This window comes from Mesoplodon mirus (genome assembly GCF_964341445.2).
Source record: "Mesoplodon mirus genome assembly, chromosome: 17".
Classification (NCBI taxonomy): domain Eukaryota; kingdom Metazoa; phylum Chordata; class Mammalia; order Artiodactyla; family Ziphiidae; genus Mesoplodon; species Mesoplodon mirus.
Window position 1 is genome coordinate 30,415,886 of NC_138993.1, and position 72,089 is coordinate 30,487,974.

Here is a 72,089-nt window from a genome sequence, read left to right on the forward strand (position 1 = left end):
TTTCTCTTAATACAATGCTAATTATCATTTAGTTTATAATAAATAATGTGTAGAGTAAATTTAGATTCATGACTGTTTTAGTCTTTGGCACTGACTATTTTTTTAATACATTTATTTATTTTATTTATTTATTTTTGGCTGCGTTGGGTCTTCGTTGCTGCATGTGGGCTTTCTCTAGTTGCTGTGAGCGGGGGCTACTCTTTGTTGCAATGTGTGGGCTTCTCATTGTTTAACTTGTTTTGGAACACTGGCTCTAGGTGCATGGGTTTCAGTAGTCCTGGCATGCAGGTTCGGTAGTTGTGGCTTGCGGCCTCTAGGGCACTGGCTCAGTAGTTGTGGCACACTGGCTTAGTTGCTCTGTGGCATGTGGGATTTTCCTGGACCAGGAATTGAACCCGTGTCCCCTGCATTGGCAGGAGGATTCTCAATCACTGTGCAATCAGGGAAGCCCTGGCACTGACTCTTTGAGTTACTTTATTTGTCAGAATTTTAAACTCAAGACAGGATATTTAGGTATTCAAGTAAATATTTAAATATCAGTATATTTAAAACCTTTTATATTATGTGGTACATAGTAGACTCATCATCAGTAAATGTCTGATGAAAGGAGAAGAAAAAAGAAGCAAGAAAGAAGAAAAAGAAAGAAAGAAAGAAAAAACTGTTCTTTGCTTTGGCCAGTGTCCAGCTATGGAACTAAAGTCCCTTTGTTAATTACCTCTCAATATAAGGTACTATGGAAAATCAAATCTAAAGAGAAAGTGTTTTCTTAGTTTCTTAATTCCATTCAACTCTCTTGCCTTCCCTCGTGCTTTTCTCATATGTTTCCCTAATTCAGAGATAAAATGGAATATCATTAGTGAGCTAACATTTATGAAACAAGGGGGCAGTGGGTGGTAGGGAGAGGAAGGTATCAGTAGGAATCCCTAGTGCCTTGTAGTGTGAATTGAGTCCTTGAATAGTTATGCAAACAATAAGTTTCAGTGAAGTGAAGCATTTCAGAATTAAATCTATTAATTATTTTTCATGTTGTTTAAACGTGTTTTCAAATGACTTTCTACCTGCCTTGCCCAATATGTAGTCCCTTAAATAAGACAGCTTGCCTTAAATTGAACACATTTAAATTTAAACCAATGCAGCCAATTGTATACATCAAGTCCTATGGGTAAGATGTAGCACTGTGTGTTGTGAAAAAATGTAATGGGAAGAAAAATCAAGTTTCTGATTATATTATTATCATTTTAGAGATAATGGTAAATGGTTAAAGAACAAAAAAAAATAATTCAGCTTCAGCTGGCAGGCATCTTTTATAATAATTAGAAGGAAGGAACAGAAAGAGGTGGGTATTGTTTGCCTACCTTACTAATAGCCATCTGTGTCCTCAGGATTGACCCTCACCTCTCCACTCCACTGCCCACATCGTTTCTTGTTCTGCTTTTGTCTAGTTGTAAAACAAATTAAAATCCTCAGCTATGAATGCTGTGGTTGGCAGAGTTAGAGCAGTGATATAGTTCAAAGAACCCCATCTGGCAAGCAAGCTCCAAAAACAAAAATAAAACCTTTTTTCCAGTTCACAGAAGTCCAGAGAGAGAGATTAATTAAAGTCAAAGGAGACAACACACACACACACACACCCCACTTCCTAGTATTGTCAGGATGATGATTTATTTTCTACCCTCTGCATACAAACTCTTTCTCCTTCACAGTATGCTCTTTGATAAACCAATAGTCTCTTCAAGTAAAATTCAAAATATTATAATATTTATGAATAAATCTCCTTGCTGAACCCATATTTCAGGAATTCTAAAAGAGCTGACTGTATAAATTCTGTCACATTTACATATTATGTTTCTTCTCATCCAGTTTTAACTTTGGCACAGTCATTAATCTTTGGGGTTGGGTTTATTTTCACTTAAGGCTTAACATTTTTCCTGGTCTATTGACACAGTGTACCATTTGCTAACCACATCGTCCCCTTTGAGCTCCTCACATACTTATTTAAATGGCATGGATAATGCTAGATTTCTCCCATATGATGAGGTAATTTACATAAGCATCCTCAGGGGTCTCTGAAGTTCTTGGTGAACATAACATTGTCCAAGATAATAGGATGCCTAGACAATGCTTTGTCCTTTGAATCCTGACTTTTCCTTGTGGTTTCAGGATCCCTTTAGAAGAGGCTGAACTTTCTTTTAGGTTTTTGTTTCTGTGAGGAAGAAAAAAAATGCAAAATCAAAGCTCTATAGTGTGCTTTCAATTCTAACATTTTAACAGATACTAAAAGCGAAAGAACTAAGCTATCTCTGAAGTATTGTTGGTTCGATGGCTAGGGAGGAGGGAAAACCTGCTGCTCTGTGGTGGAAAAAAAGAAATTCACGGATCTTTTGTGTTGAGTGAAATAACATAGCCTTTACTTGTTCTCCTACACAGCTGGCAAAAATGACTTTCTTCCCTTATTTCTTTCCTCTTCTCTTTACTTACTGCACCTTATTGGCTCATTTGCTCAATGGGAGAAAGAGTAGGTGTAATGCAAATTGTCTGATATATTGAGGAGGAAATCCTGAGGGTAAACACCTGTATTTTGTAAGGTGATTTCCTATCACCAAATGATACAAAACTGGGCAGGATAATTCCAGTTGGAGAAATATGTTTCCATTGTTAAGTTATATGATTTCAGAATTGAAATGGTAATTTAGTAGCATATGACTTAACATATTAATTTGAGTTTTTTGTGTTTTTTTGCACTTGCTTTGATTTAGGCTTTATTTTAATTTTAAAATATTAAGATATTGTCAAAGTATACATTATGTTTTTACTCCTGATATTTCTAGTTTAAGTCTGCAGTGACAACTGCAAAACTATGAGGACGTTTCAACTCACAAAAACATCTGGTACACCTCAAATTATTTACCAGCACCTCAGATTTTCCTGCCAGCATCACAACATGGGTTAACATCATGGATCAATTAAAGTTCAATTTACTGCCACAGTATATCATATGAATACTATCAAGATGCCTGTGGTTTTAGAAGCAAATTAGTAGCTCAGAATGTTAGGTAATTTAAAAAAAAATCCCTTTTCTTTTTTCCTTCTAGTTTTTCAGTTTGAAATGAAAGCAGACTATTTTTCAGAAGTGAACAAAGTTTTAATATGTTTTGATAACTAATGGAGTGTAACATTATCTTTAATACTTAGTCTCTAAGGAGGTGCCAAATTGATGTGGCAGGAAGAAGCCTGGATTGAAATCTAGAATAAGGTGGGGAAAACCTTATTCTAAAGTCCTGTCACTTAATAACTGTGTGACTTTGGTCAAGTCACTTTATCTATTTAGCCATTAGTTTCAATGTATATTATACATTGTTATAATACATTTATTTGGAGAAAAGTTAGGGAAATTAGAGTTCCATAGCAGGGATTCTGGAAGGAATTTCCCTCCTCACCTTAATAGAAACAAGCAAACACAGAAATATACACATCATACAAGTGTTCTATCAGCTTAGATATAAACTGCAGTGGTCTACAAAGCTGATTAAACAGTCAATTTATCCTGTCAATTCATTAAGCTTTATGAGAGTGAGAAAATGTAAAGATACAGATACTGTCGCCAATAAAAAATAGGTATACATGAAAAGAAATTTAACAATACAAGACCTTTTATGAATGTATCCCAATTAATAGTTTATTTAAGGGCTAAGGGACACCATGTGTTTTGAATAATCTAATTTTAAAATGAAACATTTAAGGATGGAGAGATTCTCACAGTAGTTCAGGAAAAGCTGACTTAACTAGTCTTTAAGAAGGTCACAAAATAGGCCAGCTCTGGGTGAAGTCACATTTCTTCACTGTTTTGATTTCACACTCCTAATTTGGTCATCTCCATCACCTATATCTTCCTAATGTTGACATGCAGATGGACCAATCATTCCCTCCTTCCTTAATTCATTTTGTCATTTATTAACCAATTCATTTTTATTGAGTTTTCATCACCTATACGATATTATCTTGTTTACCTCTGCAAATATAAAATGGAATAAGACATACTTTTAGTTTATAAGGAAATAGAGGACTACAGGTGAGGTAAAACAGATGCAATAAACATATTGGAGGAAAATGTGGGTATTTAAATAAAAGTAGTGCTTCTGTATTATATGAAATGAATACAGTGACTAGTGGGATAAAGAAATCAGTCAAGGAGCAAGTGCTATTTGAGCTGGATTTAGAAGTATAAATAGTATTTCATTTCACCAAGAAAGAAAGTCATGCATTTCATGGAGGAGGATTGGCAAAATTAGCACTTAAAAAGCAAGAGGATAAAGTATTTAATGGGGAAGAATATGTATTCTTATTTAAGGAGAACCTAACGAAGAATAGTAGTTGTAGATAATGTCTGCAAGGTAGGTCAAATTCAAATAGAGAATGTGGAATTTAAACATTAGTCCATTTACAATGACATCCAGTGTTTTTATCAGCTATATGCTTGATTAAAATATGTTTGTAGAAAAATAAATCCATATGGATAAGGAAAGACATAATAGAGAGTATGGAAATTACAATCTGGAAAACCAGTTAGGACTATCATGAAGATCTTAACCAGGAAGCTGGCATCAAAACAAAAGATGGCTATGAGAGAAATTTATGAGGTATAATTAAAACATCTGGCTGCTATTTGAATTTGAGGCATGAGGAAGATATAGAGAAGAAAAAAAATGAATCTGAAGTACTCAGCTTGAATAGCTAAACAAATTGTTTCACTAGTAACAGATACAAAATATAGAATAAAAATTACCATGGAAGTATGAAGGAGATTTTGGAATGTTGTATAAGTTCATTATTTCACCCATTGAATATCAGCATATGTATACTTTTGGGTGAAATCATATGCTTTAAGAAATACTTCAAGTTGCAGTCAAAACGTATCAATTTTAAAAAAAATATGTCTTTTGACTGACACTTAAAGAATATAGAGGAAATAAGGAGATAAATTCTGCTTTTAAAAGTCTTGTGATATAACTGGAGGAAGAAAATAATATAGTAATAATTACTATAAAAATTCACTGGAAAACAGATGCAAACTAAGTTGTGTCATGTTTACTTAAAGATTAAAAGAATCTCAACACAGAGTAAGAAGAGCATCCGTTATCTGCTACCATTATAACAGGTCAGCTTCATCGAGTTAGGCAGAGGAACAGTATTTTCAGGAGACAGTAAGGTAAAAATGTACATGCACATGATGGATAGGATACCGTGGTTGGAAAGAACCTGCTTATCAAGTCATCATTAACTCAAAAACCTGAGTGTTCAGGGGAAGTTACAAAGCCCAACTGTTTGCATATTCAGTTTAATAACTTGAATGACTTGAACAAGACCATGCAGAGAGCAAAGCAAATTCTTCCTCTGCTTTACATTATCATATGTTAAGCTCACTGGACTACAATATAAGCACTCAGATAAAAGCCAATGAATAAATATTGATGGCTGAAATAGGAACTCTTTCCTCACTTGGAGCAGTCCTAAAATGAGGAATGTTTCAGTTAATATTCTGGAAGAAGAGATAAATTTATAATTTTCCCAGAAATTTAAGGTAGAATTACTCCATTAATTTACCTATACCAACAATGTTAGCAATTGTTTCTATTTTTCTGAAGTAGGGCATTGCTGATTCTTTTGTAATTACTCCTCAGGGACTACCTCAGTGACCCCTACTCATATTAAGCTAGAGTTTAGCTAACTCCGTTTCTCACTTTCACATAATCACAAGCTTTCCTATAGGACCTGTTTTGCTGTGGTTTTCTAAGGCTGATGTTTTATTAGTGCTTCTTGTCTTGCCACTTGAATTATATAAGGTATTTATCAACTAATAGCAGACCACTAAAATTTTAAATATATATATATATAACAATACCCAAGAACAGGTTTCTATTAAAGAACACTATTCTAAAAGTCTCAGATTATACACAGAAGTTACACAGCATAAAAAACAATTTTTGGACATGAATCTTAAAGAATAATTAAATATAAATAGTTCCTTATAATTTTTAAAATTCCTTCATTCAACAATTATAACAATTATTTACTGAATATCTGTTATAAATTGCATGTTTGTGTCCCCCCAAAATTCATATGTTGAAAATCAAATACCTTGTGGTATGGTATTTGGAGATTGGACCTTTTTTTTTTTTTTTTTTGAGGTACGCGGGCCTCTCACTGTTGTGGCCTCTCCCGTTGTGGAGCACAGGCTCTGGACTCGCAGGATCAGTGGCCATGGCTCACGGGCCCAGCTGCTCCATGACATGTGGGATCTTCCTGGACTGGGGCATGAACCTGTGTCCCCTGCATCGGCAGGTGGACTCTCAACCACTGCACCACCAGGGAAGCCCACAACCACAGATTTTTAAACTAACATTTTCTTATTAATCAAAATAATGTGATGTACAAAATTAAAGTGAATTCAGATGATAATCTTGATAATTCAAGCATATATGTTTAAATATTATCTTTCCCTCTTGCATTGCTTAAGATAAAACAGATCCAATCTCAAGTTTCTAGCAAATAATCTGCTTTCCCCTTTACAGGACAGTGTAGGATAGCAAGATTGATTAGCTTCATTGGTTTTAAAAAACTATTTGGTCTATAAATGAGCCAACTGCTTATTGTTGTTTTTAATGGAAAAACAATTTTATGCAATAACTAGAGGGTATGTCACTAACCTGGGCCAGATTTATTAATTTGTGAGCAGTTTTGTTGTTGTTGTTGTTATTCAGAAGTGAAAGAGTGAGTGAATCAACAAAACCCATCGCCACACCTGGGAACAAGAACCTCCCACATATTCTACAGGAATATTGGAATGTTATATCATTACAGGAGGCAGGATCCCAATTATTTGAGTGTAATTACTAAATTTTTGGCCAAAGTGCTTATTTCATTTTCTCAACATGTTAATGTTGCTATGGCTGGCCTAACTCAAGGTAGCTGATTTTGTAGTAAATATATTTCATAAAGTTGTCTTCCAGAAGTAACAATATGTTATTGAATTTTCTCTAAATAAAAAAAAAATATTAGAATTTTGTTCATGACATTGACTAATTAAGATTCCATGAAGGTGCACACTTTGGTCAGTTGAAGACACAAACTAGTTCAAAAGTTATTCCTACACCATTCCATCAATATTATTATAAGGGTAGCATAAGTGTAAATAATAAGTATTATTATTATTATTTAATTCATGTTTTAGTTTATCCTGAAGTGCATGGAAAAAAATATTCTTGAGACAGAATAACTTTGTTTTTACTGCCAGGGAAACACACTTTTCTCAACATATTTTTGAAACATCTGTTTAATGTCTCCGATTGTTTTTCACTTACAGTAAGCTTGTCAATACAAATAATCGTTCAGAGAAAATTTCATGCTTGAATGTATTTGGGAATAAAACTCAGTATATTTGGTATAAAAAGCTTTCAAATAATAAAACATTTGCATTTATACTAGAAGTACATAAAAGTTGATATGAATAAACAACTGATATGGATGGAAGGTTTCACATGAAGGGCCTTATTTTTATAGTTGGAATGTTTTCTCAATGAATGCTCATTACCAACTGTCCTTCTAGCAGTCCTCTCTCAAGACACCTACATTTTGACAAAGCCTAGCCACAGAATCTTACCCTTCCTCTAGTTAAAGTCTCCATCAATAAAGTTGTCTTGATCATTTTCCTTTATTTCAGTTTTTGCATAGTCTTTCCCATTCCAGTTTTTAATTCACTCATTTTTTGTATTGCTAGTCTCTTTAAAAGAGTTATAATGATTGTAATACTATAAATAATATTTAAACATCAACTATGAGCCATACATCATTAAACTGGATTCTTGAATTTGTAATTAATCTTCCTAGCAATGCCATTAATATTTTGTTATATTCATTTTACAAATAAGAAAATAGAGGGCCAGAGAGTGAATAACTTTTCAAAGTTAGAAGTAAGGGGCAGGGCCAGATTTTAACCTTGGTCCCTCCAAGTCCAGAGATATGTTTTGCATCAAGCCACATGATTTCACTGACTTTATTGGGGAATCAATCTTGTTCTCATGGATCAAGTACAAGATATGACAGGATCAATTGTACTACTGGGTTGCCTTCTCTCTAGATCTCTCTTTCTCTCTCTTGGTGAGCTTTGTCAGTCATCCGTGATAGTAAGGTTAGAAAACTACTCCAAATCTGAGAGAAATATGAAGAATGGATGAATCTATTTCTAAAAAAATTGTGTGAAATTTCCCAGTTTAATGAAACCAAATTGAATCTATAAACTCAAATTTCACTTCCAAACATTTTGACTTTACTGATAAAATGATTACCCAAAACAGTTATGGAATTTAGAAACCAATTTATTCAAAATCTTCATCTTATAGTAATGAATCTAAGGCTCTAACTGGTAAATGAGTTCCTTGAAGTCTAAGTCAACTGTATTTTATCATTAATGGGGTTTTAGAATTTTATTAAGTTCATATCCTTTGCTGTGAAAGTTTTTTTAAAAAATTTATTTAGCTAAGAAAATACACAGAATGAACTAGTTTTATTCTTAAAAAGAATTTCTGGAAAACTTTTCAACATAATTATATGTACATTGAATTGTGGTTCCTACTAACTTACATTGAAACATAATGCTTAATAAAACATATTTTAGGAGACCTTAATTTTAATATTGCTTTACTCAATTTCCTTTTCTCAAGCATAACCTTAAATCAGATTTTAAACTTGTGGTAGTGTGAAACAGTGAAAGAATTTGTGTTTCAGATTCACATAGTTCTTTCTGTTCTGATGCTATCTATTGTTCAATATATTAAATTTCTCACAAATTATTTAACCTTTCTGAGCTTCATTTTTAGTTTAAACTAAAAGTTATTCTCTTCATAAGAACTATTATAAGAATTATATATGATAGCTGACATAAAACTCTAGCCCTGTGATTAGTTTGTAATTGAAGGAGATGGTGTTGTAGTTGCCCAATATTTTGTGGCCTATCCTCCTGGGAGGCTTTTATAATCCTGATCCCTGAAATCAGTCTTAAACCATGATTTATGAGTGGAAGTGTTATGTTACCCTGCCATGCAGATGTTTCAAGTGTCTATCATGACAACTGAAATGTCTCATACTGGCTTTCCAGCCAGCAAGAGTCTTGCAATGAGGAAGGTATGGCCACCTTTGATGAAAACGTAGTGAAGAAAAGGCAAGTTTTTGTTTTTTTGTTGATGGTAGCATGTCATAACTGTTATAAAGGCAACACAGTCGAGCTTATTTTGGCTGATTCAGGAATAATTAACATGTAGCAGTACTCCTAGTAGACATTTGTGATTTACTCTCTAATATTTATTCCTCATTTCCCAATAGAACCTGATTTCTTTTATGCCACCTAGGAAAAGTTCATTCTGCCCACTATAGAGGAGGGGTATTTAAGTCTGAGCCCTTTAATGTATTCCCTCATTTTCTTTTCTAAGACATGCCCTTTCAGCTGTTCACTGCAACACAAAATTGGCTAGCATTCTCTTTTCCAGGATTAGAGAACCAATTTAAGTGGATATAGTAAATTCTAAGAAGGTAGGAAAGTGGTAAAGTGATTAAAAAACTTTAAGGCCAGGAACACCTCCCTCCATCACACTCCCACCCTCATCCCCAACTCCCACACACACAGCACACAGCTGTTGACTTTATCTACCCCCAAAAAAGAGAAAAATAAATATAATTATGCAGAGAAATTTGGAAAGCAACTTGTACTTTAGAAGTATATTATTGTGCCTTGCTATCCAACTTATTGTTTCAGGTTTCTCCTAAACAGAGGATTATGCTGAGTCAACAGAGTGCTATGATAATGCAGAATACTAAGGTGAGTTAGAGATTTCAAGACACTCTCTTGGACTCAAACTTAAGTATTTAAAGACTCTGGCTTTGAGGACCAGCCCATGGAATTTCTGCGTAGCACACAGATCAAAACTCTTCTAAGGTTTTAGGGAGTTATTTTGCTAGAGAATGGCAAAAATAACAAAAACATGACTGTTGGTCCTTTGATGATCTCTAGGTCTTTAGAGCTCCATGAATAGGAAGGAGGATGCTAAAGCCAGAGTAGCTCATGAAACCTTTCTAATGTTCATCTCAAGTGTGTCAGTGGAAGACAGTGTAGAGTGGAGACTCTCTTAGTAAACTCAACCAAGGTAATCCTTGGAGACCTGGATTCTGATAACAAAGAAATGTTTTTTTTTTCTTCCTTTGGTGAGGATATAAATGCATTTCATATAAGCATGACAATTTTTAATAGTTCATGTTGTGTGTATAGACATTGGTTAATTAAGATAATTGACTCATTGAGACCTTTGTCATGTCCTACCATGAACTTAATTTATCTTTTCTACCTTCATTGTTATTCTTTTGGGGATTCACATGTTCCAAGAAAAGCTAAATTATAGAACCAAGAACATGGCCTAGTTTGCTTCATCTGGATACAATAATTGATTAAAAATTGGACAAAGGATATAAGCTGTATTATATATATATATATATATATATATATATATATATATATATATATATATATATATATATATATATATATGTCATTTCCTGGTAAATCTGGGGAAACAAAAAGTCTTTCTCTTGTTCCAGATGGTATTTTGTGCATATGTGATGTTTTGAAATACTGCTGCCATTTTACTATCAGAAGAGAATATCATAGATGTGAGAACCAAAAACAAGCAAACAAAATCTGACCCAATATGTCTGAATTCTCTTCTAGTTCTGAAATTTTTACAAGAAACCATGACCTGCCTTATCCAAAAACTTCCAATTTTGTTGATGTTACTTAAAAAAATATATTTTGTCAAGTAACTTTTTAAAGGACTTTATTTTAGAGCATTTTCATATTTACAGAAAATTGAGAGGAAGGTGCAGAGATATTCCATATGCTACACACACACACACACACACACACACACACACACACACACCCATATGTGCATAACCTCCTTCATTATCCTTATCTACCACCAGGGCAGCACATTAGTTACAGTTGATGAACCTACATTGACACATCATTATCACCCAAGGTCCATAGTTTACATTAGGCTTCACTTTTGGGGGATTTAGGCAAAGATATAATGGCATGTATTCATCATTATAGCATCATAGAGAGTATTTTCACAGCCCTAAAATTATTCTGTGCTTCACCTTCAAAAAGAAACTTTTTGAATTCAAAAATTCAAAAAGTTTTTGAATTTGAATTCAAAACTGTGAATTCAAATTTGAAATTTAATTCAAATTCAAAAAAAAATACTCTTCCCACCCCCTTGTAATCTTTTTACTCTTTCCATAGCTTTGCCTTTCCCAGAATGTCTTATAGCTGGAATCATGCAGTGTGTAGCCTTTTCAGATTGGTTTCTTTTCCTTAGCAAATGGCATTTGAGGTTCCTCCACATCTTTACATGGCTTGATAGTTTATTTCTTTTTAATGCTGAATAATATTCCATTTTCCGGATGTACCACAGTTTGTCTATTCACCTACTAAAGGACAGCTTAGTTGTTTCCACGTTTGGGTAATTTTGAAAAAAGCTGCTATAAACCTCTGTGTGCAGAATTTTGGTGTGCACAAGTTTTTTTTTTTTTTTTTCTTCCAATATTCTGGTTGCTTTACCTCATCCTTTCCAAGGCCCTGGGGTAATCTATATTAGTATTTTGCTAGCACCTTCTATGTTTTCCTCCATGTCAATATGAAGATACACTCATATAAAACATATAGAACACACACACAAAGATATACATTTGTAGTCTCTTTGCTGTCCTTGTGAAAAACAGTGGGATCAACTTTTAAACACATTTATGCATACTAAATTATCTCCTGGAAATCCATGTCAGTTAACTGGTTGAATTTTAAGTCACTCCTTTAAAAGCTAGGTAATATCTTTTGGTGTGGATATACTAATTCTCTATTGATGGGTATTTATTTAAGGTTTTTGGTTTTGTGCATGCTTACATTTTTACTACTATGGGAATTATTCTGATATTAATATTCTTGTACTTATTTTTATTTGCATCATTTTTGTATTTATATAGAATAACTTTTCTAGGAGAGTAAATTACAAGGTCAAAAGATAAATTTTAAAAATTATATCAAATTTTATTATACTTTTCCATAATGCTTAAATAATTCACATTTCCTTGAACAAGAACTGAGCATACTGTCTCCCTTACTATCCTACAAGGAATAGATATGTCACTAATTTTTCCAGTCCAAAATATACAAATTACTGTCTCTTTGTCACTTAAAATTACTGACTACTGAGTTTAGGCATCTTTTTTCAGTGTTTGGACAACTGAATTTACTCTTCTGTGAGTGTCCTAAGCACATCTATTTTTGCTACTTAAGCATGGTGTTTATTTTTCACCAGGTTACATGTGATTTTGAGTTTATCTCTAAGAGGTCTGAAAATTTGAATTCTTACTATAAATATCTTTTTCCCAGCTCCCAAAATTTTGTAGACTTCACTTATGGTATATTCTGAAATACATTCTTTTAAGACATTTTATATAGCAAATGTTTCTTTATTTTTACAGTTACCTGACCTAAAGATTGCCTCTAGATTTTAATACAGCTGTTTTGATTTTCTTGCTATATTTTTATCAGTATAAAAATTGATAAAAGTGTTTTTAACCTTAAGTCTGATACCATTTGGATATTTTTTCAGTATGTGTTATGTAACATAGAAATCCAGCTTACATTTATTTCCAGATGAAGATACAATTATGTCAACAACATTTATTAACTACTGTTTTTTATTTCCCCCTCTGGAGTTGAAGCACTACATTTGCAAGATAGACATTAAATATTTATATGTACTGGGAACAATTTCAAGATTCCCAATTCAGTTCTATTAATCAGTTTGATTATTCTCAAGTCAATATTGATATATGTGTTTATCCCCAAGCCAATATTAATTTTATTATAAAAACTCTAAATATATTATGATGTTAGATATATTAGAACTATTATTAGGATTTTATCAGCCCTGCTCACTTCCATCTGCCAACAAACAAACCAACATTCTGTTGAAATATAATTGGATTTGTATTAGATTTATATATTAATTATGGGACAGTGGCTATTTTTATTATTTGAAATCTTTCCCTCAGAATCATTTTTATCCCTTTTTAAGTTTAGATCTTGCTTTATGTTCTACAAAACGTTTAAATAATTTTGTATTCTGTCTTTTTTATTAAAATTTCCCAGGATTATTATAGTTTTGCAACATTACAAATATAATTCTTTCTTCATTTATTTTTAGATACTTACTCCTAAAATGAAAAAAAAATAAACTATTGATTTTCATGTATTTGTCTTAAAACTAAAACATTTCTATAATTTATTATTTCCAGAAAATCTATTGTACTTGGAGATCATAATCCTAGAATTGCATAATTAACAATTGCTATAGTATTATGCATTATTTTTCAATGTTTTTATCAGTTCTTTTTATTATATTATTTCACTTTTTATTTTACTATGTTTTAGCTTATATTTCAACTCTGACAATATGGAATAATAATGATGAAAGTAGTCATCCATTCTAGTTCCTGAGCTAAACTGAAATTATCTTTCTGTTGTAGGATAATATTTACTCATATTTTTGATAAATTGTCATGATTACATTTTAAAAGTTTATAGCTAGTCCTATTTATCAGCAAGCAGCTAAATTTTATGTACAATTATAACTTCATTATTTATCAAGTTTTACTTTCTTTTTTGTAATACAAAGCATTTTAACTGACACCATTTGTTACCTTCAATCCACACAATGACAAAGTTTATAAACATATTTAAATATAGTAGTATAAATTCCCAATCTTACACATTCTATATGAATTTAATATTTCAATGGTCTAGTTTTTACCTAATAACTTCAAATAGAATTATTAACTGAAAATCTATTCTTCTTCATTCAGCTTTATCAGTGAGTGTACATAGTGTAGCTTATTAAGACACTCTCTTTTTCAAAACTTTAAGTAATGTTGTAGTGATTTACTTTTATGTATTAAATTTAATATTTGAAAGTAATTACATATTGTCACACATTACAAGCTGCAAGTGTTCTATTAATATTGCTGATTATAATTAATTTAAATATTTTTGACCTGAAGGTTTTTGGTGATAGGGAATACAAGATTATGCATTAAAAGGCTAAACTTTACAATTAATAAATTTTAATCTGTGTTTTGAAATGACAATATTTCATAAATGCAAGAAACAAAACCTAACTTATTGAATATGCAATATGGATATTACTTTATTTCACACTCAGAACATTAGGATTTTACCCTTGTTTTGTTCCTGATCAAACACATTTCTCTGATTTTTTTGTGTTTTTTTTGCAAGTTTTAATTATTTAAAAGTTTTTTCACTTTTTAAAACATCTTTATTGATATATAATTTATATATCACACAATTTACCCATTCAAAATGTACAATTGAATGTTTTTTTTAATTGAAGCATAGTTGATTTAGAATGTTGTATTTATTTCTGCTGTACAGCAAAGTGATTCAGTTATACATGTGCATACATTCTTTTTTATATTATTTTCCATTATGGTTCATCACAAGATATTGAATATAGTTCCCTGTACTATACAGTATGACCTTTTTGTTTACCCAATTTTAAATTAGTAATGCTTAATATAAATAACATTACTGATTTTAATAGAGAAGATTCATTCAGGCTTTTTTCTTCAATGTATACATACTTTCATCAACAGTGTACAACATAGTTTAAATAAATAATAATATAAAATAATTTATACAAATCACAATACTTCTTTCAGGGTCTAAAATAATATCATATTTGCAAGCCAAGGTTTTACTGCTATCATTAGGCTGCATAAATAACAAGCAGTGTGTGTGTGTGTGTGTGTCTGTGTGTGTGTATACTTTCCCTGTATGTGTATTGGATTACAAGTTTAAGTTCTTTGATTTATTTAAAACATCAGTGAACTTTCTAAAGTAACTGACATCCTCTAGGAAATCATTTATGTTAGGGTAATAGGACTAATAATTTACCATGGATTTAAAGATTCTGTACATATAGTTCTACACTGAGTAATTCAGAGCTGATGAAGTAGGACCAGTCCCTTGATCAGAAATATGGGAGAAGCACTTAAATAATCATAACATGATCTGATAATCTTACTCATAAATTAAGATAAATAAACTTTGGAAGAGTACTGCGTTTGATTGATGTAATAAACTTAATGGACATGTGTCCCAGCTTTAATAGGAAAATGTGTTAATATTTTCTTCAAATTTCCTCTTGATTTTACCATACTTAATTATCTAAAAAAAATTCTTCTTCATCTGAGAATTACGGGTAAAATATTGATTATCAAATTAGAGAAAAAAATTAGACTATTTCCTCTTCTCATGTTAAAGTTGCCAAAGCCTTTAGTCAACTATTTAAAAGAACTTAGCTCTAACCTACCTATTAGAGAATTATAGAGAATATTGTATAAAAGTTTGTGCTTATAGAGAATTGTAGGTAATATCCTATAAAAGTTTGTGCTTTTTATTCATAGCGTATTTTATTGTAAATTTGTCAAGTTTTCATAAAAATGCTGTGAATTAAGGAACAAATTGTGTCCATCATCAGTGTGGTAATTGCTACAGACTAAGATAGCCAAATGCAGAAATATTAAGAGGTATATAATTAACCAACCATGAAATAATTTGGCTGGCATCATACAAGTCTACTTTGCTGACAAATGATAAGGCCAATATTCTGCTTTGAAATGGAGAATGTTGATTACATTTCCAACTCAAAGAAATTACATTCTTTATGTCTCCAGTGGAAAGCAGGAGTCCAGAGTTAATGAAAGAAAACGCAAGACTATCTGGAATTCCTGGGGCTTCCATATTATTATAATATATAATTAATATTTATGGAAAATTTTTGAAGTGCCAATAAAAATAATTATGTGTGTGTGCGTGTGTGGTTATGTTCAAAAACTTCCTAGAGACAAAAGTACAAAAACTCAAGAAAAATACAAGTTTAGATAAATAAAAAGTTATTACAGTAAACTTGCCAAGTTTGACCCTAATTCCTTGTAGGAATTAAGATGATATACTATCATTTCATATTAAACAGATTTTGAACATTACATTATTGTATGATGACCACACACCATCATTTATCCTAGACTGACACAGCTTTAGATATTTTTATTATTTTCTACAAAGCTGATAATTTTGATCTCTGAGGGTTTTCTTTTAAGTATATAAAAAAATTAATAACTTTTTTGGATTTCTGTTTCTAAGTGAGTCATTAATTACAGGGAATGCTCAATATGAATAAGAGATGACCTTGAAAACCTCCCATTCAAATACACACAAGAAAATATTCAATGAAATTTTTATTAACTCAATTACTTTCTATAAAAAATAATTCATTTGTTATTTCTACTTCAAATATCACTAAAAATATCAATTTCAATAAGGTAAATTTTTCTGACCAGTTTTGTCTCAGTGTTTTCCTTGCCAGCTGGAATTTGCCACCAACATATTTACCCTGCCATTTTACACTTATAATTACAATTTTGCAGAATGTTAATGTGCTTTTTGTAATGGAACTTAAAGATTAGACAGTTTAGCATTCTTATTTTAATTTACTATGTTCACATCTGAGGGGGGAGCGGAAGCACTCTATAGTTGTATGATTATTTCAGTCTTTGGTGAACCTGTGTCCCTGAACTCTGAACTTCAACAGTGCTTCTCAGTTTTTTCCCCACTTAGGTGGACAAGATGGCTGGTAGAAACTGGAGTTAGGTATTTCCCTTCTCCCACATGATAGGATAGAGTTGTGTATTTCCCTGCTCCCTAAGTACGTTAGGCTCTGACTAAACTCCAGCTGGTTAGGTAGACTCTGGTAAAATAATTTCTTCTAAAGGCAGGCTTTGTTAAGAACAGAGTGCTGCTGTGTATTTCTTTTTCTTTTTCTTTTTTTTTTTTTTTTTTGCAAATCATAAAATTTATTGAATATGTTGAATTCATTACCAAAAGCGTTTACACAAAGAAAATTTAAGCCATATGGTTTCTAAGGGTTTATTCTAATAAATATTTATGGAAGAAATAACATCAGGATTACATAAACTCTTTCAAGTATAAAAAAAAAAAAAGGGAGACCATTTCCAAATCACTTTATGTATTTAAAAATGGTTCTTTTTATCCTTTCCCCTGCTGGAAGTTGGAGGCTATTTTTCTCTGATATTTACTATGAGGTCCTGGAGGTAGAAATCCTGGAAGTAAATATCACAAACATGCAGTGTTTCCCCTATAGCTGGGTCCCCTGGATTTTTTTTTAACAACTTTATTGGAGTATAATTGCTTTACAATGTTGTGTTAGTTTCTGCTGTACAACAAAGTGAATCAGCTATATGTATACATATATCCCTATATCCCCTCCCTCTTGAGCCTCCCTCTCACTCCCACCCTCCTTATCCCACCCCTCTATATGGTCACAAAACACCGAGCTGATCTCCCTGTGCTATGCAGCAGCTTCCCACTAGCCATCCATTTTACATTTGGTCGTGTATATATGTCACTGCTTACTGTCACTTTGTCCCAGTCTCCCCTTCCCACTCTGTGTCCTCAAGTCCATTCTCTACTTCTGTGTCTTTATTCCTGCCCTTCCAGGAGGTTCATCAGTACTTTTTTTTTAGATTCCATACATATGTGTTAGCATATGGTATTTGTTTTCCTCTTTCTGACTTACTGCACTCTGTATGACAGACTCTAGGTCCTGGATTTTTAAACTCTCAGCATTCTTTACGCTGAGGCTCCAGCACTTCGTCAGTTAGAATTTAGGTTTTCCTACCTCAACACTGGTTCTCATGGAGGTTTCTACTCATGGGTTTTTGCATTGGTAAGTTTTTTTCTTTTCTTTTTTAAGTTCCCATTTATTATTTTATTTTTTCAGCTTTATTGGACATAATCGGCCAAGTTTTGTATCTGTCTTTCTCTCCAATTGTGGAGGCAGTGGTTTGCCCTGTGTCTTAACTTCTCTGACAGCTCGAAAAATAATTGTTTATTTTTCCATTTGTTTTAACTTTTTATTTGTTAGGACAGAGTGACAACATCTAAGATCATTTCATGCTAGACTGGAAAAATCCAGAGTTGTAAGTTTTTAATGAAAGACTACATTAACACTGTAGAAGTTCTGTGGGATGGAGGAGTAAGCACATCGCAAGTGCTGAGGACAACCTAGAGCTGCTCCACAGATTTGAAACAGTCTAGTTTTGCTGTGTATAACTGTGTCACAGCTGAAGAGGTAGAAACTCAACTAGTATTTAGCAAAACTGAGGAGAAAAGACTAAGAAACATCCTATATATGAATTAATCATATGAAAGGGCCATCATGAGAGGCTGTCAGACAGCAATATTTCTTTCAATTCTGAAACACCTGCAGGGATTTTTACCAAATTGATTGTCTTTTTTGCAGCTTTTATATAAAGCTTTTTGGTCGGACAGTATCAGCCATGGAGCCTGCCTCATAATGGCATTTCTCGTGTGCCAGAGGGTTTATATTTCCAGAGTCCATATTGATCCACTTTATCTGGTTTACCTTTATAGAGCATTTCACATCTTTGTTGATAACGCTAACTGAATTGCTGCAGGACTGAAAGATTGTTCACAGCATATTGCAATGAAAGTTGTCAAGCGTCTTTAGAATGCAGTGAAATTGACAAGATGGAGAGCTTATGATTCTGAATGCATTGACAATAGCCCTTTAAGATGATTATCTCAACAGAGAAATTTTAGGCTGAATTCAATCTGTAAATTTCCCAACTAGTGTCTCAATCACACTGTATAGTGTGACATTTCAGAATGTATTCCCTTTAATAAAAGCATGCTATTGTGCCTTTTTTAGTTGCTATGGTTAATAAAATTTAAGATTTACCTTTGGGCAGTATTCTCCTGTTTTACTGGGTAAATCGTTTTTCCCTCACTGGGCTTCAAAATATACGTATTTCAACATTGTTCATTAGTTATTATCAAATAGGTACTTCTGCTATGATTCTAACAACTCAAATTATTTTATTTATTTATCAATCTGTTAATTATTTATTTATTTATTTGGATTGCAGTCTATACTACTGACCCTAGAAATATGTCAAACTTCAGTCACACTATTTTATCACTCACATTTGGCTATGGATATATCTAAAATTAACATGTAATTACATTATTATCCAAATTATGCATATGATTTAAAGAGTCAAATAAATTTACACAACTTGTATATGTCTAGAGAACAGGGACTATTAACTCTTTTAGCTACTTATTGTAGGACATCCACATTGCTAAATAACATGCTTGTAATTATTTTAATAATTTTTTTTCAATTTTAGACATAATTTCTGAACTTTTATTTTGGGAAAATAAATATATTTTTTTCTTTTTCTATTCTTGCTTAAGCCACTCTACCACTGGCACAGGTTTTTCAGCTCTTCATATCATTAAAATGTAGTTATTTATTAATTTTGATTAATTAAAATTTAGAAACTATGACCATCTAAACATCATTTACATGTTGTATGTCGAAAGTATGCTTTTTTTTCTTTAACTTTCTTGTTTTCTCTGAAAGTAATAGTCTGCTTGCTTGCTCACTTAGTTTTCTGTATACTACTTAACATTAATTCAAACCCAGATTCTCTACTCCATAATTTCATGTCTTCTGTTTTTCACATATGACTGGCAATCCTTGGCTGTCCACTCATATTTAAGAGTGTTCAGTAGAAAGATGCTTGGAAGTTACTTGTAGGTGTACAGGTGTGTCAATTGTGGCCTTATCTTTTTTTAATTAATTTATTTATTTTTGCTGTGTTGGGTCTTCGTTTCTGTGGGAGGGCTTTCTCTAATTGTGGCAAGCGGGGCCACTCTTCATCACGATGCGCGGGCCTCTCACTATCGCGGCCTCTCTCGTTGTGGAGCACAGGCTCCAGACGCGCAGGCTCAGTAGTTGTGGCTCACGGGCCTAGTTGCTCCGCGGCATGTGGGATCTTCTCAGACCAAGGTTCAAATCCATGTCCCCTGCATTATCAGGCAGATTCTCAACCACTGCGCCACCAGGGAAGCCCAGGCCTTATTTTTAAGTTGGCGTAGTCAGGTTCTTTTCTTGGGAAACTCCTGCATCTACAGCCTTATATCTTTTCTGGTACACCAAGGAAACGTCTTCTAGACTCCTAACTTCTGGGTATGACGGTGGATGCCAGCACTCTAGAAAAGAGTGGGGAAAGAATGCTGGAGGCATGTCATCCAGTGTGAGAGCATTGTCTTAGCCTCTGACATCACAATGTACTCAGTCCTCTCCTCTGCCTTGTGTTTCCCCTCATTCACCCTGCATTTTTTTCTCTTACCTTCTCTGGAGTTTAAATGTCTTTTACCTGGGAGGAGAGAAGGCAGTTAACAATGCTGCATGGAAAAACGATTCAGGGATTCTTAAAAAGTCTTTAATTCAGTGGACACTCTTATTACCCATTACTAAGCTTTTTTATTGCAGGGGGCCTTCTATGACACAATTTATGTTGTTTCATGTTTTTTCTTACAGCAGACTAAGGATTAAGCATTGCTGGGTCTCCAAAATAAGTTACACTGCTTTATACTCTTTTGCTGTTACTGTTCCCTATTCCATTCACAATCTCTCTTATTTATTTTTTAATCTCTTTTAAATCTGTATCTACTTTTTAAAAATGCTACTTTTAAAAAATATTTATTATAATTTTAGGGCAGTTTCGGTAGGGAAGAGAGCTAAATATGTTTGTTTAATCTAACATCTCTAACATCAAAATTTTTCTTTTATGTTTCTTTGAATTTTATTTTTTTTTCAGTTATTATGTTGAAAATTCAATAGGTAAAAATTGATGAGTGTTTCAGAAATATCATAACAGAAGAAGTATAGTTTAGACATTGACTCTGATAATTTGATTCTTTTAAGAATATTTAAGTACTTGATGTTAATTATTTTTAAAAAGTTAAGAATACAGAAAAGTAAGAAATGATGTTTATCCTTATCACCCAGAGGAAACAGAGTTAATATAGGCCCACAAACAGTGAGACAGTGTTTTGTTTTTTCCAACGTAACTTTACAGGCTGAAACAGTACATTGCTAATACACTTCATGTAACTAACATTTTCAATTGACAATATAGTAAAACATTTTGTGAGCAAAATAATTAAATAACATTATTTTAATAACTACAGGTTATTCTACCATATTTATATACCAATAAGCATAAATATTTATTATATATTTATTTTGGACATTTCAGAATATTTCTAAAGTTATACCATGAAGATCATTTTTTTTACAATTTTATTTTTATTTTTAAATTAATTTTTAAATTTTTACTTATTTTTTATACAGCATGTTCTTATTAGTTATCTATTTTATACATATTAGTGTATACATGTCAATCCCAATCTCCCAGTTCATCCCACCACCATCAACACCACCACCAGTTCCCCACTTGGTGTCCATATGTTTGTTCTTTACACCTGTGTCTCTATTCTGCCCTGGAAACCAGTTCATCTGTACCATATTTCTAGGTTTCACATATATTCATTAATATATGATATTTGTTTTTCTCTTTCTGACTTACTTCACTCTGTATGACAGTCTCTAGATCCATCCACGTCTCTACAAATGTCCCAATTTATGAAGATCATTCTTGAATTCAAGAAACCTTGTTGATCTCAGTTGACAATTAATACTAGAAACAAACTATTGTCAGAAAGACTAATTTGAAAAACTAGTCAAATTATATTTAGCAATCAGTTTCCAAGTTGTATTTCTTTAGTTCAAATAACTATGTATAACTGACAAATCAATGCAGTTATCCATGGGTATGTTTTGCCAAGTTCATTTCATGGGCTTGGATACCATTGTAAATGTATTCATATGTTTCAGTAGATTCAAAACTGCTCCTTAAAGAAAAATTGGGTTTGCTTGACCATACCTCTGAGTCTTTTAAGAAATTGAATATCCAAGTTAGACCCTCCAATTTCCACTGGGAATTACTACAGATTCCTTACAACTTGATCATCTTTTGTCTTAAGAATGTGGGTCTGTCTTTGAACAACAATATATTTTATCACCTCATTGACAGTATAGTTTTACCTAGTCAAGAAATCTACTCTATCAAGAAATTTGATTACTAGAAATAATATTTATAAAATATTGTCTGACATATAAGCAGTCTGATTTTGTAATATAGATTGTATTTTCTAAATATAGTTAATTGAGCACATTAATTCACCAATAGATTTGCCTTTTGGGGGATATGCAATTATGCTCCCCATTGGCTACAAGAAAAGGCCACATGAGACCACATTTGGATTATAATAAAAATGTTTAATATGCTGGTCAATGTATCATTTAGTAGTCTATATATATAAACCATATATGAGAACTTTCTTAGGGAATCAAGTTTTATGAATATGTACCATGAATGTCATGAAAAGGAATCATGAATCTTATTCAGTGCCCATCTCCTGTGCTTATCATTATATATGCTTTATATATATATATATATAAAACAATGAAAATCATTTTTATTTGGTCGTATAATTTTTTGTTTTGACAATTGTTTCAGTCTTACTGTTAAATATGAAGACATAATTAAGTAGAATTTAAATGTTATTACAAAAAGAGATTGGGGAAAGGTAAGGAGAGGTAGTTAAAAAGAGACATTGCTCCACTCTTGTAATTATGACTACCTTTATGTGTTAACTCTCTTCAGTGTTTCTATAATTTAACAACATCTGATACATTTAAGAATTAGCCTCATTAAATGACCATCTACATTACTGACTGATAGTTTATAATGTTTTTGCTTATTATTTTGCTTTACTTTGTGTGCTCACTTGAAATTCTCTAACATTTTTAGGCATGTTAAACTATATTTTTTTAAATCATGTCCAAGCTCTGAATTCCCTTACAAAAATTAATTCAAAGAAGGAAGAACAGTGTGAAAAATTTTCACTAATGAACATTTTACTATCAGTCCCCATTTGAAAAAGGCAGAAAAACTAACTAAAGCTATACTGAATAGCTGTGTTTATGCTGTTTTAGTCAGCCAGCTATCTATTTCTGTTTAGTATTACAAAAAAAGGTAGATAGTCCTCCTAAGTATGTAAGTTAAACAAAATGGGAGATATTTTAGTTTATAAAGCCCATATAAAAGTAATTTTTCCTTCTCACCATATATTTTTATTCAGAATGTATCATTGATTTGAATGGGCAATTCTGTATATGGATCGATGGGATACTGTGACTATGTCTGAAAAGAACCTAACTACAAAATAGCTTGTGGCTAAACACCTTATCTAAAACATTAATCCATCTGTTCAAAGTAAGCCAATATATGTCTCAAGAAAATAACTACAAATAAATAAAACTGAATGATGAAATAATGCTTATATTCTCTATGGGACAAATGTACTCTGGATATAAAAAATCCTTACTTTTTTTTTTCCCCTATTCTGAAAGGCTTTTAAAAAAATGTTTTCACATTTAAAATGGTTATCTTGAAATAAACAAGTCAGTTATGTGAAAAAATTGTTCTGAATTATTTTAATTTTACATTATTCTATAAAGCAGGCCATAAATATATACAAACACATTCTGCAACACATTCTATATGAATCTTAGAAGTTATCATCAGTGCACATTATTTGCTACCTGTCTTCCACATAAAGAGTGAGCAGTTGGCACATAGAGCAGGAGGAAGCGAAAAGGAGTGCCCAACCCAAAGGGGGAACATTCAGAGAGCTTGCTTTTTTTTTCCAGCTACCCCGGGTCACTGATACAAACTGAATGAAATCCTTCTCTGACTTTTGAAGACCCATTAATTGACATTCAAATGCTGAAGATTATGTATAGGGTACAAATTACAAACCTGTAAGGATTTTAAGTATTTATGTTGCAGAAGTAATCTGTGATACAAGATAAACACATTTTCCCAAATATGTAAATTTACGAGGTGGAAAATTTGAAGGAGACATAATTAGAGAGAGTCAAGTTTGGAGGGTTTGACTGACACCTTGAAGGTGTTCTCACAATGGGATCATGGAACAGAGACAAGGTATAACTTAGCTTCTTACAAAACTTATTTTCTTTACATCTGGAACAGGGTCTTCTGGATCTCTTCCTTCTCAAATCACTAATGAAGACGCTTATTTTCTTCTTCCAAATCCTAAAAGTTTCAGATTCCCCATACGTCTGTTCTTTTTCCTTTTATGTTCTTGTTTTCCTTTTGAAATGGGATTTCATTTTCTCTTGCAAAATTCAATCCTATCTATACTTATATCATCTAAAGTTTCATTCCTGGTCTTGAGCTTTCTCCTATCTCCAGTAAATGAGTTTAGGCAGAATATAAATAAAGCAGAACAAATTGCTACAAGAATGTCCTGCAGGTAATCACCACTTCAAATTGACCAATCCTACTCAATTTCTTTCCCCAAATCCATCCCTGGTTTTGTCTTTCCTATCTTAAGAGCATTATTTGTTTATTTATTTATTTTATTTTATTTTATTTTTATTTTATACTCTTTATTGGAATATAATTGCTTTACAATGGTGTGTTAGTTTCTACTTTATAACAAAGTTAATCAGCTATATATATACATATATCCCCATATCTCCTCCCTCTTGTGTCTCCCTCCCAACCTCCCTATCTCACTCCTCTAGGTGGTCACAAAGCACCAAGCTGATCTCCCTGTGATATGTGGCATTATTTATTAATCTGTTTACTTGCTTAAGGAGAAAAAAAATCCAAGTACATGAGTTCTAAAATTATAACAGTTAAATATTTTCTGTGTCTAAAGCTTCCCTCACATAAGTCTTCTATCAGCCATTCTCAACCTCTTTAATAAATTCTTATTTCTTACTAGTTGTCTCAACATGATTGTCTTAGGCTCTCTCTGATTTTATTAACACTTCTTTTCAATCCATCCATCATATTGCTACTAAAATCTTCACTCAAAAATACCAGATTTAACTGTCACTTTCTTGCTTCAAATCTTTTATTTTTTCTTAAAAAAATTTTGAAGAAATTCAAAGTATTCTCTATAACATAGCCTAAATTATTTTCTGTTTTATTTTCTATATTTCCTCATCCAAATATATAGCCACACTGAATTAATGGCAGTTTTCTCATGTGTGTCATGAAATATATATATATATATATATATATATATATATATATATATATTACATTATGAGTCCTTTGTCTTTTTTTTTTTGCTATGTCTCTTCAATTTTGGTAAATATAGTGGACAAATCTGATAAACACTTCAAAGTCAAATTCCAGTTCCATGTCTCCTCTGCTGCTTTGTAAATAGCACACCATCAATATAGGCTTCCACATTTATTCTCCACTAAGTTACGACAATCTCTAATTTTCACAGCTGATTATAACTATATGCTTATATCGCAGCCAAACTGACCAGATGGCAAGCACCTGGAGGGTGTAACCATTTTTCATTTATATTTGTAGGTCCTGTATTTAATGGGCCCATTGTAGGCACTTAAAACATTTTCATCATTTAAAAATCTGAGCTTGTGACTGAGTTTGTGACCTTTCCAGTTGAAATGGAAAAAAATGAGAAACAAGCATCTTTCTAGAAAAGTATAAAAAATGTCCTTGTGGTCCTAGCCAACGTTCTACCTATCAACAATATGGGCTGTAATATCCCAAGGTCAGCTCTTGTAGAGCACTCACCTAACAGCTTCAGAATTACCCAGACTGATATTTAGCTCCATTACAAAGCATTTTAGGAGGTGCCTATAGCATCAACCATACACTATAATACCATATTCACATCCTTTCCTTGTGCAACTCAGTGATAACTGGACTGTTAGGAAGAAAATATTTTGTATGGTTTCTGACTAACCCTTCTGAATAGTTTTTGTGCTGTTTCAAAGTAATTTAACTCTGGGGAGGGAGCAGAAGCAACAATCATCAGTCTAGGATCAGAATTAATAGGGTCTGTATTGATCGGACAAAGCTCTTTACTGGAGTTCTGGCCAGAGTCAAAAGTAACATTTCTTCACTTCTAACTTTGATTGTCTTTATGGACCAGCATCAAAAGATGTGTGAGTTGCAAAATATCAGTCATCTTTTTCAGACCATTAAAAAAGGCAGAACAGTGTGTCAGGTGATTGAAAACAATGTGAACTATCATTAGATCCTGAATTTTAAAAATCTTGTAGAATAATAAAAAAAAAGTTAAGTAGGAAAAAAAGAGATAACCTACCATTCACTACCCATGTTAACAAATGTTTTCACTATTTTACTTTTTATTTATTTCTAAATACAGAAATATAGGTAATAAATGTTAAGCCTCCTAGTTATAAATCTGTAATACTAATAATTGTAGCTTTTTTTTTTAAAGTGGTTTATTTTTTCCATGTTCTCCTCACATAACAGCAAGATTTAAATATACCATTTTATAATGCTGTTTAGGTATATTTGTGGAATCAATTATACTGTATATCTTACTTCATGGCTTATTTTTTAATTGAATGTTTATTTTTATGTCTGATAATAAAAATTTAGGAGAAAACAAAGCATTACTCAGTTGATTTATATTTTCTCTCCTGTGATTTTTTTTCCAAGATCTTTGAATGGGAATTCACTATTGGTTCTTATATTTAGATCAATAATGTAAAGGTAGGGCTTCCGTGGTGGCGCAGTGGTTAAGAGTCCGCCTGCCGATGCAGGGGACACAGGTTTGTGCCCTGGTCCGGGAAGATCCCACGTGCCACGGAGCGGCTAGGCCCGTGAGCCATGACCGCTGAGCCTGCGCGTCCAGAGCCTGTGCTCCACAACGGGAGAGGCCACAACAGTGAGAGGCCTGCATACCACACACACACAAACACACACACACACACATACAAAATAATAATAATAATGTAAACGTAGATGCAAGACATTTTATAGAATGAAGAGGAAATAATGAGCAAAAATAGAAGACACAAAAGAATACAAACATATGCAGAATAAATGGCTCAGTGTGAGATGGAAAACTAAAATTTCATTCATGCCTTACTCTATTTGATCATTGTAGTGATTTTCTTTGGCGTGAACGTTAGAATCCCATCTCTCTCCTCAACCTCATCTATATTATTCCTTTGAGTTTAATAATAAACACTTACATTTTCATTTCTTTTTTTAATATGTTAATTTATAACTTTAACTAGTTTAGTTCACACCTTGTTTGCTGGTTTAAAATATCTTTGTCATTGAAGTAAATATATATGACACAAAATAATGAAAGTATAAAAGAAAAATAAAAACATGAAATCTACCGTTTTATCTGTATAATTCCAAGGAAATGCCTTCACTCATTTCCCTTACTTCTATTTCAATAGCTCTCAGTGAATTCATATTTCTAAACCTAATGGTTTACTTACGAGACTGACATTTTTGTATGCAATCCTTACCCCAGATTCTTACTCTATCTTGCATATAAAATTAAATAATAACAATTTCCATGGTGTTTTATAATTGTCTCTTTGCATATCTGATATTTACTTGACAGCTAAGCATTTTTTCTTTCACTTTTATATGTTTATTGTCTAGCCTACGACTAATATTAGTAAATGAGTACAATAATTGACAAATACATGCTAATATTAACATTATTATCTCTGAGGAAATAATCTGCAAAATGCTTAGTCATGACATGGCATTTTTTCGTCCACAGTCTTTCCCTCCACAATCATTTCCTCATGGTCCTCATTTTAATCTTCCTGGGAAACTATTACTATTTTCTGGAGACAGCATTAAACAAGAGATAAATCTTTTAATTGTATGTTTTGTTAATAAAAACTGTTGAGAAAATGCACGATATCTATGAAGGGACATGCCCCTTCCTATGAAGAAAAAGACAAATTTCACAGCACTGGGTACATACTATCTCCATTTGCACCTTTCCTCTCTTATTGAACTACATTTTATTTCCCCCTCAAACACAAAAGCTATAAATTCATACAAGGACATGTCTTGATTTGTAACTTACAAGGTTAATGTAATTATTGACATTATGATGAAAAAGTCTACATAATTAATAAAACAAAAATTGATAGAGCAGACTGCATTTGTTAATAATATTATAAGGATCCCTATATGGTCACTTCTCAGGGAATTTAGTTTGTATTGTGAACATACCACAATCATCTCTATTTTTATTTCATATAAGGGCAACACAATTTTTACGTGCTTTCATTTTTCAGTGTCAATTGTTTTTTCTATTCACAACACACAGTCAGTGTTTGCTGAAGATAATTCTTCAGAAAATCTCTATGGTAAACCAGTGACTGTACATTATAAAGACCTATCATCACACACATATCCACATTTACAAATATATATTCTTTCTTCCTATGTCTCTAGAAGATTTTCTTTTCCTCAACACAGTTATTGTCTATTATTACCAATCCCTTATAGGTCTATTCCCACTGGGCTATATACTTACAATTATCCTTTCTTCCACCAGTTTAAACTTCCCATTTCAAAGATTACTTAGCTTCTGTTAATTCAGTGACATTGAAACACATAATCCAAAGAATGAGTGGAATGAAATGAGGCTGGAATGATACATTAGAGCCAGGATATGAAGGTAGTAGGAGTTTTACTTTTCCTAAGAACAATGGAAAAACTGATATTTTGGTAACATATTTAACTTATCATTTAAGCGGGGTTATTTAATCTGCTATGTGGAGAACAACTATTAAGAGGACAAAACCAATAAAAGGGACACAGGTTGATTTAGCAATTTGAGTCAAAGTTGGTTTGACATGATCTAATGATATGGCAGTAGTCACTGAGTGTAGGCATAGATTTATGAGAAGTATGTGGGAGAAAGGGAGACAGATAGAGAAATAATTGATGATGGCTACGTTTCTATCTTGATAGCTACTTGGATGATGATAGTGTACACAGGGTTAGGGAATGAAGAAAAAAAAACTGGTTTGGAGAACAATAGCTTGGAGGGTTGCACCTTAGTTTGGATTTCTTGACAAACAGATGCTGAGGAGATGACTCTAATTCAAGGAGCTTATTTGGAAGAGGACTTTAAAAAATAATGATGGGGAGGAGAAAATGAAACAGGGAAACAGATACAACAATGCAGGTTATGTTACCTGGTAAATTGCCACTTAAGTTAAATTGCTAGATCCAGTTTCCAATGAAAAACTGAAGTTTGATCAGGCTGGCATATTTTGGTGTCCGTCATGTGTAAAACATGTTCCCTAGTGTTATCTCCACTCTGAGAAAAGCATATTTACAGACTGCAGAGTTACAGTATTGATAGAAGAGGACTTCTCCCAATGTATAATTTCCTTCCACTTCTGGCTTATATGCAGGTGGTAAAGGGAGCTCCACCCACCAGAGAAAGCTCTGTTTTGGTGGTTGGACCTGAATGTGTACTACAGTGAACAGGATGAGAAGTTATGTGAGGGAAGAGGGCATTTGTCACACAATGGATTGAAGAAGAAAGAAGTAATAAGTTGAAACTCATGATAATGTATTTTTTTCCAGAAACCAATAAAAGAGGGAAATTTCAAGAAAGATAAAGCTGAAATATTGAATCTTTAGAATTCAGGGGGAATACGGGCTAAAAAAGAATACAGTAGATTTACAAATGTTATTTCTGACGTCATATGAAAATGTGCAGAGTAATAGTAGAGGTAGAATTCATAAGTTACATAGTGTTTTTTTCTAATTTTGCCCTTTCAGTTATGGTATACTTATTGTAATTTTTATCAGGATCACATTTACTTTTAGACATATGAGAGGATTGTATTTCCTTATAAGCTTGCATTTATGTGACTTGCTTTAGTCAGCTAAATGTCAATAAAGATGATACACGTAGAAGACTGGAATGACCAGGGATCTTCTGCCTGGCACTACTGCCAATTTCTTTGTAGATAAGTGTGTGTTCTGTAATACAAACTCTATTGGCTACTGCTGTAACACAAACCCTAGCATTGCAGATTTCACATTCCTCTTTGGCTCAGTGATAAATACATATCTGAATTCTATGCTGGCTTTCTACTTCACAGCTCATTTTAAACTATAGACCTTCCTCTTCAAATCAAGGTGTGTAACTGGGTTCATTCAATGTGTCCCAACAACATTCCACATCCTGAAGTTTGTGAATGGTGCATCTTTGTTACTATTCTTTTTTCTTAGTGCATTTTCACTTTTTCATAAATTCTAAAATTGTCTAACATTTGTGTTACATTATTCCCCATTTTCTAGTGTGATTACTTCTTATTATTATTGTCATTGTAATGTAGATTTTAATGCGTGGTAAATCTTCACTGTTTTTTCCATTCCCTTAATCTGAATCTGGTATTTACTTTGTTTCACTGAAACTTCTTTGTTCATTTATTTATTTATTTAGTATAGCCAGTAACTTTATTGTTCAATCTAACAGCCTTTTAAATATTTTTTATTCTCTTTGACTTTTCAAATTCAAATTATAATTTCTTCAAATTCTTTACTCTTTTAAGTAATGATACTTCCATTTTTTAAAAACCCTTTGTTTTGCTTCAATACCTTGCTTCTTTGTACTTATTAAATTTGTGTATGTGGATAAACTTTAAACTTAAGGCTTTATTCTCAAATTTACCTTTGTCTTCTTCAACATCCAGTGTTTGGAGAAATCTAATTGATACTCATGTATTACATTGTAATTTCTAGACTTTCTTTCAGGTAATCATCTTTGCCAATGATCTTTCCTCTGATTCATACTTTTATTTTACAGGTCTACAAGCAGAATATTTCTATTTTGCATTTTAATGACCAAAATTCAGCAAATATAAAGCATAATTAATTTATAGTCCCTGTCTTTTCTCCTCATGGTGGTGAATGACATTACAGTACCCTCACTCCTTCATTCAGTTAACTAAAATGATTAGTTCACTTTAACTGTATATAAGCATATTTAGTGGTTGGGGCAAAATTTAAAGATAAATAAGCATGTTTCTGATGTCAAAGAGTTCATGATACATCAGGGGATATAAGTCAGCATAAAAATACCATGATGGTAGCAGAATGTAACAGCACAATGAAGAGAATTTTGTATGAAATATAACAAGCATTCAGATCTCTAAAGACTTCTCCTTGGATTTCTTGCAAGTAAATTAGTAAATACAACTGGTTCCTCTTTTGAGAATTCTCTTAGATTCTTGTTTCATTTTCATTCTCACAACCACCACTCTACTCTAGAATATTCAGTTTGCCACACAGAGTTAGGTTATTTTCTTCAATGAAAAATGATAGTATAATTGGTTTTGTAATCTGATTATAAAATATTATATTGATTAGGGCCTATCTATATGCACAGAAACTATCATGTGTTCCAAAAGGGGAGACAACACATTTTGTTAATGAAAATGAGAATAAAAGATAATATCTTGTTCTACTGTTCTCTGAAGACACAGAAAAAAAAATCATTTAACAATTAAATATTTTTTTTTCCCTCACAACGAAGGGAAAATATACAAAGTTTTTACATATTTCTTATCTGGGAACACATCAGGGAAGCCAATCAGCATTAGTCTTCAATTTCAAAGATGACTCTACCTGCTTATAAATTTCAATACATCATTATGATGTATCTTTAAGAGTTACAGAAAAAATGTAATACAGACATTTTTCTCACTTGTAAATAAATTTGAAGATAATCATTCTGGAATTCAAGATCTATCCTAGAGCATCACCTCTTCTCTGAGTTCCCTTTTCACCTGAATATATTATCTACATCACTCAAGCCAAATTAATTTTACCTCAACGATGTTTCCTGTTGTATTCTCCTTAGTTCTCTATGTACTTGATATTAAAATAAGAAAAAAAATGATAGTTTACAATGACTATGATGTCTATCTAAAGTGTGCCAACACATAAGTGCCTGTTATAATTAATATAACTTGCTTAGAGATATAGATTATTAGAATCTAGAATTCTATCTAGAATCTTAGAATTCTCCTCTAGAAATATCATGATTTCTTTATTTTTTTACTTATGCAGCTATATTGTAAACACCAAACCAACTGTCATATCTAATGATGTTGTGTCCTTCAAAGATTTTCACAAAGAACTGGGCTTTCAAAAGGTTTTCAATCAAACTTTGTTAATGTAAGTTCATATAAACAGTTATCAGATTCAGACAGTCATTCACAAGTAATGTTTTCTCTCATATATTTTACTTTCAATAAAAATACAAAGATGTAAAATGCACAACAATGCTGTATTTTAAAATATTCAGAGAACTGATGAAAAGGAAATTTGGAGGTTAATGTTTCCAGATAATTGCACTCAGTCTCTATTTAACATTATAAAGACAATAATTCATATTCAAGTATATTCTCTTAGTGTTTAAAATGTTTGTTATTATATTTTATTTTTTAACATCTTTATTAGAGTATAATTACTTTACAATCGTGTGTCAGTTCCTGCTTTATAACAAAGTGAATCAGTTATACATATAAATATGTCTCCATATCTCTTCCCTCTTGCATCTCCCTCCCTTGCACCCTCCATATGCCACCCCTCTAGGTCGTCACAGAGCACTGACCTGATCTCCCAGTGCTATACGGCTGCTTCTCACTAGCTAACTATTATCCGTTTGGTAGTGTATATATGTCCATGCCACTCTCTCACTTTGTCCCAGCTTACCATTCCCCCTCCCTGTATCCTCAAGTCCACTCTCTAGTAGGTCTGCATCTTTATTCCCGTCTTGCCCTTAGGTACTTCTGACCATTTTCTTTTATGTGTTTGTTTTTTTTTGTTTGTTTGTTTGGTTTTTTTTTTTAATATTCCATATATATTTGTTAGCATATGATATCTGTTTTTCTCTTTCTGACTTACTTCACTCTGTATGACAGTCTCTAGGTCCATCCACCTCACTACAAATAACACAGTTCCATTCATTTTTATGGTTGAGTAATATTCCATTGTATACATGTGCCACATCTTTTTTATTCATCTCTTGATGGACACCTAGGTTGCTTCCATGTCCTGGATAATTTAAATAGAGCTACAATGAACATTTTGGTACATGCTACTTTTTGAATTATTGTTTTCTCAGGGTATATGCCCAGTGGTGGGATTTCTGGGTAATATGCTAGTTCTATTTTTAGTTTTTTTAAGGAACCTCCATACTGTTCTCCATAGTGGCTGTATCAATTTACATTCCCACCAACAGTGCAAGAGGGTTCCCTTTTCTCCACACCCTAGCTAGCATTTATTGCTTGTAGAATTTTTGATGATGGCCATTCTGACTTGTGTGAGATAAAATTACATTGTAGTTTTGATTTGCATCTCTCTAATAATTAATGATGTTGAGCATTCTTTCATGTGTTTGTTGGCAATCTGTATATCTTCTTTGGAGAAATGTCTATTTAGATTTTCTGCCCATTTTTGGATTTTATTTTTGTTTGTTTTGTTTTGTTTTTTGGATATTGAGCTGCATGTGTTACTTGTATGTTTTGGAAATTAATCCTTTGTCAGTTGCTTCATTTGTAAATATTTTCTTCCATTCTGAGGGCTGTTTTTTGTCTTGCTTATTGTTTCCTTTGCTGTGAAAAAGATTTTAAGTTTCATTAGGTTCCATTTGTTTATTTTTGTCTTTATTTCCATTACTCTAGGAGGTGGGTCAAAAAGGATCTTGCTGTGATTTATGTCATAGAGTGTTCTGCCTATGTTTTCCTCTAAGAGTTTGATGGTGTCCTTACATTTAGGTCTTTAATCCATTTTGGGTTTATTTTTGTGTATGGTGTTAGGGAGTGTTTTAACATCATTATTTTACAAGTATCTGTCCAATATTCCCAGCACCACTTATTGAAGAGGGTGTCTTTTCTCCATTGTATATTCTTGCTTCCTTTATCAAAGATAAGGTGACCATATGTGTGTGGGTTTATCTCTGTGCTTTCTATCCTGTTCCATTGATCTATATTTCTGTTTTTGTGCCACTACCATACTGTCTTAATTACTGTAGCTTTGTAGTATAGTCTGAAGTCAGGGAGCTTGATTCCTCCAGCTCCGTTTTTATTTCTCAATATTGCTTTGGTTATTTGGGTTTTTTTGTGTTTCCATACAATGTGTGAAACTTTTTGTCCTACTTCTGTGAAAAATGCAATTGGTAGTTTGATAGGGATTGCACTGAATCTGTAGATTTCTTTGGGTACTAAAGTTATTTTCACAATGTTGATTGTTCTAATCCAAGAACCTGGTATGTCTCTCCATCTATTTGTATCATCTCTAATATTTTTCTTCAGTGTCTTATAGTTTTCTACATACAGGTCTTTTGTCTCCTTAGGTATGTTTATTCCTAGATATTTTAGTATTTTTGTTGCAATGGGAAATTGGAATGTTTTCTTAATTTCTTTTTCAGATTTTCCATCATTAGTGTATAGAAATGCCAGACATTTCTGTGCATTAATTTTGAATTCTGCTTCTTTAGCAAATTCATTGATTAGTTCTAGTAGTTTTCTGGTAGCATCTTTAGAATTCTCTGTGTATAGTATCATGTCATCCACAAACAGGGACAGATTTATGTCTTCTTTTCCAATTTGTATTCCTTTTATTTCTTTTTCTTCTCTGATTGCTGTGGCTAAAACTTCCAACACTATGTTGAATAATAGTGGTGAGAGTGGACAACCTTGCCTTTTACTGACCTTAGAGGAAATTTTCACCATTGAGGACGATGTTGGCTGTGGGTTTTCCATATGTGTCCTTTTTTAAGTTGAGGAAAATTCCCTCAAGTCTACTTTCTGGAGGGTTTTTATCATAAATGGGTGTAAACTTTTGTCAAAAGCTTTCTCTGCATCTATTGAGATGATCATATGGTTTTTCTCCTTCAGTTTGTTAATATGGTGTATCACTTTGATTTATGTGTGTATATTGAAGAATCCTTGCATTCCTGGGATAAACCCCACTTGATCATGGTGTATGATCCATTTAATGTGCTGTAGGGTTCTGTTTGCTAGTATTTTGTTGAGGATTTTTGCATCTATGTTCATCATTGATATTGGTTTGTAGTTTTCCTTCTTTGTGACATCTTTTTCTGGTTTTGGTATCAGAGTGATGGTGGTCTCTTAGAATGAGTTTGGGATTGCTATATTTTGGAAGAGTTTGAGAAGGATAGGTGTTAGCTCTTCTCTAAATGTTTGATACAATTCGACTCTGAAGCCATCTTGTCCCAGGCTTTTGTTTGTTGGAAGATTTTTAATCACAGTCTCAATTTCAGTGCTTGTGATTGGTCTGTTCATATTTTCTATTTCTTCCTGGTTCAGTCTCAGAAGGTAGTGCGTTTCTAACAATTTGTCCATCTCTTCCAGGTTGTCCATTATATTGGGTTATAGTCGCTTGTAGTAATCTTTCATGATGCTTTGTATTTCTGCAGTGTCATTTGTTACTTCTTCTTTTTCATTTATAATTCTATTGAGTCTTCTCCCGTTTTTTCTTGATATGTCTGGCTAATGGTTTATCAATTTTGTTTATCTTCTTAAAGAACCAGCTTTTAGTTTTATTGATCATTGTTACTGTTTCCTTCATTTCTTTTCCATTTATTTGTGATCTGATCTTTATGATTTCTTCCTTCTGTTAACTTTGAGGTTTTTTTCTTCTTTCTGTAATTGCTTTAGGTGTAAGGTTAGGTTGCTTCTTTGAGATGTTTCTTGTTTCTTAAGGTAGGCTTGTATTGCTATAACCTTCCCTCTTAGAACTGCCTTTGCTGGATCCCATAGGTATTGGGTCTTTGGGTTTTCACTGTCATTTATTTCCAGGTATTTTTTGATTTCTGCTTTTATTTCTTCAGTGATCTCTTTGTTATTAAGTAGTGTATGGTTTAGCCTCCATATGTCTGTATTTCTTAGAGATTTTTTCCTATAATTGATATCTAGTCTCATAGCGTTGTGTTTGGAAAAAATACTTGATATGATTTCAATTTTCTTACATTTACCAAGGCTTGATTTGTGACTCAAGAAATCATCTGTCCTGGGGAATGTTCCATGAGCACTTGGGAAGAATGTGCATTCTGTTGTTTTTGGATAGAATGTCACATAAATATCAATTATGTCCATCTTGTTTAATGTATCATTTAATGTCTGTGTTTTCTTATTTATTTTCATTTTGGATGATCTGTCCATTGGTGAACATGGGGTTATAAAGCCCCCTACTATGATGGTGTTACTGTGGATTTCCCCTTTTATGGTTGTTAGTATTTGCTTTATGTATTGAGGTGCTCCTATGTTGGGTACATAAATATTTACAATTGTTATATCTTCTTCTTGGATTGATCGCTTGATCATTATGTAGTGTCCTTCTTTGTCTCTTATAATAGTCTTTGTCTTAAAGTCTATTTTGTCTGATATGAGAATTGCTACTCCAGCTTTCTTTTGATTTCCAGTTTCATGGAATATCTTTCTCCATCCCCTCACTTTTTGTCTGTATGTGTCTCTAGGTCGGAAGTGGGTCTCTTGTAGACAGCATATATACCAGTCTTGTTTTTGTATCCATTCAGCCAGTATATGTCTTCTCATTGGAGCATTTAATCCATTTACATTTAAGAGTATTATCAATATTTATATTCCTATTACCATTTTCTTCATTGTTTTACTTTTATTTTTGTAGGCCTTTTCCTTCTCTTGTGTTTCCTTTCTAGAGAAGTTCCTTTAGCATTTGTTGTAAAGCTGATTTTGTGGTGCTGAATTCTCTTAGCTTTTGCTTGTCTGTAAAGGTTTTAATTTCTCCATCAAGTCTGAATGAGATCCTTGCTGGGTTGAGTAATCTTGATTGTAGATTTTTCTTTTTCATCACTTTAAATATGTCCTGCCACTCCCTTCTGGCTTGCAGAGTTTCTGCTGAAAGATCAGATGTTAACCTTATCGGGATTCCCTTGTATGTTATTTGTTGCTTCTCCTTTGTTGCTTTTAATATTTGTTCTTTGTATTTAATTTTTGATAGCTTGATTAATATGTGTCTTGACGTGTTTCTCCTTTGATTTATCCTGTATGGGACTCTCTGTGCTTCCTGGAATTAACTATTTCCTGTCCCATATTAGGGAAGTTTTCAACTATAATCTCTTCAAATATTTTCTCAGTCCCTTTCTTTTTATCTTCCTCTTCTGGAATCCCTATAATTAGAACATTGGTGCATTTAATGTTGCCCCACAGGTCTCTGAGACTGTCCTCTATTATTTTCTTTCTTTTTTCTTTATTCTGCTCTGCAGTAGATATTTCCACTATTTTATCTTCCAGGTCACTTATCCATTTTTCTGCCTCAGTTATTCTTCTATTGATCCCTTCTAGAGATTTTTAAATTCATGTATTGTTTTGTTTGTCACTGTTTGTTTGCCCTTTATTTCATCTAGGTCCTTTTTAATCTTTTCTTGTATTTTCTCCATTCTACTTCCAAGAGTTTGGGTCATATTTACTCCCATTTTTCTGAATTCTTTTTCAGACAGACTGCCTATATCCTCTTTATTTGTTAGGTCTGGTGGTTTTTTGCCTTGTTCCTTCATCTGCTGTGTGTTTCTCTATCTTCTCATAAAATATTCTTTATTTTAAATTAGACATAATTGGAAGATGAACTCACTCTTAGTGCTATTTAAAAACAAATCATAATATAAGAACATCATCTCTTATCTATTGCTGTACAATCCCATGATGATTTCACCTTGGGGAAATTATAGAAAGAATGTTAGCAATAAAACAACTTAAAGTTTGGTTTGGCAAAATGTAAGATATAAGGATTTTTAAAAGCTTTTCTTAATATGTTTACATTCTTTCTTTTGCAAATTGCAGTGCTTTTCATATATCATTGATTGACTTTTTCCCAATTAAATTATCAAGAAATGAGGTAATTACCTAAAAATAAACGTACCTAAGGGACAAAAGACCTGTATGCAGAAAATTGTAAAACACTGATGAAAGAAATTAAAGATGATATAAATAGAGGGAGAGATATACCATGTTCTTGGATTGGAAGAATCAACAATGTGAAAATGACTATACTACACAGAGCAATCTACAGATTCAATGCAATCCTTATGAAACTACCCCTGGCATTTTTCACAGAACTAGAACAAAAAATTTCACAGCTTGTATGGAAACACAAAAAGATCTTGAATAGCCAAGCAATCTTAAGAAAGAAAAACGGAGCTGGAGGAATCAGGCTCCCAGACTTCAGACTATACTACAAAGCTACAGTAATCAAGACAGTATGGTACTGTCACAAAAACAGAAATATAGATCAATGGAACAGGATAGAAAGTGCAGAGATAAACCCACTCACATATGGTCACCTTATCTTTGATAAAGGAGACAAGAATATACAATTGAGAAAAGACAGCCTCTTCAATAAGTGGTTCTGGGAAAACTAGACAGCTACATGTAAAAGAATGAAATTAGAACACTCCCTAACACCATACACAAAAATAACTCAAAATGGATTAAAGACATAAATGTAAGGCCAGACACCTTCAAACTCTTAGAGAAAAACATAAGCAGAACACTCTATGACATAAATTACAGAAAGATCCTTTTTGACCCACCCCCTAGAGAAATGGAAATAAAAACAAAATAAACAAATGGAACCTAATGAAACTTAAAATCTTTTGCACAGCAAAGGAAACCATAAACAAGACAAAAAGACAACTCTTAGAATGGGAGAAGATATTTGCAAGTGAACAAACTGACAAAGGATTAATCTCCAAAATTTTCAAGCAGCTTATGTAGCTCAATATAAAAAAAACACAAACAAACAAACAAACAAAAAAAACAACTCAATCAAAAAATAGGCAGAAGACCTAAATAGACATTTCTGCAAAGAAGATATACAGATTGCCAACAAACGTATGAAAGAATGCTCAACATCATTAATCATTAGAGAAATGCAAATCAAAACTACAGTGTGATATCATCTCACACCAGTCAAAATGGCCATCATCCAAAAATCTACAAACAATAAATGCTGGAGAGGGTGTGGAGAAAAGGGAACCTCATACACTGTTGGTGGGAATGTAAACTGATACAACCACTATGGAGAACAGTATGGAGGTTCCTTAAAAAAACTACAAATAAAACTACCATATTACCCAGCAATCCCACCACTGGGCATATACCCTGAGAAAACCATAACTCAAATAGAGTCATGTACCATAATGTTCATTGCAGCTCTGTTTACAATAGCCATGGAAGCAGCCTAAGTGTGCTTTGACAGATGAATGGATAAAGAATATGTGGTCCCTATATACAATGGAATATTACCCAGCCTTAAAAAGGAAATGAAATTGAGTTATTTATAGTGAGGTGGATGGACGTAGAGCCTGTCATACAGAGTGAAGTAAGTCGGAAATAGAAAAACAAATATAGTATGGTAACACATATATATGGAATCTAAAAAAAAAAATTCATGAAGAACCTAGGGGCATGTTGGGAATAAAAACACAGACCTACTAGAAAATGGACTTGAGGACATGGGGAGGGGTAAGTGTAATTTGGGAAAAAGTGAGAGAGTGGTAGTGTATATATGGACTTATATACACTACCAAATATGAAATAGATAGCTAGTGGAAAGCAGTCTCATAGCACAGGGAAATCTGCTCAGTGCTTTGTGACCAGCTTAGAATGGTGGGATAGGGAGGGTGGGAGGGATGGAGACTCAAGAGGGAAGAGATATGGGGATATTTATATATGTATAACTGATTCACTTTTTTATAAAGCAGAACCTAACACACCATTGTAAAGCAACTATACTCCAATAAAAATGTTAAAAAAAAAAGAGAGTGAGTGGGGAAATCAGGTAAAGATACCTCAGATGAAGTTATTGTAATAAAAGTATGTAATGTAAATAAAATAAGCTATTAAAACAAAAGAAATGAGGTATTTCATAAACCTCTGGGTTTAACAATTATCCTATGGGGACATTTTCTAATGAGGTTGACTCAATGTAATTATAGTGAATACCTTTTAGGAAATATTTGTTCAATGCTCACTATGTACTAGGTGCCTTTTTTAATGCCTATAATATTGCATGGTACACAACAGGTACTTAATAAGAATGTGTGGAATATACAATGAAGGAATATGTTAAAATTGATGATACAGGGAAAACAAGTCAAATAGCTAAGGAAAGTATCTCTGCAGCAATTCACTGATTGATAAAAGTCATTCAAGAAGTGTTTATTGAGCTCTACCATTTGTCTTATAAGTGCAAGCAGTGTGTGGTGAACAATATGGATTCCTTGATCTCATAAAGTTTAAGTGTTTAGTAGGAGGAAACAGACAAAGAACTAATATATTTTTTAAATGATAATTGCTATTACTATAAACAACTTTAAGTTAATATTAGGAGATTGCATTAGATAGTGACTGGTGCTATGACCTGCGTATTTGTATCTCCCCAAAATTCATATCTTGAAATCCTAACGCCCTGAAAAGTTGGTATTAAGAGTTGGAGCTGGGCTTCCCTGGTGGCACAGTGGTTGAGAGTCTGCCTGCCGATGCAGGGGACACGGGTTTGTGCCCCAGTCTGGGAAGTTCGCACATGCCACTGAGTGGCTGGGCCCGTGATCCATGGCCGCTGAGCCTGCGTGTCTGGGCCCTGTGCTCCACAACGGGAGAGGCCACAACAGTGAGAGGCCTGCGTACCACACACACACACACAAAAAAAATGAGTTGGGGCTTTGGGGAGGTGTTTAAATCCTGAGGGTAGAGCCCTTATGAATGAGATAACTGGCTTTTAAAAGAAACTCCAGAGAGATCCTGAGCCCCTTCTGCCCTGTGAGGACAAAATAAGAGCTCTTGACCTGGTAGAGGGCCTTCATCCCATTATATTGGCACCCTGACTTCCAGCCTCCAAAACTGTGAGCACTAAATTTCTGTTGTTTTATAAAATACCCAATCTGTGGTATTTTGTTAGAATAGCCTGAATGGACTAAGACAATTGGGTAGGGATATTAAATAGACAGTGTCGGCAAAGGCCTAACTGAAAAGGTGTCATTTGGTGAATAGAAAATTAAATTAAAAAAATAATAAATAATTTTAAAGAAAGGAATAAAATAGAAGTTGCCTTTTGGTAGCTGAGAGGGTAGTTTTGGTTAAAGTATCTCAGATGATTCTAGATATTCAAATAATAAACCTATGGGAGATTAAAGGGAACGTTTGGGAGTGATAGATATCCATAAAAGTATATTAGGAGCAAATATGAGAAATTATCAGTTTTTTCGAAATGCAACTTTTTGCCTCTTACCTTATGTGGTCTGGAGAAATAAGATTTAAATGTGAACTTTCAGATTTTTATAAGTCAATTTATGTTACATTTAACAAATAGCTTGGTAATTGTTAAATTAGTATTAAATATGAATTATTGTTATTAAATATTGTCCTTACCTGCTATCTGTAATGATGACCACTTCCTGCTAAAATAAGGAGGAGGGAAAATAGATATTATATTATTCTTATTTTATTTCCCAAGGGACTATTTAGGACAAAGAGACAAAATGAGAAGGAAAAGGCAAAGTGAAGAACAGATAAAATGCTGAATCATTTGATAGGAACAGAAACTGGAGAGGAAATCTGGGTATCAACTAGGAGCTAAAGTGGAGTAAGGAGTGTAGAGAAGGGGCTGTTCAGGAGTTGTGGAGAGAAGTGCATTGTGAACCCTGCAATGAGGAGACCATCAAAAGAGTCACTGCAGCCAGAAGCCACTGATTAATCTGTCACTCTCAGTACTGGTGATCATTTTTGATTTGAGAGGTAAATTCACACAGGTAGCTTTGTAGGATCTTTTTGAAACACAATCATCAAGTCACCTTAGTAAGATCTCTGAAATTCTTGTTCAGAATCAGTTCAGGGGCCAGTATCTGATACTAATTATCAGCACACTTAAAAAATAAATTTTACTGATTATATGGAATGTTAAAAGTATCACTCCTCCCTCAGTGAACTATGGTCACAAGTTCCTGCCCAAGGGGAATCAGAGTTCTTACAGCCCAGGCAGAGCTGTTTGCCGAGCTGTTTGGAGGTAGCTTGTACAACAAAATGTCTATCTGCTCTTTAACTGATTTAAGGCTGTGTGAGCATTCTATTTACCTAATATATGAGAAAAATGTGTAAAGGAAACCTGTGTAAATTGAATTGGCGTTCAAACCAAGATGTAGTTGTCAGTTATAATAAGACTGTGAGTGCTATGTGACCTTAGCTTGCAGCAACGAGCAGATTTAACAGTGATTCTGGAAGAAGGAGGCAAAAGACAAATTATTATCTTTCACAAGTAACAGCTCATAATATTAATGCAGATCAAGAATAACATAGGGAAAAGGTGCATTTTAACAAATATTGTACTACAATGATCTTTGTAGGCAGAGATGTTGATTGACAATTAAATAGCAAGCATGTTATATAGTTCATTGCCTTATTTCACCATATATGGAAACAGAAAATGTGGCATTAAATTTGTTCAAAAAAAGGAAAATAGAGGAGAAAATGCACCATTTAGAAAGAAATTGCTGGCAATCTGAAGTTTATCTTTTTTTTTTTCTCATATTTTTTGTCTAAATCCCCCAAAAGAGATCTTGCTAATCTTTCCAGCTCCTGGATAAATTGTCATTAGTTCCAATCCAAACATCAAATGAAGGACACCAAATTCTAGTCAGCAAGGCTACTGAGAAATTTAATGTAGTGTTGACAGAGCTGAGAGTAAGTTGTCAAACTGAGAAAGAGAGAGAGAGAACTTCATTAGCATCTATGGAAATGTGATTTCAGTACAAAAAAGTCCCTTATTTAAATCATGGTGACCAGACACATCAAAAAGATCTCCTTCATGGAAAAGAAGAAGGTTGATTAAACAATCTTAAATAATAGTTTATTTTTTACTTGAAAGTTGGACATTTGGCCAGTAGATTTTAAAAAAAGAAGTACATTCCTTACTGAGTTTTAAAACTAAAATTACTAAAGGCTAAAATGTATATATTCAACATGAATAAGCTTATTCTGTTTAAAAACTATGATCAATTGACTTGGTGGATGACATGAAAATTTAGGGATTGTATTTTTCAGAATGATTCAACATTTCACAGGTGATAAAATAAAAAAAATGAGGTAGCATCAAATTTTATAAGTAATTTTGCTATTTTGAAAGTTATTTTTTACAAAATATTTCTCCAATAATTATGGTATGCTTAGATGAAATTAGTTATATCATGTGGCCACACGTGTAGAAAGTTCAAGGAAAAATTAGGATATGTTACAATACTTTAAAAATTATTACCTTTCATTAAATTTATCACATTGCAGTACACTACCTGAATTGTTTGCAAGTAGATAAATCTATTTCACATAACTCTTTCAAAGAATGTATTTTTCCTTTGGGGAATTAAGGAGTCTACATAAGAGGTAAAATTGAAAGAATTAGTAAGCAACACCAGAAAGATAAAACCATACTATGTCCTACTTAGTATCTGATTAAGTGAACAATTCTTGTTCCCTAAAAATACAGTGCTATATTTTAGAGTTTAGATATTAGAACTAATTTCAAATTGTAGAAATTCCAATGTTTGTTATTAAAAAAAATATTAAAAGTTAATTGTATGAATGAAAGCAAATGTTTTAAAAACCAAATATATGCTTTTGGAGGAATTTTCAGCATTACAGAATGATATTGTTTTTAATATCAGTTCAATAAAATCTATACTTCAAAAAGTTATTGTTTCAAGAGTGTTAAATTTATATTTAAAATTGGAGTGCTTGTCTGGGAAATTTTTCATAGAATATGTGTGTGAATGTCTTAAAAAACTTTGATTGATGAATACTGGGAGGGAGGGAGTATCCCTGATAGGTGTTACACATCTGTCTCATACATTAGGTTTTCTCCTTATTAGTTCAGAGTATGTTTCTGGAAAATTCTTTGACATTGTGTTGGTAATTTCAGCTTTCTTCAGAGATTTGATGATATGCATACCAGTTGTCTTTCCATTCACAGTTCTGCCAGAAATTTTGTCACCATTAATTGAATGTGGTCTAGTAACAATGCATGGATATTATTACATAGGCAATAATGTCACCATTGACTACAACAGTCAAAAAGTTGTAAATATAAGATAGGGTCACTACTTTGGGCTTCATTATTACAGAAGACTTCAAACCACTGGAAATAGCCCTTCAGTACATTAGTAAGAGACTTCTACTATGGAGTGATTTGAATTAAAAAAAAAATTTCCTAAAAAATAATGACATTTCTCAGAACATTTTTTTTCAAATCGAATTTGTTTACTTCTATTTTTTATTTTCATTTTACATTGTCTTATGGGAAAACACATCATTTATTTATCTCAAATAAATTGTATCTTTAAGAGCTAGCACCATCCCATCCCTGACATCAGGCTTGATTATTAGGATATCCTGCTAGCAAGAACAAGAGAGTTAAAACCAAAGAGAATGTACTGATTTTCCCTGACTCTATACTTTCTTGATACAGGTTTTTTCCACTCTCCCAAAGTAGAGTGTTTCTATGAAAGCTTTTGTAAGACAAATGGCACAAAGAAGTAATTGCCATAGGACACATCTTGCTAACAGATGCACAAAGTAAATCCAGATCAAGCACAGAAGCTCACAGAAGCACAGAAGTTCAAAGAGATCTTGATGCTGAGATACTGAGTGTAGTTCGCAGGGAAGGAGCTTGGTGGTACCTCTCTCTCTGCTCATGGTGCACTGCCTCTATAACTGCTCCCTGAAAAACAAATGCTGAATGCCATCTTCACTGTTCAACTTTTTTCATAAAGGCAAAAATCCTCTTTTGCTTCATTTCAGTTATCTAAAACAGGTACTAATATAGAACTTTGGTAAAACAGCAAAGTGGTATAAAATGAACTTTCTAAAAGCCAGGTATAACTGTACTCTAGAGCTGCTTGGGTTTGCTGAGTAGTCATATCAAGAAACTTTATAATTTAATGGTAGATAGATAAGTATACTTCCAAATTGAATGACAGTGCAGTTTTTATTCCCTATTCATAATAGAATTGTTTCACATTATTCTAAATTTTCAATTTAGAAAATACTTTTTCTCACTTGATTCATACCAGTGTTACCAATATTCTACCTCACTCTAACTTCAGGTAATATGCCAAGGAAAACATCAAATATACAGTGATGAATCCGTATTAGGGATAATGTTGTTTGTGAGAAAAACTTGATACAAAATTATCACTTTCTTCCTGGGTTCCTTTCTTTTATTCTCTTTTAATACATCTTGTCTTGCATTTTGATTTCTGCCTTATGGTAATTCTCTGTATTGGACAGTTACTTGGAACAGGGTAAACATTAAAAAACAAGATTCATGGTATTGTTTGTGAGGATGTACATTCTGATCTGAACTAAACTGAGAAGAGTAGGGAATAAAGGAGTCTGAATTTATGTATTAGCTAACAGGAGAGATATTGGGTGTTCCCTGTAGAACTCAAGCCAGGATTCAGCACACATTTGACTGAAGTACTCTTGTGATAATCTCTCAGGAAGGAGAGCAAATTAGTTGGCAGCTGGATGGGCAGTTGAAGGCTAGGAAACTATAAGTGCTGGCAAAGCCCAGAGGATATGAATTCAGCATATGAGAAATCTAATATCTTCATATGTGGCAGTACAGACCCCCAAATCTGGATATTATTATCACTTTCAATTTAGAGGGGGAAAGTAGTATAGACATAATAACAGGAATTAGGGAATGAATGAATATGGGACTTAAACTCAAACTTCTTTCCTATACAATGAGTTCAAGAAGGAGGAATGAAACACAGTTTTACACATACACACACACACACAAAATGAGAAGAGAGGTATTCTATAATGTTGAAAAATATTGATATGTTTTAAAAATAACTAGATCAAATATTGGTATGTTTTACTGTCTTATGAATATTTCAATGTAAAAATAAATTAGCTAAGGGAAAAGAGTGTAGTGATGGTTTTGATTTCAGTAGACATGGGTTTTGTTTTCAGTGCCTCCACAGAGATGGGCTAAGTATTATAACTAATATGTATAATTTGTAAAACAATACAGCCTTATTATCTCATTACAGAATATTTATCAAGCCTTAGTCAGCTAATCACCATATAATGTGAATCCAAATGTTAATTTTATAATAATCTTATAATAGAAGGTAATAATATTTATTACTGAAGGTAAAGTGGTTCCCCACTCTTCATTCTTTTACATCTTTCTCATATATATTAAAAATGACAAATGTTTCAACCATATGCCTTCTTATCTTCTTAACTGAATCCAAGCCATACTAGTATTTAGTTTGAAATTTTTTATATTTTACTGTAGGTTCAGGGCAATTTCAAGTGAACCAACTATGAGAATATTCAATAGAATATTCCATGGGACTTCCCAGGTGGCTCAGTGGTTAAGAATCTGCCTGCCAATGTAAGGGACAGGCGTTCCAGCCCTGTTCTGGAAGATCCCACACGCTGCGGAGCAACAAAACCCGTGCCCCACAGCTACTGAAGCCCACGCGCCTAGAGCCCCTGCTCAACAGTAAGAGAAGCCACCACAATGAAAAGCCCGTTCACCGCAACGAAGAGTAGCCCCCACTCGCCACAACTAGAGAAAGCCCTCGCATAGCAGCCAAAAATAAGTAAATAAATTTTTAAAATATTCCCATTATCTATTGAGATTATTTTTATAGGGATTCTAAGCATTACACTCTGAAATAGAATTTCACATTTCTACATAACAGCACTCCACTCACACAGAACCCAAATAAATACAAAGCATTTTTTTAGTAAACAAAATTACTTGATGTCCAGGAGTAAACCTAATCTTTAAGAGTAGAAGCTAGTGAAAATGCCACTCTCAACTCTAACAAAAGGTCTGTACAACTTTCATAAAATGCCTGGTTTATCTATATGGTTTTATACATATATAACCATTGGGATATGTAGCCCAGGTATCTTCTCTACAGAAAATGGAAGGTCCTTGGGAAATTATTATAAAGGAATTTGTCATATCATTGTTGCTTTATTCTAATTCATTTTGTTCTTTAAGATATTATTGTCACTCCCTGTGATGAGATTTTCTAGAGGTAATAAGTTTAAAAGTATTGATGTCATATACATACATTTTCAAAATTAGAATATTAACCTAGTTTCTAAAATGGACTAAGATTTTGAGTATAGCCATCCAGATATTAGGATTTACAGTTTATCTTTAAGTGCTCTCTCCCAAATATTTGATATAGTTAAATAAATCCTGGATTTAGTGGCAGGTGGCTTGTGTTTAAGACTTTGTTTTCCCATATACTCTCTTTGTGAACTTAAAAATATGAGGGCATCTTGTAGAATAACCAGCTCCACACCCACACCCACATCCACTAAATGGTGTTAAAATATTGCTGCCCTTGATAGCTTATAGACTTTTTTTTTTTTTTTTTTTTTTTTTTTTTTTTTTTTTTTTTTGCTGTACTCGGGCCTCTCACTGTTCTCACTGTTGTGGCCTCTCCTGTTGCGGAGCACAGGCTCTGCAGACATGGCCCACGGGCCCAGCTGCTCAGCGGCATGTGGATCCTCCTGGACCGGGGCACGAACCCGTGTCCCTTGCATCGGCAGGCGGACTCTCAATCACGGCGCCACCAGGGAAGCCCCCAGGTTTATTTTTTAAATCAAGTAAAATGACATATATGAAAGCACTTGGTAAATGATAAAGTACTAAGCAGTGCAGTATATACTTTTTGTTATAACATTCTTTAATTTAAAGTGCGTAGATTTTTTCTTTGTAAAAAAGATGATTTTAACATGAATATATAAAAATTACAGGTTTATAAAATCAAATCCAAGCAATTAAAATTTCAAAAATGATCCCTAGGAAACATAGATGATGTGCTTCTTGCATGATAATCTCCATGACAAACAGCAAGCATTGTGTAAAATTACAGACTATCTGCTTTTGCAGTAATCCTCATTAAGGCTTCAAAGAAAAATGATAATGTCAAGGTCTTGGGTGGCTCTAGGACACTGACTGCCATCCAAACCATTCTTGCAAATATTAGTAAACTAAGGAGGGCAGACTGCTGCAAGCTATTTTTCAGCCAGAAGGATTAGATTTGTCTCCTAGATGGGTCTGACGTGTTATAGATTTCCAGTGGGTTGAGGTTTTCCCAGTTACAGGGTGACTTTCTATGAGTTGCTGCTTTCTGAGGGTCAAGAATGGACCCGAGTGGGGGACTGAAATTCAATATTTTGCATATGAGTGCAATAAGAATTCCTCCATAAGAAATTCTTGGTTGAATTCCCTCGGTTTAACTGCTTAATACATGGGACCACTGCTGCTTCAAGATTCTTGTAAAAGCAGTTGATGACATTTTGGTAGTGGTTGCTGTGTGTCAAGCCCTGGTCTATACACGTTACTCATATTAACATTTCTAATTCTTATAGCAATTGTATGAAGTAACTATCATTATCATCTCAATAACAAGTGAGGAGACTGAGACACAGAAACATTAATTAATTTGTCCAAGTTCTCACAGGTAGCAAGTGATGGAGCAGGGAATCAAACCCAAGCCAGTTGTCTAATTCTGGAAACTGATCCCAAGACTTCTATCCCATACTGCTGTACCGAGCCTATAAGTTTTAAACAGAAACAAAAAAGGGGAATAGTACAACTTAAAAATTCCACTTTAATATGTTTTTTCCACCTTTTTTTCTGAAACGACAGGAAGAAGAATCATATTAAATACTCTCCACCCATACATAGTTGTCCATTTTCAAATACATATAATCTAGAAAAACTGGACCATCTCCTATTCTTCCACATAGAACAAAAGATGGGTATGTACAAGGTGAGGCTCCAGAGAATCTCTTTCTTTTATAATCATGGGGAAAGGATCTGAGGTTATTTCCTTTTCCCATCCTCTATCTTTCATACTCTATAGAAAGAAAATGAGAGGAAATATTTATAATTAAGTAAAACTGGTAAGATACACTGACCAGTTCAATCTGGCTTTAATAGTGAATTTTACTTGTTTCTCTAAAGATATCAACATTATCTATTTAAATAACAACAAAGTACATCTGCTATTTAGCTTTGTGTGAGCTTTTCCCTATCACTGAGATTTAGGGAATACCACTTAAGGGAAGAAAAGCAATTTTAAGGTTATCATATAAGTGACAAAGACTTTGATCTGACAAGATATGCTCAAGAGACAAAAGAGAGCTGTAGAATTCCTTCTGGATCTCTCACCCATAATTTCATGAAGCTTGGTATAATTAACACACTTCATGGGATTTAAGTAACATTTGTTGCTTCTCTATCAGAATGCAAATTTGAGAGTTATATGGATCTGCACAGGAGACAGGAACAACTGTTCACGAGGTAATAACTTGTGCACTACTTCCCAACATAGAAAGAGGTGACAGATACGGCATCACTCAGGTTTTATTAGGGAGTTAACATATGTTTTATTGCAGCTACAAGTGCTAAAACCATATATGTCATAAAATCAACTAAAATTAAATGGTTTATTGTCATTTTGAAATTCTTAGTTTCCATGTTCTTAAAAGCTATATTAAATAATAGGACCTGTTGTTGTCAGATGAGTGACCATGTATGGGTAAATGGGAATACAATCTAACAAACAATGAAAAAAAATTTCACTGGGTCAGCATCCACTGTTTAGACAGGAAGAAAATTTCTCAACAATAGGAAGTAATTACTGGTTGGAGTGTGTGTACACATTAAACAGTGCTACTACAGTCAAGCTTTCTAATCCTGGGACTCATTATCTTCTATAATAGGTGGAGCATTTGATAAAATAATCATTTACAGAAATGGTTTATTCCCCTGTCCTATATTTATGTAAAATGAAAGAAACAGGACCCAAACCCTTTACTATATAGAGATGAGGTAGTCTGATTTATTTTTTTCTAATTTTGAAATTTGCCTGTAAAAAATCAGTCTAATAGAATACAAACATAGAAAATGATACAAACAATCCATCATATGGTAGATCTTTTGAAGTGACACTTTAATATGGAAACATATTTCAAGGTTATGTATGTACTACTTCACTTGACAAAAAATTGAATGAAAATGAATAAATGTATAAATGCACTTTCTTTTATATGTATAATGCATTTGTACATGTATATACTTATAATACATATAATGAAGAAGGGAATACTGGACATACTATCTAATGTTTCAAGTTTATGTTTGTGTGTGCGTATATATATATATATATATATATATATATATATATATATATATACACACACACATATACATAATATATATTTCTTAGCTGCATTATCTATAGTAGTTCCAATGATCAGGTTGCTCTCTCATCTAAGACAAGAATAAAGAAATATATAATTTCAGAAACATGCTATTGTCCAATTCAAGCTTTCCTTAATGTGTTCAGCTTTGGCAGGACCCTCATCCAAAAGAATGCTCCTATGATTTTATATGCATAAAACTCTATTGAAGGCTCATTTATCCCAAATGTCTCTTATTTGTATTTAACCACAGACAAATTATTTTAAGCTTTCAAGATCATTTTGGGGTACTACAGCAGTACTTCTTTATATCAATAGTGGAGTTAAAAAATACTCTATGAGAAATATAGTGGTTAAGCTAGCATGAACGGCTTACTGAATAAAATCAAAGTCTCATTATCATAGCACATGAAAAGGAGCTATGAGCTCCTAAGTAGAAATGGTGCTTTTAAATTCTAAACTTTACTCTACAGACCATATATCAAAGCTTATTGAAAAGGAGAAATCTACTAGAAAGAATAAGGAATGAAGTCTATGTAGAAGTTAAGTTTCTTGTAAGTTGTCAAAGGGAAGTATGCCTCTACTGAAGTAAGTAGAGTGGAAAAAGGCAAAGGTAACGCATATAGTTCTACACAGACTGCAGATGCATGGAGAGAAGTTTCAACTAGAACGTCTATCCATGCACTGCTTCCTTCTTCAAGAATATCTTGCTGAACAACATGATAGGAAAGTCCTGTGAACTCGGTGAACTAAGTGACTTACTTGATTTCTATTTTGCTACAAGCTCCTTAACAGCTCATAGATTGGAAACAAAATCTGAGATGAGTAGACGAGACACAAACATACTTGGACTAGCCCTCCAAAGAATTTCAAGATTCAAATTATTAAATTATAACACAGAAATATTTCATGTGCTTATTCAATGTAATTATGTAACTAAACAGAATATTAGAATTTTAGGGTACAAATATTTTTGTGTTTATTTGATAAATCGTATTCTTTAAGTAAAACTTTTAAGTAATAATTGTTTATTTATTTGCAATGTATATTTCTTTTATCGGGAGGTAAATGGTCACCTCATCTAATCTGAATTAGAATTTTTTCAAATGAACTCATTACATTGTCAAATGACAAAAATATTATAATTTAGCAATGAGTTTGATGTCCTTTAATTTAAGGGGAAATAATCGATGGATTGTGGAGTATGGTGCCTCACAAACAGAGGAGCAGATTTCCCTAAGGATTTTGGGCAAGAGCAAGTTTTATAGAGTATTTGAAGCAGCAGTGCAGAAACAAGGCATGATTGGCTAGAAGTTTGAGGATTTCCTGGTAAAGTTAGCAAGTCCCATTTTCTAGGGAAAGGTGAGCTAGTTAGAGCTGAGTTGGAGGATTGTGATTGGTGTATGTTAGTTCTCCTAGACAGTGAGACATTTCTCCTGAATTCAGGTTGATTTAGGTTTAGATTTATGGTGTGGGTGGCACCACTGGGGCAGGCTTCATTTTGTGGGTCCCACTATAGGAAGTTCTTTATCAACATATACAAAATATATATAGCAAAAGCTGAACTCAGGAATAGTTTTTCTAAGGTTATATGAAATGTATTCCTCCTATCATCTTTTCAGCCAGAATTTGCTTTCTATATGTATTCTAGCTATTAATATTAGGTCATTCCATATGAAATCACACAATGCCAAGCACTTCAGTGATAATTCTGATGAATGTATTTTAATTTTTACACATTAACTAAATCACAACTAAATTTTAAGTGTTTATATTTATAACCCTCTGAAAATCATTCCTGAAACACTTACTAGGTGTGTTATGATTTGCACAGTTTTAAGGTTCCCAGACACTTACCTCCAGGTCACCAATATTTTTCAGAAGACTGTGGCTGGTCTGTGGTACAAAGCCAAGTCTTTCTTCTACAAACTTCATTTTAAAAATCAGAGAAAGAAAATTAAGTCTTTGTTTTTATTTGTAACAATCCACATATTACCTTCAGATTTATCTAATAATACATAAGCCAGATCATTTTTTCAGACAATATAGCTTTAAGTTGAGTAGAAATTACTCCTAATTTATCCACTATTTAAATATCAAATGAAATATTTACTATTTTATCTAACATAATATCTGTTCTGCAATATTTCACAAAGAAATTATGTTGTTTATCTCCAGATTAATATGGGTTAGATCTTGGCTCAAGTCTTAAAGTTTCCAATTTACATCAAATCATAACACAAATTTCAGTTACATGTGCATATTTAAGAATTTAGCTCAGATGATCTGAAAAGTTACTAATAGTGCATGCATTGGCCCTTCCAATTTCAATTTTGAGATGTCTTGTGGTCATACTATCTTTATGTCATCTGGCTGAGAAACTCTTTTAAAAAGAGTTACAGGCTGCAGATTAAATTTATGGGATTATGTTGCTATTTTTTGATAGATTAAATGTTTGATGTTTATGAGACCTTGTAAATAATTTTGTAAAGTAAATAAACTCATTGTAACAGGGTCTCATGTTCATCCTAATGTATATATTTCCCAGAGTTTAGGCATGTCTAGGCAAGTATGGGGATTAGTGGCATGTCTTCCTGCCCTACCCCCAGCCTCATTATTTTAACATATGGGAATAAAGGGGGCCTTGAGAGCTAAATCATTTAGAGAAGACTGCAGGAGCAAAAGTGTAGTTAAAAAAAGTGTCTAACTTGGAAAGAAGTGTTAATTCTCAGGGCATCACAATGCCTAGCACTCAGTGCCTGACAATGTTTCCATCTCCTAAAGTCATGAATTAATCTTAAATTGAGAAACCTGGGGAATTCCCTGGCAGTCCGGTAGTTAGGACTCCGAGCTTTCACTGCTGAGGACCCAGATTCAATCCCTGGTTGGGGATCTAAGATCCCAAAAGCTGTGCAGCGCAGCCAAACAAAAACTGAGAAGCCTGTAATAAAAGAGCAAGAAAACAATTCTTTGTTTTTACATGCCATTGCACAATCTATGCAATTTTGAGAGAGCAAAATGGTGTCAGTATTTCTGACAATTTCTGCAGCATTGAAGGTTAGTGTTTTCAACATCAGTATCATCAGAAAACAGCACCCAGTATAAATATTAGGTTCTTCGGCATGTCCAACATTGTTGACAAAGATATTAGTAGTCTTCATCAGGACTGATAACTTCAGTGGGCACCACCTGTTGACTTGCTGCTGTTGACATTGTCATCAATGGATGACAGGAAGAGTGAAGAATGAGAATACTGAGAGTTTTCAAAATTACATAGGATAGACTGTGAGAAAGACATACTTCTGATTTCTACTGTGACTTGGCCTTACCATTCTACAGCTCCCAATCCTTCCCCTTCCAGCATGGTAAATAAGTGATACATTATTAAACAGTGGAAGAAACAACATACGGAATTGAAAATGTTATTCTTTGCTGCTTTATTTTGATTCAACCTATCTTTTGTTGACTCAAATATAATTATATATTATAACTCTAAAACATAAATAATATGTATATTATAATTTTTGCTATTATCACAATAAAAATAATTATAAATATTATGAATGTTTATACAATACAATTATGTAAATTTTAAGGACATCTTTCCATAACGGGACATTTCTTCAAATGTTCCTAAAATATATCTGATGCATCACAGCCAAAATGGGAAGTCTCAAGATAGGAATAAAGTTAAACAAAAAAATGCTCCCTGTATGTCTTGAGAAGTGTACAAGTACTCAATAAACATTAATAAGTGATTATAACCTACAGTCTTATCTAAAAAATAAAAAATTTTGAGTTAAAAATATTTATTTATTTTTTCTTGGCCTCACCATGCTATGTAGCTTGTGGGATCTTAGTTCCTGAACAGAGATCAAATCTGGGCCCTCAGTAATAAAAGCATGGAGTCCTAACCACTGGTCTGGCAGGGAGTTCCCCCCAAAATACTAATTTAATAGCAAATTCATTTAGTATTTAGTACATATGTACATTGTACACATTTAATAATCTTTGTTAAACATATCCTACTAATGCATATGATATACATGTTCCTGTCAGAAAAGAGCATAACCCACAATTTTGGTTTTCATTTATTTGTATCAAAAAAATTTTTTGCCTTCTCTGTAAATTTGAATGGCAAATCTTCTGAGATAACAACATGTAGGAGCAGAAGCATTGTTCCATGTGGGGAAATGTGACAATTTCTGTAGTTTCTTTACTTTGTACTCATTCCTCCTCATACGTTTACTTTTTTTAACATCTTTATTGGAGTATAATTGGTTTACAATGGTGTGTTAGTTTCTGCTTTATAACAAAGTGAATCAGCTATACATATGCATATATCCCCATATCTCCTCCATCTTGTGTCTCCCTCCCATCCTCCCTTTTCCACCCCTCTAGGTGGCCACAAAGTACCGAACTGATCTCCCTGTGCTATGTGGCTGCTTCCCACTACCTATCTGTTTCACATTTGGTAGTGTATATATGTCCATACTACTCTCTAACTTCGTCCCAGCCTACCCTTCCCACTCCTCATGTCCTCAAGTCCACTCTCTACGTCTGCATCTTTATTCCTGTCCTGCCCCTAGGTTCTTCAGAACCTCTTTCTTTTTTCTTTAGATTCCATATATATGTGTTAGCATATGGTATTTGTTTTTCTCTTTCTGACTTATTTCACTCTGTATAACAGACTCTATGTCCATCCACCTCACTACAGATAACTCAATTTTGTTTCCTTTTATGGCTGAGTAATATTCCATTGTATGTATGTGCCACATCTTCTTCATCCATTCATCCGTCAATGGACACTTAGGCTGCTTCCATGTCCTGGCTATTGTAAATAGAGCTGCAATGAACATTGTGGTACATGGCTCTTTTTGAATTATGGTTTTCTCAGGGTATATGTCCAGTAGTGGGATTGCTGGGTCACCCATACACTTATGATTTCTAACATTCAGAAGTATCCTCCCATTAGAACTACCTCTCTCAAAACTCAATAACTACTGACCAACTGCATTTTAATTACAAGAAAAAAATATCTTTGAATTCTACTAAGCACACAATTTATTCAGAAATCCTCAATCAGAATTTCAGCACTCAGGACATTTAAATTAATTTATTCTTTAATGATGAAAACGGATTGCCCATCAGGAAAGGAAAACTTTAAAGGCACTTTCTACAAGAAGCTTAAAGAACTCACCAGGCATTGCTGAAGCCTTGGGGTAAGGAGAAAAAAAATCTTTTTGATAAATTAAGTATATGTGATTCAAATAGAGCATAATTTTATTCACTTCATATTTTATTACATAAATTAAAAAATTTGGAGATTTGCTGTACCCAGAATGATTGATGAATTATATCTGCTGATTATTCAATCTTGTAGTGATAAAAAACATATTCTCCTCTTTGCTTTGGTTTCTCAATCTTTCATCTAAGTATCTATATGATACCCATGTAGTTGTATTTAATTTAATTGAACTGCATAGTTAAAAATCAAATTATATTTTACTTTAATCTTTCTCTTTGATTCTTGATTCCTTCTGAGAAATGGGCTCACCAAAAAGATAATCATAAGATATACTTGTCTAAGTACTTGATAATTTGATAGTGATTTACATTCAGTTCCAAAGCACATTAATGAGTAATGTCTCTCATTCTTTCTACTCACACAGAATATATTATTATTATAATCCACTAGTCATTTTGAGCTCTACTTTTAGTTATATCACCTTTCTCACTGAAAATATTTTGTTCATAATATATTTTCAGCTGTTTTAGTTTCCCAAATTCAAGTTCCTTTCAAAAATCCCCTAACTATATCTAGTTCAACTGTTTCTTAATACAGTGTCTTGATTATGTTAAGTGCCTAAGAGTGCATACTTTAGAGATATATTAATATAATCCCAAACAGATGGTCCAATGATAAAAATTATATATATTCTCAAGGTGATGTAATAAAAATGATCTCTGTTGCAAATGAGTAAAATGAAGGATCACTTATAATAATAACTCTTTAAAGGATATTATCAAGGAACAATTTTTTTTAATTACAAATGGAGGCTTTGAAGAACATTAAGGTTTGAATACATTTGCTTCAAGCAAGTGCGCTGTAGATATTACTTATATGTCTTTACTTCCCAGCAAAAGAGAGGAGACTACACTGTTTACCCTGAAGAACATTTTACAAGCCACAACAATCTTGAAGGCAACCTTTTTTTAACTATTCAATAATTATTTGTTTGAACCGCTTTAAAAATATTGTCACTTATTAGAATATTTGCATGATTTTCCACTCAAATTTGCATACATCATACATGTCTAAGCATGAAAATCTTTATCTGAAATCAAGCAAAGCTACAAAATAGATAAAAATCAACAGCATAATATATTTTTAAATGGTCAATTTAACTTTATTAAAATTAACAATTTCTGTTCTACATAAGACACTGTAGAAAGAATGAAAGACAAGCCATAGACTTGAGAAAATATTTCCAACATATATATATGTTAAATAAGTTGAATGTAGAATAAAAAATAGCTTTTGAAACTCAATAATAATAAAACATCAACCCAACTTTTAAAACTGTTAAAGATTTGAATAAACCCTTCATCAAAGAAAATACACAGATGGCTAAGAAACACATGAAAAGATGGCATCTTTAGTAAGTAGGGAAAATGCAAAATAAAACTATGATGAGAAGCTATTATATACCTATGGATTGGCTAAAATTTAAAAAAAGATTTTTTATGCCAAGTTATTTCAAGATCAGAGGAACCATAACTCTCATCCATTGCTCATGGGATTACAATATGTTAAGGTCACTTTGAAAAAGATTTTTGCAGTTGCTTGCAAAGTTAGACATATGCTTATTAAATGACCCAGCAATCTCCACCTAACAGCAATGAAGATTTGTGGTTTTGCAAAAAAACAAAACAAAAAAACTGTACACAACTGTTTGCAGCAGCTGTTTAATAATCTTCCCACTGAAGACAACCTAACTGACATTCAGTGGTGAATAGATGAACAAGCTCTGGCCCATACAATGAAATACTACTCAGCACTAAAAAAGGAGTAAACTAGTGACATGTAACAGGCAAATCTCAAACGTGTTATGCTTAGTAAAAAGCCAGATTCCAAGAGCAGAATCATGTGCTATATGATTCCTTTTATATACACTTCTGGACAAGGTATGGTACAGGGACAGGAAAAAATCTGCAAACAGATGTTTATAGCAGCTTTATTTATAATTGCCAAAACTTGGAAGCCACTAAAATGTCCTTCAGTAAGTGAATGGAGAAATAAACTGTGGTACCCCCAGACAATGGAATATTACTCAGCACTAAAAATAAATGAGCTATCAAGCCATGGAAAGACATGGAGGAATCTTAAATGTATATTATGAGTGAAATAAGCCAATCTGAAAAGACTACATGGTGTAAGATTCCAACTATATAATATTCTGGAAAAAGCAAAACTATGGAGACAGTAAAAGAAGATCAATAGTGCTAGGGTGGCATAAGAGGGGAAGACGAATAGGCAGAGTACAGATTTTTAGGACAGTGAATATGCTCTGTAGTGGTGGATACATGTACGTTTGTCCAAACCCATAGAATGTACAACACCAAGAGCAATGATTTGCCAATGTAGGTTCATCCTTGATAACAAATATACCATTCTAGTGAGTGATGTTGATAATGGAGGAGGCTATGCATGTTTTGGGGCAGGGAGTATATGGGAAATCTCTGTACCTAAAACTGCTCTATTTTTTTTTAAATAAAAATAAAAGAGACAAATAGGAGTAGGTGGCCCTTTCTCCTCCGCTAGACATGGAGAGTGTGGCAGGGACAGACGATGGAGCCTCTGTCCTTCCCACCTCTGGAATAGACTTCCAAGTGTGCTGCACCTCGAAGTGAGCCATGACGGAAATGCTAGAACTGTGCGGCCCCTTAGTGCAAAAGCTGGGGGACGGGCTGCCAGAGGAGATTCAGGAGCCCATGTTGCGAGATGCGCAGTGGACTTTTGAATCAGCTGTGTAAGAGAATGTCAGCATTAATGGGCAAGCATGGCAAGAAGCTTCAGACAATTACCTTATGGATTCTGATATCAAAGTCCTTGAAGACCAGTTTGATGAAATCATAGTCGATATAGCCACAAAATGTAAGCAGTATCCCAGAAAGATCTTTGAATATGTCATCAAAATCATAAAAGCAAAACAAGAAATTCTGAAGCAGTACCACCCTGTTATACATTCATTGGACCTACAATATGACCCTGATCCAACTAAAAACTGCACCCAGAGAAAATGGTATCCATTGCAGCCAAAGAAAATCAGTCTTCACACATAAACTCTTTTTGTTCATCTTGGAAGTTGAGATTAGGCACTATCAACATTTAGATTACAGCTTAATGCCTGGACGGGACTTCATTTAAAACAACAGATAAGTAGTGATTCTTCTGTACAAATATAGTAGCTCTATGCTGGGGTATGATATATTGTATTTCTTTCCTAGCCTTTGCATTGATAATCAATGAAAAGCGTATGGTTTGAATATTGGCACAAAACCCGTCAATGGTCATTAAGAGTGCAAACTTTTACTGTCATTGAATACCATCAACACTTGGCTGCCTTACAGCTTTTATGGAATTTCAGAAGTAACATATTCCACTGGGTTTCCTGGATATATATCTTTCTCTAAAAAAAAAAAAAAAAAAAAGAGCTGTGTAACTGTTGTCATTATTTAAGGTCTGAAAGTCATGCCCTCCCCAAAGAAGTTTGATGTATTAAATTAACGTACAGATGACAAGACTGACTCTGACTTTGTTACTCTAAATTCCTCTAATTTGGATTTGTGGGATTAATTTTAGGATTTTTTGGTTTTGTTTTGTAAGACAAAGATGATGATTATTTGTGTAAGAATTTCTCTTAGAAATAAAAATTGGCATGTAGGCAATGTTTCTAACCCACACTTTTGTTTTCCATAGATCTCTTAACATTTAAACGTAATTTGACTTGGGACTAACAGTTTCTTTTCAGGATTTCTCAGTATTTCTTTGTAAATGGCTCCAGTTCAAAAATATATATCAGATTATTACATTAAACAAATTGTCATTGTGGAACAAATATAGATGCAATCATACTGAACTATTTTACATTTAAGAATGCTTATATATCAAGTATGTAATCATTGGTAGAAGTCTGAGAAAGCTATATTGCCTTTACTTCTAACATTTAACTACAGTTTCTTAATACAATGTAGGCAGGGTCATCTAATTTGCCAGCTGTTTCCCTATTAATGACTCAATATCTTCGTTCCTTTGTGGAGGAATTTGCTAATCATGAGGCTGGAAAATCTGTACTTCTCTTGTTCATTATGTCTTAATAATCATAAATATTTAAATGTGACAGAAAATCTGTCATAGTAAAGGAAACTTACAAAGCTACTTTGTCACATTCTGTATTTGAATGTTACAACTTGATATCTGTATATTTGTACACAGTAGTGTGTTTTTTATTAAAATAATGTATAAAGAAAAAAGAAGAGACAAACACAAGAAGTAGATAAATATAATGTAAAAATGCCTGCAGCTTAGGTGTATGTACAATGCAGTGAGAGCAGAAAGTAATTCTAAATATATCTGATATCAAAGAAGTACTCTCAAGCCTATAGTAAAATTCCAAAGTATCCTCTGATGCAGTCAACTCCACAGAATGCTACAGATATGAATAGTTCCAGTTGTTATTTCTTTTTGTTAGGAGGTGGGGTGGAGGGTGAAGTAGAAAAGTATACCCTTATTGCTTTCCCAGGCAAAGGGGACCACAGCAGGGTAATGCCCTCAAAACTGTGTGTGCAGAGCACAGGCTCCAGACACACAGTCTCAGCAGCCATGGCTCACGGGCCCAGCTGCTCCGTGGCATGTGGGATCTTCCCAGACCGGGGCATGAACCCGTGTCCCCTGCATCAGCAGGCAGACTCTAAACCACTGTGCCACCAGGAAAGCCCTAATTGTTATTTCATGATCAAATCTTGGTAAACCACTTATGCTTTATCCCAGATTATTGGACCAATTACAGATGAGATCCTACAAGAAAGCAACTATTTTAACATTCTTTAATCCACTATTACCTATAAGTAATTGTCCATGGAGTCCATACAAATTTTATTTCTGGTAGTAAAATAACACCAAGAACTGAATGTTAATCACATCCATTTTAGGGACATACATATTATCTTTGCTGTTTATTTACAAAAAAATTTTGAATTATGGTTAGTAGAATATTCTCATTTTTGGCATCTCTGCTTTGAATTGCTTTTAATTACTACTTCAAAAAATTTTAATATAATATGAAAACATTATGTTTAGTCAATTCAGTTAATTGAAAATCTTACTGGGTAACTGCTATATGATAGGTCTATGTTAAATGCTGAGAAGACACTAATATACAATAGAGGCTCATTTGAGGAGACAGCAAAGCTAGCATGAAATACAAACCCTGGTGTTACTTCTGCATCAAAGGCAGGTGTCAGATGCTATGGTATTTGTAGGAAAGAAACTGAATGAAGTCATAAATAAAGGGGCATGTCAGAGAAGAAAGCCATAAAGGAATTTTTTTAAGTATTCTAAACTACTTTATTTCTGAACTATACCTTGCTGGAAGAACTTTAACTTTTTTCTGATGAATCCCACTATTGATTATTGTTTTGCTATTAGATAAATCATTACATTGTCCTTCAGGTAGATCAAATGCATTATCCTTTATACTCTTTTCTGACCCACGTTCCTGATTTCTTCCTGTACTCTGAATAGGTAGATCTTGCATTCCTCATAAGGTTTCTTTTCCACTTATCTGCTATAATTATATCCTCAAGTATAATTGGTCTTTTCAAAAAGTTTGGATAATTCAATCATCACAGATCCAATGGACAGAGTATACAATGATCGATACTGCAAATTTCAATGTTCTATCAAAAGTATTAAAATTAAGTTCTAAATATTTTTCCGTATAAATTTAGTTTCCCCTGGGACAAGCTTGTCTCCAAACTGTAGATATGCACAGGGCTATGCTTTGTGGCTAGAATATTGGTGTACTTTCAAGCACCTCTTTTGGTTCAGGTCTGATAAAATATATATATGACACATTCTTTTTATTTAGGGCTAAGGGTGAGGGCAATGATTTCAAATTAAAGTGATTTTATTTTGTTATTTTCTTTTCTTCCTTTTGGTTTTCTCACCTATGACACTTATTCTAATGAGATTTAACTTTGAAACTGGAAACCTAACTCTCTGTTTGTAGACTTAGCTTAATTTATCTTACCTAATTGGCTGTCTTGTTTTCAGTTTTAGTTTCCTAGTTAGACATGTGAAAGACACCGAGGGTTGCTGTTCAACCTTAAACCCACCACCTGATTTCCTGAAATAATCATACCTACTGTTTTAGTGTCTTGGTGACAATGAGGCAGAGTTTCCCATTTCTAGACTGCTATTTATAGAATTATAGGATCATAAAAGCCTTCATAAGTTATCTGTTTTCTTAGCTTGCTAGAGAGTTTTCTTCTTCCTCAAACATTTCAGGATAAGAGAGCAACAAAACTCATCCTTGAATCAATTCTGGACCACATAATCATAAAAGTCAATTGTCCTTTCTTCAACGTGATATATGGAGGGTATAGCACAGCATCCAGGTGCTAAAAAAAAGTGTCAATATCTCTACAAAAGCTGAAAAACTTTGCAAGAGTTTAATGGTATAGAATCTATAAGTATCACCATGTGAAAAATAGTTGGATAGTCAGTTGGCTAAATACATTTTCTGGAAAAGTGATATCACTAGGTCAAATAAGTTGGATTATCTAAAATAACTAAGAATGAGACATTTATTTGTCTAATATTTAATGAGCATATAACCTAGAGCTTTTTTTAGTCTTTCTTTTCTGTTATTGAGTAGCTCTTGTGACTAAATCATGTTTAAAGAGCAGAAAATAAATCATAGAAATCTAAAGCTGAGAGGGACATTGGGGTAGAATTATTCATGCCTGTTCTACTAACATGATAAAACTAAGACCTAAAATTCTTAGACATTTGAACCACATTCACTTGTAGCTGATGATCAACACCACAACTCAAACATCACAAGGTATCATGATATAGTTCAAAGAATGAACTGATGTCAGGGCAAGTAAATAAGATGGTTCCAAGCTCATGACAAATCTGCTCCTTAATTTGTCATCAAAAAAAGTAGTAAAAGGAAATAATTCATCAGTGAGTCCTGGCTTGTTATTGACTCTGTTTGGTCAATCAGAATAACTTCTAACTGATTCACATTCTTTATGGTTAGTCAGAAGGGGTCGTGGTTGCTAACCAAATCAGCAGTTCTGGAGACCATAGATGGATGAAAAATGAAGACAGTCAGGTGAGTATTTGGATTAGTTTCTCAACAGGGACCTTAAAGTGGATCTTCATGGATATGAGTACAGAATAACTAAATCTTGAAACTAACAAATCACACTCAGTTATTAAATATGGAGAAATCTGTTCATTTTTATTTTTCACAATTTGGTAAATGGATTACAACATATTGATCTTGTTATGTTTCTACAGATATCATGGATTCTTATTTAGATCATCTATTCTTTAGAGATTAGATTCAGAGGTTTTCTTGCCATCTTTTGTGTGTGGCTTATGATAATGCATTCAGGAATTCAGAAATTTTGAGTCGAGAGTTTAGGGATACTTTCTATGTGTACTTTATCTTAAAATAGGGTTTTTAGCATTAAGAATGATAGAAGTAATTTTGTTTGGCCAACCCAGTATTTAAAAGATATTTATCTTATCTTTCATTGATTAATTGGCTATCTAAATAACAAGGATATAGAACAAAGATAGGAACAAATGTTTTATATGTACTATCTCTTACATTTATTTTAATCCATATACTATTTCATTTGTTTTCCTTTTGGTCATTTACTCTAAAAATTGATAAGATCTAAAAGCATTGCTTGTCTGAAAAGGTTTTTATTTATTCATTTATTTTTCTTTCTGTAGAATTGGCCATGGTTTATAGGATGCAATAAATCACAATCAAACAGTATTGAAAACATTTTTGAACTGGTAGAGACTTATGGATAATATAAGGCATGCACATATAGAATATGAAGAGTAATATGTAATGGCATTTAATTACCATTTTCATTGGAAAGAAAACTGGAAATGTCACCAGCCCTTCAGACTTGAAAAACGGAATCTATCAAGATAAGGAAATAGAAAATGTTTAATGTTTCATAAGCAGATTACTCAAATTTTTAGATTTGTCAACATCAAATTTTTAAAGAAAATATTAAATATTCAACAAATATTTCTTGAGAACTTAGTATGCATGAGAATCATTTCTTTATGCTGCAAAGCATAGAGAAAAAAATACACGACCCCATTCTGAATATTGTATTACAATCTAGAAGACAGTGAGAGACCTGTATAAATAAATGTTTCTAAAAAGGCAAAACATAACTATCAGTTGAAAGAGATAAGTAAAGTGTTACCACTTTTTTTTTCTTAACTCTTTGGAGAAGCATTTAATAAAATCAAAATCTTTCTGCTGTGTAGCACCTTTTGGCATTTGAGTACCTATTGTCTAGTGTAGTGAGAATAACAGGATAAGGTCAGGTGACAGAAGGGTGGCAGTATAGGAAGAGGACAAGTAAAGCAGTTGAGAGATCTAAATATTAGGAAAAGGTATGGGTAGTGATGAATACAGTCAGAAAGACAAAAATAGGGATCTGAAGAATCCAAGAAACAAGAAAGGACTGAGATAGCAAATAAATAACTTGCCCATTGATTGGGAGTGATTCTTCCTAGCAACTTAACAAAGCTGGTAATATATAAGTTCTCAGAGAATAACAAAATTAATTTCAAAAGGACATTTAATGAACCTTTAATAAGGTGAACACATGACTTTTCCATTACCCCTTTTTCCAGAGAATCAATAGACATGGAGTCACATTTATTATTCCATGGGCCAATACATTTTTCAGAGACTGAGGATTCTTTTATTGGTATCTTTTCATTTTCAGGGAAATTGTCAAAAAAATCCAAAGTTTAGAGAACTCAGATGAAGCTTATAAAATGTGCATGTTGCCCTGTCAAGTTTAAAGGTAAAACACTGAACATGAAATAGTAAGCCTTCCTCGGGAGTGGGAATAGTGAGTGTACTTCTCATTAAGCAGATGAATAAGGATAAATTAAAAATAATATCAATCATTAGTAATGGATTATCCCTATTTTTAAATATACTGTGTAGTGAAAGTGTTTATTACTCACATTTTATAAGTGAAGAGATTGAGGTCTAGAAATTTTAAATGACTGGGAAAATTCATAGAGCTTGTAGTCATATTAAAACAAGTTCTCACACTTCCACTGCTCTGTGGCCCTGAAGACAACCATTCCCTTTACCTTGGAGTATGCAGTGCTCCTTCCACCATGCCATGTTATCTCCCCAAAACAAGATATTCTTGTCTATACTGAGACACCCAGTTATTTTCAAAGTTAAAAAATTTATCAAAAATATTCTTCGTTGGTAGAAAGAATTTTTCTTTGTTCGTTATATGGAGAAAAGTAGCTAGCATATGTATTATCTTTTCTCATATAATAAATTATAAGTATACATTCTCAGCTTATCACAGCCATCTAATTACTAGTCACTGATATATACACTGAAGCTTACCAATCACCACTCCTAAATAAATAGCTATGAAAGGAAATAAAACAAAAAGAATGAAGAAAAATAAACTCAGATTCTTTTGTTTGTACTTAGCTCATTTATTTTGACAAGCACAGTTTAAATTTAACAACTGGCTTAATCAGCCTTAATGCTCACTCACTCCAGGGAACACTGAAGAGAAATCCAGAATCATCAACTTGAGGGCAGCAAAGGTCTTCATTGCCTTGTGATTGAAGACAGCATGTTTATTGCTTCTGTGTCTTTGATGATAGATCTTTTCAGACTAACAACCAAAACATTTACTAAGCAAGTTCTCTGTCTGTAGAGCTATGAGAATTGGCACTAGAAATATTTTTTGTGATTTTTCTTTTCCATTACACAAATAAAATGTTAGGTACTTATGAAAATGTATTATTTTTTTTTCCCTTTCATTCCATGTTTGGACAATTCCCTTATCTATTTCTGAAATTTACCTTACTCTTCTGACTATGGTAAAGGCTCCAATTTCTTACTGATTTGAAGATATTTACTTATTGTCTTTTTTTTTTTTGGATGATAAAGTGTAATGCAAAATTAAGGGGACTGCCACGCAACATAAGAGAAAAACAAGTTGACCTGCATCATTTCAAACTGCATATTGTCAACGGATACTGAAAATTAAATTTATAGGAAGTGCTATTATAAAATGACTCTAAACGTCAAAAACTTTCTACTGAGTGTTAAGTCACGTTGCTAGGAATATACAGACAAGAAACAGGAGGAGGCTAATGTGCAAATAAAGAAGTAAATACCCAGAGGATTTACCATACAACATGAAGTACCATAGAGCATTAAGCAATTCTTCAAGTTAAAGGGACAAATGTGCCCTTGCCCAAGGCCCCCAGGCAAGGTGGTAAGAATGAATCTAGCAGTATATTCACATGATGACACATTTATGTGACACTTGTAAATTTAATCAGTCAAGTTCACTGAATTGCTCCACATCAACTTCATCATACTTTCCCTTGTGATCATGGAAAGTGACTGTGGGCATTATTGGAATCTTTCTGAGAGAAGTTGAGTTGGAAATACATTTAATTTGGCTTTAAAGAGACAGCTGTGTTCTTACAGCTAAGGTATTACCAACTGCCCTAATGTAGGACAGTTTTCTGGGAAAACTTCTACCATCCACTGCACCAACCTATATGGTATGTGTACCACCTCAGGACTTCTAGTACAAGCCAGAATCATAGAACCAAAAGGCCATATTTTATGTACACAGCACCACATAAAGAGCTATGTGGGCAGTGAAGCTAAAATAAGATTTGACATGTGTGGAGCAAGAAGCTTGTATGTGGAAAATTCTTCTAATAACAAAATTATAAGCAGACAGTTTTAATACCCAGTGAAAGCAGAACTTCTTTCCTGTCATGAATAAACTCAATAATGTGGCATATACAATTAAAAAAGTACCACACAATAAAATTTTAATTTATTTCTGCGTGAATTTAATAGGAATTATTCTGACACCAGGGAGCAAATCATAATAAAAACTTTCAGATCATAATAAAATTATTCATCCTAAGATTTGGAATAGAAATTGTGAATAGGCTCTTGAATTATTTGATAATACAATTAATAAAGACCATAGCATATAAACATATTGAAAAATAATTTTTTAATTTAAATATTTCAATTCCTCCCTAAATAATAAAATAAGTGAACAAAATAAAGAACTCATAGTATAACTCTAAATACAAATAATTACAAACTAATTGAATAAAAATATATTTGTTACTGCACAAAAATGTTTAAAGCCTGAAAATTTTACATAGAAACTTGATATGAATATGATACATACTATTAAATACCAGTGGTTCTGAGGTAATAAAAGAAAAACTAGAGATTTAGAATAAATAAAGTTGGCTTCTAGCTCTTATGATTAAGAATAAAATTTGGGTTAGAATTTCGTGAGTAGAATTTATGTTAAAAATGTTAAGGAAAATGTTGGCAAAATAAAATGTTAATAAAGGTCGAAGTTGGTTCTGAAGGGAAGTAATATGGCTGAAGAGATGATTTGTGGATGAGGTATGTGATATTAAGTTAATTACCTTGATCTTAACTAGTTTATATTATATTGTTTAGACAGTGTAGAACTTTGGACTATTGTTGAGAAAGATAGTCACATAACTGTTGTTAACAATTTTATGATATCTTTAATACTAAAGACAATATATGTGTTTAAATGAAAATCTGATATGAATATGAGGAAATAAATTCATATTTTTGGATGACTGAGGACAATGCATTAACTTCAACATCATTTTCCTCCATTATAGTCTATGGTTGAAACTTACTTATATAAATGACATATAAAATTGTATAAGATGTTCTAACTTTTATTATTATCATTGTTTAAGAGGAAACATGTTTATGATAATTTATTTATAAAAACAGACATTTTCTTTTGGTATTTAAATTCCATATACCTTACAAATAGTATTTATGATGTGTCCGGAACAAAAGTTATATAAATTTTCCAACATTTCTTTGGTAAAATGGCAGTCCGTATTTATATGTTCACTGGTACATTTTTAGATTAATTTTTAATTTTTATTATTATTTTTTTTGTGATATGTGGGCCTCTCACTGTTGTGGCCTCTCCTGTTGTGGAGCACAGGCTCCAGACACGCAGGCTCAACAGCCATGGCTCATGGGCCTAGCTGCTCCATGGCATGTGGGATCTTCCTGGACCGGGGCACAAACCCATGTCCCCTGCATCGGCAGGAGGACTCTCAACCACTGCACCACCAGGGAAGCCCCATTTATAGATTTTAAAATAAATTATGAACTATTTTTTAAACATATTTGCTATCAGTAGTTAGTAAGAATTTGATGATTTTTTTTTTTTTTTTTGCCAATCCTCTGCTCCTTTGGTGACACTTTTCATCAGAATTTAAGGATTGAAGATTTAGAAATTTGCCTTCCAAGACAATATAATTATGCTAAAAAATAAATTCAGGGATAGTAATCAAGTTTTAAATAAAGTTCAACTTCTGAGATCAACCTCACAGATACATGAACAGAATAATGACGTGCTCATCCATGTTTACATTTATGTGTTCATGTGTGTTATGGGTGATAGATGTTATATTATTAAAAATAAAATACAATTTTTCTAACACTGCATAATATGCAACCTATTTTTTTAACATCTTTATTGGAGTATAATTGCTTTACAATGGTGTTAGTTTCTGCTTTGTAACAAAGTGAATCAGCTATACATATACATATATCCCCATATCTCCTCTCTCTTGTGTCTCCCTCCCACCCTCCTTATTCCACCCCTCTAAGTGGTCAAAAAGCATTGAGCTGATCTCCCTGTGCTATGCGGCTGCTTCCCACTAGCTATCTTACATGTGTTAGTATATAAAAGTCCATGCCACTCTCTCACTTTGCCCCAGTTTACTCTTCCCCTTCCCCGTGTCCTTAAGTCCATTCTCTATGTCTGCATCTTTATTCCTGTCCTTCCCCCTAGGTTCTTCAGATTTTTTTTTTTGTAGATTCCATATTATGTGTTAGAATACAGTGATTGTTTTTCTCTTTCTGACTTACTTCACTCTGTGTGACAGACTCTAGGTCCATCCACCTCACTACAAATAACTCAATTTCGTTTCTTTTTATGGTTGAGTAATATTCCATTGTATATATGTGTCACATCTTCTTTATCCATTCATCTGTCGATATACACTTAGTTTGCTTCCATGTCCTGGCTATTGTAAATAGAACTGCAATGAACATTGTGGTACATGACCCGTTTTGAATTATGGTTTTCTCAGGGTATATGCCCAGTAGTGGGATTGCTGGGTCATACCATAGTTCTATTTTTAGTTTTTTAAGGAACCTCCATACTGTTCTTCATAGTGGCTGTATCAATTTGCATTCCTACCAACAGTGCAAGAGGGGTCCGTTTTCTCCACACCCTCTCTAGCATTTATTGTCTGTAGATTTTTTAATGATGGCCATTCTGACTGGTGTGAGGTGATACCTCATTGTAGTTTTGATTTGCATTTCTCTAATGATTAGTGATGTTGAGCATCCTTTCATGTGTTTGTTGGTAATCTGTATAACTTCTTTGGAGAAATGTCTATTTAGGTTTTCTGCACATTTTTGGATTGGATTGTTTGGTTTTTTCATATTGAGCTGCATGAGCTGCTTGTAACTTTTGGAGATTAATCCTATATTGCTTGCTTCATTTGCAAATACAATTGTAAATATTTATTCACCCAACATAGGTGTACCTCCATACATAAGGCAAATGCTAACAGCCATAAAAGGGGAAATTGACAGAAACATTTTCAATGTCATTCTCAAAACTATAAAGTCAACAGGAATTTCATGCAGTAGCTTTTTGAAAAGTAGTATTAACCCAAATTAGTATTCTATTCTTATTGCATGTTTTTCTGCTATGCTGTTCATTGATGATCTTACACCCCTCCTGAAATGACTGGTGGGAAAATTCTTGTCTATCTAATTTGCAATAAAGAACATTGAATTTAAATTCCATTTATAGTTGGACTAGTGGCTCCCTCAAGAAATCCTTTTAAGGCCCTCTGAACTTCAAAAGCAATAATTCAATAAATACCAAATTCCCTACTGTGTGTGAAGCATTGTGATAGCAGTAGGGAAGAAGCATAGAAATAAATAAGAAATAATATTTTATTTCTATCATAAAATTGAAAATGATACTAAGAACCAGTAGGCATGTAATTCAAATGTTAAATGGGACTTAGAGTAAGGAGTAGAAGAAAACTTCCTAAATCTAGTTAGTTATTTTACCATTAGGAATCAAGATCCAGTTCTTTGAGAAAAGCATGCAGAAAAAATGATTCTGAACTTTGTAGTCTGCATTTATATCTGTAAGTAGAGTAGGAATATAAGGCTATGATTTAGACCTCAGCCTTAAGTCCATAGGAATGACATGTCACATTGCACATGCTGTGTGGGCGACCTTTTAAATCTAATTTGCATGAGTCTGCCATCTCTGTTCCACAAGTTCACATTTGCTAGGGCAAGAGCACTTCACTGAAGGTTGATGGGCTTTCTTGGGCATACATTCTTTTCCAAATCCTTACCTGTGTGGTTGTGTTGTTATGAGAGTTAGTTCATCTGGTCAGGCTAGTCATTCCTGTTCATGTGACTAGATGACTTCCTAAGTTTATGTTTGCCCTGCTAGTCCAGTCAATCTATTTCAAGGAATTGGGTAAGCAAAGAGCCTTTGTATACCATTAGACCTACGCTTTAAGTGACTGAACAAAGCAGCATTGGAACATATCAAGTGTATCCCAGCCATTATTGAAATTAATGATGCTCCCTCTGCAAAAAATGATGGAAGGAAGGAAAGGATGGGAGGTTCCAAAATAAGACTCCACACTGAACCATTTAAAGATGTACTTTCCAATTAACTGCTAAATAAAAATTGAGCAAAAATGATCCAATAATTGAGTAGTTAAATTTCTATCCCTGTAATGTTCATGTGTCCAATAAAACAAAGCATCACCTTATGAGTTGTATTTAGCCTTAACCTGTACAAAATTTGAACAATTGCCATCTGTCCTTTTTCTTCTAATTTCTGTAACTTTTATCACTAAAATTATCTAAAAATTCTTATATTAGATATAAATTTTGCTTTCTTAATATATAGTTGTGATTGCTTGTGTGTATGACTAACCCATATTCAAAATATACATTCAAAGACATCCACTATATCTGGTGAAGCAGGCTGATTTTCTCATAGCCTCCTATTATTTATACCTACATATATTTATTTTCTTTCCTTTTTTTTTCATATTTATTTAAAGCCACAGATCACATTTCTACTTACCCAGAAGGGTTTTACTTACCCCTTAGTTCTTTGCCATAGCTATTTGTATTCTGTAACTTTACATAATATAGAATTAATATTGTATTTTCCTAATAAGTGTCATTATTCTATAGCTCCTTCTGTATAACACTAGCTTAACAAGTTTAAAAATAACAGCAATTTTGGTATGATCACAATTTTGACCCTTTCTGTGTATTTATTACAATATTATCTGGATGAATAAACACAAAACATCAAAATCATTGGCTGTGTGCTTACTTAACCTATGGATCACAAAAATGACAGCCATAAATAAACTCAACAAAAAACCATCTACCCAATAAAAGAGAAAATCCTGATTTCTTTTAGTGACCATGTAGCTAGTTTTAGACAACACACTAAAGGGAAGTGACCATCTCTATATAAAAATAATTCAAAAATAAAAAAATAAAAAACTCAATTACTCAAATAATAATTCAAAAAATACTCAAATACTCAATTGTGAACCTATTACACAATGGAATTTCTGTAATTTATTTTTTTTCTTATTTCTAAGTGATAAAATATTTTATTTTATTGGTCAATATTTTCAGGCAAATATTGGTCAGTATTTTGTGGCAAATTATTCCCCATTTTTTCTCTTCTTAAGAGATATTAGTAAATCCAATATTAAATAATCTTTTAAATTTCTGGCTTTACTACATATAAAATTTAATATTAATTAAACATTTTAATCTATGTACAATAAATAGCATTGATTTTCTTTTTTTGAATCTATCTCACTTAGACATCTTTCATCTCTGTTTAAATCTTCTATATTTCTTTGACCCCTCCAATTACCTGAACTCAAGAAGCTAGGTATAAAACAATTCAGTGACGTGAGAAGTACCTTCTATGACACAGCTTTACAAACTCTGCCCACTGTGTACTCAACCAGTTTATATTATGGAAAATGCATGTCATTAAATAGAAGTCCCAAATTCAAGGAACATGCAATCCTGACTTAACATGGAAATAGGAGACCTATTGCTTCTGAAGGCTGCAGTGCTGATGTGCAGATAAGGAAGGACACTCCGAACCTGATTGGCCAGGTTTTCTAATCCGTATCTCATTTACTATCAACACATTTCAAGTGTTAGTGTCTTGAATTTAATATAAAACTCACATGACTCATCCATAAACTTTAGT

The 72,089-nt window shown here is 33.1% G+C and overlaps 1 pseudogene across 1 annotated transcript; it reads left to right on the forward strand.

The window, feature by feature from the left end:
* Nucleotides 1–9,117: 9,117 nt before the first annotated feature.
* On the forward strand, nt 9,118–58,694 carry LOC309792633 (kinetochore-associated protein NSL1 homolog; annotated as a pseudogene). Its single transcript has 3 exons — nt 9,118–9,177; nt 9,806–9,868; nt 58,152–58,694. The product of its transcript is annotated as a kinetochore-associated protein NSL1 homolog (transcript).
* Nucleotides 58,695–72,089: the final 13,395 nt, after the last annotated feature.